Source organism: Pongo abelii, chromosome 10 (genome assembly GCF_028885655.2).
Source record: "Pongo abelii isolate AG06213 chromosome 10, NHGRI_mPonAbe1-v2.0_pri, whole genome shotgun sequence".
In the NCBI taxonomy this organism is placed as follows: Eukaryota; Metazoa; Chordata; class Mammalia; order Primates; family Hominidae; genus Pongo; species Pongo abelii.
The window spans coordinates 90,315,383-90,387,471 of NC_071995.2; positions in this window are offsets into that span (position 1 = coordinate 90,315,383).

The following is a 72,089-nucleotide window of genomic DNA, read 5'->3' on the forward strand; positions in this document are numbered from 1 at the left end:
AAGCTAAGAAGGCAAACCCCAACTTCATCTCGTAATGGCTGTTTTCCTTTAAGCAAATTTCCTGGGCTTTGGGTGAAAAATGAAAATAATAACAATGCTTCTCTCATAGCACTATTGTAACAATTAAACGAGATAATAAACACAAAGCACCTAACTCAGCCAATATAACTCCCACTGTTAATTTGTACTCAAAATCAGTAAAGAATCCAGGTTGCAAATATGTGTGTGTGCACTCATATATAATTGATTTATTTTAGACACATTATCCCTATGGCAGCATGACTGTTACTTTTCTGCTATGGTCCAAATAACTACTTCATAATTCATTTATTTTGTCAACTTTAATTTTTTTCAAAGTGGGCCACTTTTCTCTAAGCTTGTCATCTACAAATTATGGGTGCTTTTAAGACAGATTACACATTTTTTTTTTATTCTTAGCTCCTCTTGTCATCTGCACTCCAATGTGTAGTAGAATAGATTGTCTATTGTAGGCTTTCTGTAAAATATTTTCAAATGAATAAATAGCTACGAATTTAAATTTTGAAAAAAAGTAGTGAAAATTTTTTATCAGAAGATAAAATGTGTTCATTTGTCTCCAAATATTTTAAGTTGAGCATACCTTAACTGAAATATCTATGTCACATTTTCCTTCTTAGGGAGCAATTGATGAGAGAGTTTCTATTTCATAAAATTGTTTAACAGTCAGGAGGATGCTGAAGGACTGACAGCTCATTTATTATGATTTCTTATTTTGTAAAATAGGAAACTAAAATCCAAATTTACCTAGAGAGTTGGCTTACCAAAGACTCAAGTCATGGTCTTCAGGTTTCTGTACCAGGCTGCATTTAATCAAAATCTCTTGCTAGCTACAGCCAAGATCATGGTTAATCTAACAGCTTAATTGTGTTTATTGAGAAAGAAGTACATTAGCATTCACTCCATCATACCCTCTCAAAATCTCTTCCCCTCCTTTCAAAAGTACACACACACTTTTACACACTCAGCTAAGAGCCGCTTGTAAAATCCATCTGGCCACCAGGGGGCCACCAAGAGAATGAAAAACCAGAACAAACTCCTGCCTAAGAGATCCCCCTTATTTTGTCAAGAAAACAATTGTGTGGATTACTAGAATATAAAAAATATTGTCTTCCAGAAATGGAAAGATTTCCATTTAAATCTTTGTTTAAATGACAGTACTATAGCTGCTTAATGTCATTCTGCCGGTAAAATATAGTGTAGCCCACGAATATAGATTCAATACATTTTCATTCACTAACTGAATGCAAATTGTCATTTTCTTTCAACAGTAACTGGATATTCTACAATTTTAAGAAATTATTATTCATTTTTATTAGATGAATTGTATTGGGGATAGTTTTTTAAAGTCCTTAGCTTTTAGAAATATATTTTAACTATTTATTTATTCATAGGTTTGTGGCCTAGGAGCAATAAGCTATACCATATAGTCTAGGTGTGTAGTAGATAGACCATGTAGGTTTGTGTAAGTACAATCTGTGTTGTTCACCCAATGATGAAATCACCTAACAACACATTTCTCGGAACATATCCTTGTCATTAACATATCACCTTATGACTGCATTATAAGAATTTGGGGACATTAAAAATTATATAGAAATGAATGTATGTACACATAGCTACATTTATTTCCCCCAGTGTAAAATATTGTCATGTTGGACCACTGCTGAAATAAGTGCTTTACATGCAAACTACAGGCAGATTCCTTCTTTCCTCCAAGTGCATCTATGCCTTAAGGACTTCGAGTAGTGACTGTCAAGCAGCATCCTGCCTCAGGGAATATCTGGCAATGTTTGGCAACATATTTGGTTGCTACAACTTGGAAGGAGGGTGCTGTTGGCATCTAGTGGGTAGAGGCCAGGGGTACTGCTAAACAATGTACAGCACAACCTCCAAACACAGAATTATCCTGCTCAAATTATCAGTAGTACCAAGGTTGAGGAACCCTGTCTTAGAGTCACATGATTTTAGATCTGGAAGGAGCCTTAGTTCCATACAATATCTTCATACTTGAGATCAGAAGGCAAGAAAGGTTTCTTTTTTTTTTTTTCTCAATAAGTATAGAGTCAAACATTTCTGATACTGAATTAGGCCTGAGTCCCTGAAAATCCTGTTAAAAATAGCTCAAGGTAAATGTGTTTTTCTCAGATTTATATTTTGTGGTATATAGTGCTCTCAACTGAGAAGATTCCAAAATCAAAGATACCAGTGTGGTTAATTTTGGCCTCTCCCTTGTACAAAGTAAGTGCTCAGGAAAGTTGTTGAATCAAATCCAGGTAGTACTCACTACAGTAAGAAACTTGATTTTTTTCCTCCAACAATTTGGATCAAAATTCATTGTCCGAGTTTGATATGTTGAAAGAGATTGTCTTGGGGAGAAGATTTATGAATGTTCATGGTCATCTTTAAACATGGGAAATCAATTTAAAGACCAATTTTCAGCACTTTTAAATTGTCTTCTCCCAGTATCATTCAAATCACATGGACTCTCCATAGAGTTATAGAGTGGGATGGAGATAGCAAGGCTAACCTACATTAGGTAATGTTAAAGAAATAAACATATCTAAACATACCAACATGATATCATAATAAGGACATATAATTTCAATATATTAGTGATTTATATAGGCACCTCAAATGGTCTTGAAATAGAAAATCAAGCCCAAAACATCCCCAGTAGATGTATGGATCTAAGCATAGAAGTTCTAACAACTGTCCACATCACAAAAACAAAGGTGACTGGCCATTACATGCCCCTTGTTGGAGGAACACATCACTTCCTTTGTATTTCTCCCCATCTCCCCAAAAAGAACTGGAGCATTATCAAGCTATGTAACTACTAATTTACAAGAAACCCAGACTACAGGACGTTCTGTGGATCAAATGACCTATGTTCTACAACTAACAAATTGCAAAAAAGTTTGCAAAAGAAATGAAGATGAGGAAGGATGTTTAGATGAAAGAGACTTAAATGACACATTAATCAAAAGCAGAGCCAGGCGTGTAGCTCAAGCCTGTAATCCCAGTGACTCAGAAGGCTGAGGTGGGAGAATCACTTGAGGCCAGGAGTTGGAGACCAGCTTGGGCAACATAGGAAGAACCGCCCCCCACATACTCTAAAATAAATAAATGAAAGCAGGCAAAACTAATCTTTAATGTTTAAAGGTGCACATTTGGGTGATAAAACTGTAAAGAAATGAAAGAAAATGATTAAAGTACAAAATAATAATGTCTTTTATGAAGGAAAAAGAGTGACTTGGTTCACAATCAAAAGTCTCTCTATTCATCAGAGAGATATAGGCGTTTAATAATTCACTAAGCTCACACTTTTTTTTGCAGTTTCCTGTATATTTTATAATAAATGATACTCTAAATTTTACAATAAATATTTTATTAAAATTATATTTTATTATAAATAACTATTTTACAAAAGCAAATGACTTATGGTCTAACATTTACTCAAATATCCCAGGTGATCTCACAGACTTGAGGGAATCACATACAAAAGTTCTACACAGTGCCCACAGTGCCACAGAGTCGGCATTGCCCACCAAGATTGGCATGATACAAGCGGAGTTTGAGTTGAATGTTCTTAAACCATACTTTTAACACAAAGTTTTTGCTCATATTTGCAGTCTCTTAGTACTTTAACTGACACCAGCTGGGAAAAAAAAATGACTTCCTAATATAAAAGGTAGTAGGTGTTCTCATAATTGTAGTGCTTAATTACTATTTCTACGACAGTTTACTACTATTGAAAACTCGTATCTCTAATCCATCATGTATAATGATAAGTACTGCATGTTTAGCAAAATTACATTAGCATTTCATTAAATATACAGAGTAAAATGGGTGACATCTCAAAAGCCCTAATGACTTGTCATTTGCTGAAATTGTTTAAGCCAGCAACCCTGATCGCTTTGCTCATTTGTAGCCCAGTCTCGACTATCCATGGGTAGATTATCCACAGGAGACATTACATTAAAATTCACATTAACAGTCACCCTTTTTTGTCTACAGATGTGAGTCCAGAAGGACACTTTTAAAAACATTTGTTCCAGTGCCTAATTTCACAGATGAGGACAGCAAAACTTGGAGAGGTTAAATGACTCGCCCAACGTCAATCACCTGATAAATGGTAAAATGTGGAACTAGAACCCAGGTTTGTTTGATGCCAGGACAGCATTTTTTTCCATCAGCACCATTTGATCATTTGAATAATATATATACTTTATTATTTTTCAATTCTTATAGAATTTAACCTGTTTCTAGGAAGTTTACCACACACGTTACTTGTGATCCAGAAATAACTACCACCACCACTACTATGTAGAGAAACCTTGTGTTTGTGCTTCAGTGGAAAAATACACAGTCTCTAGCACAGCTCTCCCCCATTTTAAAGTTTTGATTCTATGGAATCTATTTTGCAGTTCTATAAGTTGTAGATAACTGATAGCAATGCAAAGATAAGTCTTGTCTCTAGACATTTAAGTTCTCTACAGTGGCCATTCAATTGTTTCCCCATCTCCACTATGGAAGAAATCAGTTTTGCCTCCATTTTTACATCCATGTTAATATTCCAAATCTATAAATGTGTCTATTCTTAGGATTCTCTTTTGAACAGGTTATAATATCTGTTTGGTTATTTTACTGATTAATACATTAAATAAAATTTTTAACATGTGTTCATTTTCAGCTGTATGAATGTCATGGTTTCCCTGTTTATTGAAATTATCTTTTAATGACAACTACTACTTCTTGAAACCACATTGTAAACTAAGAAAACAACCAACAACTACTACTCCTATTTACTTGTACTAGCTCATCTGACTTCCACAAAAATCCTATGAGGTAGGTAAATCCTATTATGATTTCGCTTTCACAAATAAGGTGCCTGAGGCCCAGGGAGGTTAACAAAATTGCACATGATAACACAACTGTTGTCAGACCTAGACCTTGATGCCCAGTTTCATCTGACTCCAGAACTCACGCTGTTACTCATAACACTGTATTGACTGTCAACACAACACCATTTTAAACCAAGTTATTCTGTCTGCTGGAGAATAGGAGCAGAAGTACTATTTAGAAAAAAGTTAGACCACTCAAGTAAAACTGATATTTGGAAGCACTTATTATATGACTGCATTCATACCTATTCTGAAATATGAATCTGAATCTGGACAGGGAGGAGGGATCATCACAAGGCCAAGAGAATGAAGTTGAATCTATTTAGCTCTCCCTGAGTTTATTATGTTTCAATTATTATATTCAAGATATTTTAAATTCTTATACTATTACAACCTAAATAATATGGTGCAATAATACAAGTAAAAAATATTATCTTAATGTCAATAGAAAAATGTGTTAAAATGTTTGCTATCAAGGGTTATTTCCTAATTTCCTTCATTATTCTTAAAAAACATAGTTGGACCATATCACCAAGTTCAATAAAATATAACCAAATTGTACACAGATCACATCTTTATTTACCTAACAGACACTTTCAAAACATTGTTTGTAAACATTTTCATACAAAAAAAGAGATGTAAATTTCTGACATTATTATTTATTTGTCCTTATTATTATTATTATTATTATTATTATTATTTTTTGATACAGAGTCTTGCTCTGTCGCCCAGGCTGGAGTGCAGTGGTGCGATCTCTGCTCACTGCAAGCTCCGCCTCCCGGGTTCATGCCATTCTCCTGCTTCAGCCTCCTGAGTAACTGGGATTACAGGTGCTCACCACCACACAAGGCTAATTTTTTGTATTTTTAGTAGAGACGGGGTTTCACCCTATTAGCCAGAATGGTCTTGATCTCCTGAGCTTGTGATCTGCCTGCCTCGGCCTCCCAAAGTGCTGGGATTACAGGTGTGAACCACCACACCAGGCCTGTCCTTATTAATTTTTATGGTTGCTTGTGAATGAAACCCTGTCTTTTGGCTTTCTATTTCTGCATTTCTGAATGTTACCAAATTTCTCCATCGTCTGGATTTTCATGGTATTCTTTTTCATTGTTCTCTTTTGGAACTAATTACATTCCATCTTTATTTATTATCAGGGTCATTTTACCCTAAATCTTTGCCTTTAGGGCCATTACATAGGACTGCAAAGTAATATGGTAGTAAGTCATAGCTCCAAGTTTATCAAAACTATGACTGTCCACTGATGAAAACATTCCCCAATTGAGAATTAAGACCTGTAATTTGGCAGAACCTAAGTTCGAGGTAATGGAAAATGTAAATCTGCAAGTGGGTTGGTCAGTAAGAATTATACTGAGAGGCTAATGATAATTTTCATTCATTGGTTCCTAAACTCATGTGTTCTAGCCCTTGAGTGAATACTTATTAGCCACAGGTTCAATGTGCACTTCGCATTCTGCAAGACGCCGTCCCTGAGCACGATTGGAGCATTTTCTAGGTCTGTCTCCTCAACCTCATATTCATTATTTATCAAGTGTGATGCATGCCATCTCCAAAACTTTTCTCACATTTGACTCCTAATACTGCTTTGTTTCAAGTCCTTTTCATCTCCTGCTTGACTTTTGCAATTGTTTTCTAACTGATCCTTTTGCGTCTTCTCTTTCATCCATTTTCAGTGGTGTCAGTAAGCATGATCCAAATGAAATGGACCTCCTGCCCTATTTCTAGACCTGCATTTGGAACTGCTTCCTATCCCTATTTACTTTTTACTGTATTACTCATTACTCCACCTACAGCTTCAGCTGACTCTTCAAACTTGACCACTGGCACCACCTTTTGCTTACTTTGGCTGCATTTTTCGAACTGTATTTTAAATCCTCCCTCTGGCTACACTGCCGTAAGCTATCTTGGTCCAGTCTACACCAGGACTAGGACAATGAGGTCTGGACTGGACTACTGTGGACAGTTCTCTTGCCAAATATGCCCTGGCCTGCCAAGAAAGACCTGGACTTTTCACCACTGAAATGGCTGTTTGTTATGCCATGGATGCTTTATATATGCAGTCTCTGTCTAAATGTCCTCCCTTGCTCCCTACCGGCAGGATTACCATTCAAGAATCTGCTCATGTATTGCCTTCTCTAATACATCTCCCCTAGGCACAATGAAAGTATTCAGGCATTCTTATAATGCTTGACACATAGCAGTCATAGTACCATTACTTTAAATGGCAAAACTGTAATTACTTTTGCACCACCTAATAAGATTTGTAAATGTTTATTACATGTTGGTCTGTGTTAATCACAGGTATTTCACTGGCATATGTGAATCAGTCAGCTCCCAAACTGTGGACTTCTTAAGGGGAGAAATCTATTCTGTTTTCCTTCAATGCCTTTCCTTCAATGTAGCCCAATTCAAGGCCATATAATTAGTGTTCATAAACACTGAACTAAATTAAATCAAATTGTTTGAGATATACTCAGTTTACCATCTTTTCTTAGACATAGTTAACACAACAGTAATTCTTTCATATTATGCCACTTAACACATTCAAATTTCAAACTTAATTCTTGCCTGAGTCATTCTTTCAGATGACTGGGTTCAGTCATGCATAACAATTCAATTTACCCTGATTTTAGTCTCTTGTTACAATAATGGCTTCCAGATCAACAGAAAGAACTTTAAAACGTATTCCAGTAAGGATTGGTGAAGGTGAGGGGAGAGGAGAACAGGCAATAGCCCGATCATGTTTGGTACATGGCATGTTTGCTGTACTTTCTGTCGTGTGTGCTAGGAGCTCTGTTTAACTGACTTGAGGACTGAAGTACTGAACAAGCAAAGAATTGCTCAACTCCCTAGGTAGGTGGTTCTCAGTCAGTATTGAACAGGCAACCCTGTCATTTGAGTGTGATCTGTACTTGTTGGGAAATCGCTGTATGGTATATGTACAATGTCTTTGCGGCTCACCAAGGTTGAAAACATTTAGTGGTCCACCCATGGGAAACTGAGAGTCTGTCTAGCCTCCAGCCATTGAAGCTTGAAACAAATTAAGTTCCCATCTCTCTCCTGGCTATTTGGGTTTGAACAATCTCTAAAGTGGTCTAGTAAACAGGCAGACAAGACTCCACTTGAGATGTTATCCTGTGTATAACCTAAAGCTAAGGAAAGTTTATGGAATCAACAGCCTGGGGCATGTTAGCTCTATAGTGAAAAAATCAAAGAATTGCAATTTAAAGGTAGGGATAGGGCAAGGCTGTGCTATTGAATAAAAATGAATGCAATGTGTTTTGTTTTTTCAACATGTCTCGATGTGAGAAGGAGGTCAGAAAAGCTATGGGAGTGTTCAGAAAGTGATCTGTGTCACTGAAGTGTGGCAATGGGCCTGTGTAAATTAAAGATCTAAGCCAATGTGGAAAACACATTTTCAGCAGTAAATAATGTCATTTAAGGGGACTGATTGCCAAAGCAGCCTCATTGCCTAATGGGGGCCTAGTCTTTCATTCAACAAATATTTACTGCCTGGCCCTGGAGCTGGCACTGCAATGCATTGGTAAGCAATAACCCCTGCCTTGTAGTTTTAATATTTTTTATATAAGAGACTAATGAAAAACAAATACAAAGACTTTTTTTAAACCCTGCAATTTGGAATAAGGGCCTGAAAGGGGCGAAGGGAGTGATGGCGTGCTGTTCTTTCAGTCACTTGGGCAGAATACGCAAGGATATTTCTATTCTGACCTATATTTATAGAATGTCTCTCCCCAAAACAATGATGCAGACACACACACACACACACACACACACACACACACACACACCCCCCAAACCCTAATCCTTGTGATGCCTCAATTCAGATCTGTTCCAGCCATGAGTTTTGATTGCTCTGCACTTTCCCATCAGTCAACATGAAAGACTAGAAGGCCTGAATTATATTAATAAAGGACACAATTGCTTATGGAAATATGACTCTAAGCTTAGAATTTAGAAGTTTAAATTGCCCAGATCAAGATCATATAAATTACATAAAATAAATGACAGACCCGTTTTTCCATTTCATTTAGTCTAGATACCTATGGATCCTGCTTGTTTAATATGTAGTAATTATAATGTCACCTTCACACAAAATGCAGTAACTCTGTTAACAGTCTAAAAGAAAAAAAAATCATATAGGGGAAGAATTGTAGAGCAGCTGCCAAGAAGCTAAAAACAACAAAATTATCATTAAAAGATAGACTTAACAGTACCACATGGCAGAATTAATCTCTCCTGACCTAATGATCCACGTATTATGTTACCGAAATGGCATTTTTCAGAGGAAACATTTCTGCCCGTCCTCTCACCCAGAACAAAATCCTATTAAAATTTGGATTTTGAAGAGTTGGGTGCCTAGCTCTGTGGTACACATTCTGTAATTGTTTATGAGTATTTGTCAATCATATTGTAAATATTTCAAACACAGACATCCCTTCAAAGTCTTATTTTTATGTATCACAAGTATATACAGCCAGGTTCATTGTGCCTTTAATTTCTTCAGCTCCTTTATTTAGTTATTCATTCATTTATTTCAACAAATAATAAACATCTGTGAACACCATACCCAGGCCAAGAGCTAGAATACTGGCAACTGGTTGCAGGTATCTGGGTTCCTTCCCATCCTGTCTTTGGGCGGAAGTTTCCAATACAAGCTATCCATCATTCTGCCTTTTGTATTTTTATTTTTTGTGTGTGTTATGGACTGAATGTTTGTGTCTCACCAAGGTTCATATGATGAAACCCTATCCCCTGATGTGACAATATGTAGTGGGAAGCCTTTGGAAGGTACTAATAATTAGGATTAAATGAGGTCACGAGGGTGGAGCCTCTTAGAAGGGATTAGTGCCCTTCTAAGAGTCACAAGAGAGCTTGCTTCCCCCCTCTGCTCTACACTGTGTAAGGATACAATTCAAAGTTGGCTGTCTGTGATCTGGAAGAGGGCCTTCACCAGATGGTGACCATACTGGTACTCTGATCTTGAACTTTCAGCCTCCACAGAACTGTAAGAAATAAATGTCTATTGTTTGTAAGCCACTCGGTCCATGGTATTTTTGTTACAATAGTACAAGCTGATGAGGACACCTTGATTTTTTTTTTTTTTTTTTTTTTTTGAGACAGAGTCTCTGGTCTGTCACCCAAGCTGGAGTGGAGTGGCATGATCTCAGCTCACTGCAACCTCCGTCTCCCAGGTTCAAGCAATTCTCCTGCCTCAGCCTCCCAAGTAGCTGGGACCACAGGTGCACACCACCACACCCAGCTAAATTTTGTATTTTTAATGGAGATGGGGTTTCACCATGTTTGCCAGACTGGTCTTGAACTCCTCACCTCAGATGATCCATCCACCTCAGCCTCCCAAAGTGCTGGGATTACAGGCGTGAGCCACCGCGCCAAGCGACACCTTGCTTTTTAATAATAGTTGTATTACACGTAGCGTGTATTTAGTCATATTTTTTATACTGAGCTTTTATTTTCATTTTTCTAAAAAAAGGCTATTATGTTATATACAGATTCTGGGATTTTTTTGTGTCACTCAGTAGTAGCTGTGATTCATCCATGTTATATATAGTTGTGGTTTATTCATTTTCACTACTGTGTAATGGCACATTTATGATTTTTTTTTAATCCACTTTATCCATTCTCCTCTTGTGTGTTTTGTTGTTGTTGTTTGTTTGTTTTGGTTTTTTCCAGACAGAGTCTCACTCTGGACAGGCTGGAGTGCAGTGGCAAGATCTCGGCTTATGGCAACCTCTGCCTCTCGGGTTCAAATGACTTTCATGTTTCAGCCTCCCAAGTAGCTGGGATTGCAGGTGTGTGCCACTACGCCTGGCTAATTTTTTTTATATTTTTAGGTAGAAAAATACAACAAATTTCATAGCATTGGGTTTAGTCATGTTGGCTAGACTGGTCTCAAACTCCTGGCCTCAAGTGATCTGCCCACCTCACCCTCTCAAAGGGGTGGGATTACAGGCATGAGCAACCATGTCTAGCCCTCTTTGTGGTTATTTGCATTTAATACAGATTTTTAAACTTTTATTTCTTTTTGCAATTATAAACAGTGCTGCTCTAAACATCCTTATACATGTCTCTCAGTGCACATAAACAAACATGCCACATGAATTTATATCTAGGAGAGGAACCAATAGGTCGCAGGACATATGAATATTCACTTTTACAAGATAATGCTAAATTGTTTTTCAAAGCAATTGTACCATTTTATCCTCACAACAGTGATGTAAAAGATTTATTGATTAGCATTGCTCCAGCAGTTGTTATTATCAAACTTTTAATTATTTTGATCGAATGGATGTAAAATGGCATTTTCTTCTTGTCATGATTTATAGTGACCTGATTACTAATTAAGTTAACTATCTTCATATACTTGTTGTCTAATGGCTTTCTGATAGGTTTGTTAGACAATTGTACTAAGCAGTCTAATGGTAATTGATTCTGGGTAGGAAAGTGTTTCTAGACAAACACTCTTTAAATTAATTTAGTTTCAGAATGCTAGCTTTTTCATAAACAATACATTTATAGATATTCTATTCATATTGTTTGACCTATATGGCTAATCTGTTTTTGCCTTAGCTGTGGACCTACAGTTTTACCACCTAATAACTCCAGAAATTTCAGAGCAAAAGTTGGTGAATCTCAAAGGCAAGGGATGTTTTCCGAATGTTGCAGATTCTTTAATTTATATACAGATATTAATTTCAACTTGTTGGAGGTTTAACCTCATGGGAAAATGAAACTCTTCATTTGGACTCGAATTATATTAGACCTAGGATCTGTTCTTTGGGTGGGTATAGATTATTTTATGCTTTAAAATGTCTCGATGTTTCTTTGGGGACTAAAATACACAGATCAAAGTAAAAAAGATAATTTTCTTTTTCTTTCCTGTTATATAGGGATTCATTTCATTTTATTTTTTAAAAAATGCAAGTTGAATAAAAACTCCTTGGGAAGCTATAAATCACTGTTCTACTGACATTGTCACATGTAGGGGTAGCAGGTACCATCTGCAATTCATCTCATGGACTCCATTTGAAAATACCAATTTTTCTTCACTCTGTCTGAAGGGATTGTGAGGGGTGGTCTGACAAGGAAGACAACCAGGTCTTCCTTTGGGTATCCAAATACTAACAAAAATATCCCATCTTTGCTAGGTATTAGAAAACGGAGAACAGAAAGTTATCCCAGAAAGCCAAAATCGTAAGAATGCAAATTTACAAGCCAGGATCACAGAATTATGACATACAAGGTGTCTCCAGTCTAAATTCTAGAGATGCAAATTTTCTAGAAAACCCATGGCACTTCTCCAGGTAAAATGATGATGATGCATTCATATCTTGCATGATGATATAGCCCCACTGGGAGAAAAGGTAGAAATTATGTAGTGAAAACTCAGTTACTAGCCTCTCAAAACAAAGAGACTTTCTTTTCATAATTAGAATTTGTTCTTATTTTTGGCAAAAATTAGAGATAGATTTGTTTTTGGAACTCAAATGTCATTCGCTATGTACTAATCAGCACCGAATTGTACGGTTGCTTTTCAGAAGAAAACATTGTTCATATTCCAGTTGCAAAGAATATCTCCTCACAGATTAACTTAAAGTCAGTTTGAACAATAAATAATCTTTTGATTTATTATACCTTTCATTTTATGATTTCTAATAGCTGCACAAAAATAAGCCAATCTGTATTATTTAGTTGAATATCTTGTTTCTTCATTTTCACCAGTGTAGACTTTTGTGATTATTCCTAGTGTAAGTACACATTGTCATTCATAGATAGAAATTAACTGTTTTGTAAATTAATTCTCACAAAATAGTTATAGTATACACTTTTATTTAAAGTGTCCACTATTAATGTGCAACCTGCTTTAAGTCATCTTTAATGTAAACTGTAAGCTTTCTTCAATAGATGCAAAAGATATCGACAATAGTGCCACAGTGGTAGATGATTTAAACAGGAATGAAGAGAAACAGAATGGAATGTAAGTTGTTAATCACAGTGACTAGTGGAGCTTCAGCAATGGGGTGGTGCCCAGTGATCACTATCCAAACCACTTTCAGTAAAATCATATCCAAAGAATCAAGCAACATGCCTGACAAATGGTCTGTGGGAAGGGATGTAGCAGGTACTCAGTGAATTCTGACTTTGAGTTAGATTATATATCCCTTAGCTTTCCACTTTCTAGGGTAAAATAGCATTCTGGCAGGTTTTAACCAATCAACCAACAAATATGTATTGAGTATCTACAATGTACCTGGTACTTTGAGGGAAACAGACAAACACACCTTATTCTCAAAGAACTCACAATTTACACGAAAAAGCATGATTATAAGTATATAGTTAATAGTTTCAACTTTTAAAACAATTTTGTGCATTCCTTTTCTTTTTTCTTATCTTGTCATTCAACAAACATGCTTTTTACATATTCAACAGAAAATACAAGAAGTCCCATAGGCGACAAAAATATAAGTGATATTTCTCTCTCCTTGAAAAAGTTTAATGTCTACTAGGGAAGGTAAATATAATCATACAGGTAACCACGATAATAGCACTGAATTTGGGGTTAGATAAAGTGTGTTGATACATTTAAAATGCTTAGTGTTTGACACATAGAAAAATTCATGAATTATTTATTATTATTATTTTGTTAGTATTATTATAGCTGAGTCTGTACAGATGTGTGGGGATTTGTCAAATGGAGAAGAGAAAGAAGGGTATGACTTCTTCTACATATACATTAACCTCCTTAACTCTGTGTGTTTACAGCCTCCTCCTCTCTCCTAAACTTCAGATCTGCATTCTCAGCTTTTTATGGCCTCTCTGCTTGGATGACAGCATGCAGGCTATAGTTTAAGGGAAGGCAAGAGAGGGATTAGGCAATTAACAGCATATACAAAGAGAAGACCCAGGATGCTTGAAAATTCCCTAAATGTCAAGGATAATAGAAGACAGAAAAATCAAAGAAGAAAACAGAGCAAAGGCATTCAGGGATGGTAAAATATCACAGATACCAAAGTGAAGGCAGAGGGTTAGGGCAGAATGGAGGCATTTATACAGTCAGATGGCTTCCTACATATAACAGGATGAGCTTTTTCCTCCCTACTTTGAAGTATATCCAAACATAAGTTTGATATTTTCTGAAAATCTCTGCAGCTCAAACATGTACAATAATAAAGTATCTTTTTACCCCAATCTCTTCTAAACCTAAGACATTTAATCACTTGTGGAACTTGTGGGATTCTTTTAGATACACTTCTCATCAGCACCAGCAGCCATTGTGCAGTGATTTAAATTTTGCAAAGAAAATCAACAGCTGGTGAGGGCATTGCTGCTTATATTGCAAAGCTGTGCCATCTGTTTACGCAGTGCAATTTGCAAGATTTCTTAGATGACATATTTCATGATCATTTCCTATGTGGAGCTCATGTTAAATCCTTCTAGTAGTGTCCTTGGAGGAATCAAAATTGGCATTTATTATGGCTTTAAAAAGGACCCCATCCAATAAGAGATATCGCTGTATATCACTGAAATTAAAAGAACAATGCTGCACATAAATATCCACAATATACAGGCAGAATTCTTGATGGTGAGAGCTGTTAGCATAAAATCACATAACCAGGGACATTTCAGATTCATGGTCTCCAATCTCAGTTGTTGCCAGGCTACAGTTCTCTCGACTCCTCCTCCCTCACCCTTAGTTATGGATGTTATATTCTATTTGATTAAAATGAGACCATAGAACAAAAGATCCTTCACCTTTATCTCCTAGTCTTTAGAGTACATTTTAATCACCAAATTCTCCCAGAATCTCCTCCTGTCTTTGTGAAAGGGGATTTTCTCTTTCTACTCCAAGTTCTTTCACCTGTGAATTCCAATTTCTCTTCTGAGACTTTGTTTCATCAGGTACTCTGTCTTTGCTCCCCCGGTCCTCTTCTTCTTTTTTCCTTTTGCTTCCTCTCTCTCTCCTCAGCATTCTCTCTTTCACACACACTCTTCTTTTCTTTTTTTCTCTCTTCTGGATCTTTTCTTAAAATTTATGTACATGTTTGAGTATATATGCATAGTTCAATAAAGAAATGCCTTTCAAGGACACCATGTTCCCCTCCACCTCTACTTTTTTACTGTCGGGCTTCTTAAAAAATTTCCTGCTACTTGCTATCTGTACTTCATAATAAGCAATTTACTCCTTACCGTGCTGTGATCTGCCTTTTGTTCTCTAGCTCCACTGCAACTGTTCTTGCAAAGGTCACTAAGAACTTTTGTATTTCCAAAGACAATGGATAAATCACAGTTCTTATCTGACGTGACTGCAGCAGTTGCCCATCTGATTATTCTCTCTCCATTCTGAAAACATTTGCCCTCTTTGTATCTGTGAAACATCACACCTCTTGATGCTGTGTAACTTCATAGAGGTCAGGCCCTCTTGGGTTGAATTTGGCTTGAATTTCTTCTCCCTACCTTATTTAGACTAGTACACTGACTCTAGACTGGATTCAACAACTCGTTAATTCTGTTTTGTGCTTCCACCCAGAGCTGTCAATCTATTCAGTGTTCTTCAACCCCAGTTATTATGATCTGAACTCCTTTTACCAAAGGCATATAAGCAATGCAGGCCAGACACTTTGCTAGGGAGAGATATAAAAAAGAACATAAGAATTTCTCTGTGTTCTGCAAATGGTGATGTGGAATTAAGTATTCTCTGTAAGTAATTTAGATGTGCTACTTGTTTGGTTCTCCATTCAAAGTCAGTAGTGGGAAAATGATGATTAATTTGGTGCATTGGGTGGGGTGGAGGGTGGCTGATAACATGTGGTTTGTTATTGTTGGTATACAGGGTTCAAAGCAAGGCATAGTGAGAGGTGAAGATGGACGAGTAGAAAGTCTAACCATGAACAGCCTTGTATGTTATGACAGTGTGTTCTATTCATTAAAGGCAAAGAAAAAATAAAGTTGTAAAAAGACATATGGTATATGTCATTCTCAGAGGTTTTAAGTCATTAGTGCTGAGATTCAGTTCAGAGAAAAGCTTTCCCATGCTTCTAAAGAAAATAAACATTTGAGAATCATTATGCTAAGAAGTTTGGATTTGAGGGGAAATTATATAACTAGATAACTGACATAATTAAAAACTCATGATGCAACGTGGCCACTTCTTTCCACATAGTTTCTATCTCCACTGTCTACAAGTTGCCACCATCAAATAGAGACTCTTTCATTTCCCCTCAACCGGATTCACAACCTATCTTACCTGGATCCATCCTTTTCTATTTCCCCTTATGTAGCTATAGAATCAGTGTCCCTTTCCTAAGACTCATCCCTCTGCCTGTGTGTGCATGCCATTCCTTTTCCCTCCTTCAGAGACCTCTTTTCTTTGGTAATAACTTCTTATGCATGGTTCTTCAAATTATCTCTCGTTTTTCTATTAGATCTTTCTTATCAGCATTCAAAGGCCTAGCAATCCTAGTAACCTTTAAAAACAAACTAAAGTTCCATGACCTGATAACTCTCTTCAGTTGCCATCCTTTCTCTTGCCTATCTTTCCCAGCCAAACGCCTGGAAAAGATGCCTGCTTCCTGTCTCCTATTAACTCTCTTACTACTTCCATTCTGACTTCTCTTATTTTGCTACTACAACTTCTCTTGCTAAGATCACAATGACCAATCTATGACTAAGCATAACAGATACTTCTTAGACAGTTTGGACATCTCAGAAGTATTCAATATAACTTACCATGATTCTCTCTTTGAAAGAAACTCTTTATTTTTGGCATATATGATTCCACCTTATGCTAGTTTTCCTCTTACTTCTTTAATCTCTACTTCTCAAGATGCTCTTTTGGTTCATCCTTCCCTACTTAACCTCTAATTGTTAGAATTCCCGATAGCTCCACCCTGGACACTCTTTATTCTCATTCTTTATTGTAAATTCAGACATATATATAACTGCAATCTCAAACCTAACTCTTCTTGCTCATCTTTTCAGCATGCTTCTTTACCCACTTTGCTTCATGATGCAAAAGCCAGGATATCTTAAAAGCCCTAACGCCACTTTATTTATCAGCTTATGTCTATTTTAATACCTAAATGTGTCTTAAATATATCCACTTCCCTGTGATACCACAGTCACCTTACAGTGTAAGCCACCATCTTGTCTTGGCTGGAATACTGAGCCATAAAATCCCCCCACTTCCTATCCAGATCTACTATTTTAAAATGCAGCCAGAATGATTCCCATAAGCTACAATTGGATTCTGTCACATTCCTACTTAAAATTCTATGACAGCTTCCCATAGCACTGGAGATGAAATCCAACATCTTTTATATGGCCTATTACCCTATATCATCTAGACTACATCTCCCTGTCTAGTCTCATTGCATTCCATTTTTTTCCCATCATTTGCTATACAACAGTTGCACAGGTTTTTTTCTCTGCTCCTTAAACACACCAAGTTCTTTACCACTTTTAGGATCTTCACATGGAGGCTACTCCTTCTGTCTGAAAAGCTCCGCCTGCCTCTCCTATCTTCATACTACCCCTCCAACCTTCTCCTCATGTTTTGCATTATTAACCTGTATTCCTGCTTCAGGACACAGTTTAAATGTTACCATGTCTGCAAGGTTTTTTGTCTTGACTCCCCTTGCTATGTAAGGGCCTACTTATAATCTCTCAGCACATTCATTGCTTTTTCTTTGTGCTCCTTATTGCAGCTTATTGCTAAAAATTAATTTCTGTGGTTGTTTAATAGGTCTTTCTCTCATCATACTATATGCCTCATGAGACCAGAGAACCAAATATCTCATTTGTTTATATCCTACCCTCAGCATAGCACAGGATTTAACATACAGTAATTACCAATACATATGAGACAGACATTTAGAGGTGTTAAGCTAACTTCCATGGTAAGACTTAAATTTCAAGGGATCCAGGTAGTGACATTGAGGAGAATCGAATAGAGAAGAGCAACCCTCCTAGTAAGGGGAGGATTTTAAGAAGCTATTGTAGCCATCTGAGCAAGATATAAAGAGAAATTGCACCAGAAAAATGCCCACAGAAATGGGAAAGAAATGACAGATTTTTAAAGATGGTTAGGAGATATTGTGAACAGGGCTTGATGAGCAACTTAATGTGGTTTTATAATGAGAGAAAGGAGCCAGAATGACTTCCGGGCTTATGGTGTGAACGACAGAGAACTGTGATGCTATTAATAAGGTCAATGGCATACAAAAAGAAGAGAATTTTGAGAGAAGTGGATGAGGATGGTTTCAGATGTGTTGAGTTGAAGTCCCTGTGATACATACAAGCAAAAATGTCTGGTTGGCATTTAGATACACATCAGGATGGATTGGAAGTTTTCTAAGTATGAGTGCCACTGGGAGCAATGAGAGAGAATGAAATATTTCTTAGGGAAAGAGAACACTGTTTAAGAACAGTAAAGAAAATTATAATATTATCTAGAAATACCTTCTAGAAACCTATGAAGATGTAAGCTTTTTAAAAAGTAAACATACTCAGACAAAAATAAGAGAAAGGAATACAACAGCGACAAAAGATGCCAACAAAATTTACAGATGTACTGAGGCATAATAAATAATTTTAAGTAGGAAAGTCAAATTTGCCAATGAGATACAAATCATTTGAACCTCCAAAAGTTTTAAAAAATGTATGCAGAAGTCAAAGATAAAGGGTAGGGCTGGAAACCAGATTGTTAGCTAAAATTTTAAGGTTCTCAGACTCGTAACCAGATAAATACTTCTCTTTGGCCTAGGTAAGAGAACAGTATTTATTTATTTATTTATTTATTTATTTTTGAGACAGTCTCACTCTGCTGCCCAGAATGGGATGCAGTGGTACAGTCTCAGCTCACTGCAACTTCCGCCTCTTGAGTTCAAGGAATTCTCCAGCCTCAGCCACCCAGGTAGCTGGGATTACAGGTGTGCACCACCATGTCTAGCTAATTTTTGTGGTTTTTAGTAGAGATGGGGTTTCACCATGTTGGCCAGGCTGGTCTTGAACTCCTGACCTCAAGTCAAGTGATTTGCCCGCTTTGGCCTCCCAAAGTTCTGGCATTACAGGTGTGAGCCACTGGACAAGAGCAGTTTTTAGTCTTTAAAACGACTGAGCCAGAGACATTATGGGTCATGGGACAAAAGATATGGGAGAAAGCAAGTGTAAGTATGCAACCTGAACCAAAGGGAAACTAATAAGTCTATAGGTTTAACTAGAGACCACCAGCTGCCTTTTTCGGTTCAATACAACCAGATTTACATATCTGAAAAGACTTGTAGGGACTGAGTTTTGAGGATTATATGATGAAATGGTATCATCCTCTATTGATCAACACGGAGTGAAGCCCAGTGTTCAACAAGCCATGCCCCAATGCTGAAAGTGTTCATTATTCCAATATTGTTAGATACCTAAGGAACAACAAACATAAGAGAGTATACAACATGAAAAAATCAATTATAAAAGGGGTAAAAAATATTGTTAAAAAACTATGACTGACATGCTCAAGGAGATAAAAGAAGATAACTGCATTCTTAAAACGCCACATTCTTAAAACATACCATTAAAAAAAATTATTGAACCATAAAAAGAAAAATTTGGAGCATAAAAAAAACTTTTTAGAAATTAAATTACGTAGATAAAATTAAAACTGTTATAAAATAATTGAAGATAAAGTCATGGAACAAATGAAAAGACAAAAATATAAAAATAGGAGAAAAATAATCAGGATTAATTCAGGAAGTCTAAAAATTGATTAATATAATTCTATAAGAAGACAATGGTGAAAAATGGAAGAAAAGAAGTTATGAAGAAATAACACCAGAAAACTTTCTGGATTAGATTTCCAGATTAGTATCAAGGCTAAAAGTACCCACCCATTAGAAGAAAAATCAAATTAAAAAGATCTCCACCAAGGCAGGTCATCATAAACATTTAGAATACCAAGGACAAAGATGAGATTATGAAGCATCCAGAAAGACAAAAACATGTTACAAACTAACATGTTTTTGTCATGGGCTTCTAAATAGCAACACTGAAATCTGAAATGACATTGGGCTTCTAAGTAGCAACACTGAAATGTGGAAAAGAGTGTATCTGGCTTCAGTGGCTCATGCTTGTAATCCCAATGCTTTGGGAGTCCAAGGTGGGAGGGTAGCTTGAGACTAGGAGTTCATGACCAACCTGAGCAATATAGCAAGACACCATCTCAAAAAAAAAAAAAAAAATTAGATCAGTGTGGTGGTATGCACATACAGTCCTAGCTACTGAGGAGACTGAGGCAGAGCCCAGGAATTCAAGGCTTCAGTGAACTGTAATTGTACCACTGTGCTCCAGCCTAGGCAACAGTGTGGGACCCTGTCTCTGAAAAAGAATAAAATAAAATAAAAATAAAGAAGAAAGGAAAAGGAACAATGTCTTCAAAATTCCAAGGAAAAGGTATTCTCAGCCTGGAATTTTAAATCCAGCCAAACTATGTGAAGTATAAATATAGGATAAAGATATTTTCAAATAAACATGAATTCAAAATGTTTATCTTCCTTGAACTTACTTTTAGGAGGCTATAGGAAGATATACAATGTCAAAATTAGGGAATTAAAAAATGAAGGGAGATATAGTGTAAGAAAAAAAAAAAATCCTACACAGGAGAGGCATGGGAATTTCCCAGAATGATAGATAAAAAGAAAACCAGATTTTTTAAATTTTAAAACTTTTTATTTTAAAAGTTTTAAAAAACTTTTAAATTTTAAAAGTTACAAAAAACTTTTAAATTTTAAAAGTTACAAATTATTAAGCACAAAAATAAAAACTTTAAAGCTTGTATTGATATTACCTCTAACACTCATTTGTACTCTCACCAGAATTAAAAATAAATGCCCACTAAGAAAACAATTATGTTATCCTTAAAAATTTTGGATTGCAGTTTCAAGGTACTTTTGGGAACAATTCTAAATTGGCCCCCAAGATCTCTTCATGGTGTACATACCTTCTATAATCCTTTCCCCATGAGTGTAGGAAAGACTTGTGAACAAAATGAGATTTCACTCTTGTGATTACATTATATAGCAAAGATGAAGGAATTTTACAAGTGTAAATAAGGAAACTAACTTGGAGTTAATCAATCAGAAAAGACATTTGCCTAGATGGCTCAAATCTAATCAGGTGGGCCATTTAAAATACAGTCCAGGCACTCCCTTAAGAAAGAGATTCAAAGAAACACAGATTCTCCTGAAGTCACTTGGACACAGGGTGGGGAACATCATACACCAGGGCCTGCTGGGGGATGTTGGGGCTGAGGGAGGGATAGCATTAGGAGATATACCTAATGTAAATGATGAGTTAATGGGTGCAGCACACCAACATGGCACATGTATACATATGTAACAAACCTGCACATTGTGCATATGTACCCTAGAACTTAAAGTATAATAATAATAATAATAATAATAAAGAAACAACCATATTGTGAACTACCTTTCACACGTAGCACGAAGCACGTAGCAAGGCTCTAAAGTCAGCCTCCAACATCTGAGGGCAGTCTCCAACCCACAGCCAGAAATAAAACAGGGACTTCAGGCCTACAACTACAAGGAATTGAACTCTGCCAACAACCAGTAAACTAAAAAGATGATCCCAAGCTTCAAATGAGATTGTAATTCCAACCCACAATTTGCTCAGACCCTGAGCAGACAACTCAGTAAAGCCATAAGTAGACTCCAGACTCACAGAAATGCTGAGGTAATAAATACACATCATTTTAAGCCCCTAAGTTTAGGAAGATCTGTTAATTGAGCCAGTAGAAAACTAATTCATCATCTCAGCTGATTGAGTTGGCTTAGCAACCAGAGATTTCACTTCCTTAAGATCTAGGAGTGGAGGTATTCAAGACAAATCCTCTTACTACTAGAACCACAATCTTGAGTCTCCTATAATTTCTATATTGCAGGAAATAAAATTTAAAGAATTCATGTCCTCTATCAGTTTGAGTCACTCCACATACATATCCACACCTCTCGTTTCATTCAATTCATCTACTGCTTCATTCCATCCTTCCTGAATTCCTTTTCTTTTTTTTTTTTCAAGACAGAGTCTTGCTCTGTTGCCCAGGCTGGAGTGCCGTGGTGTGATCGCAACTCACTTCAACCTCTGCCTCCTGGGCTCAAGCAATTCTCCTGCCTTAGCCTCCTGAGTAGCTGGGATTACAGGCATTTGCCACCACACTGGGCTAATTTTTGTATTTTTAGTAGAGACAGGGTTTCACCACGTTGGCCAGGCTGGTCTTGAACTCCTAGCCTCAAGTGATCCACTCTCCTCACCTCTCTAATTTTTTTCTTGTATTAAAGTAATATTGCCTAATTTTACATCATCATGTCTGGCTGAATATTGGATCGTGAATAGTTTTTATAGTTTATACTACTTTGGGTCATTCTGCTAAGAAGAGGGCTAATTTAAAGCTATAAAATAGGAAGAAATAATTAATGGCATCAAACTCAAAGAAGATCATAGTGGATAGGATCCAGAGAAGAGGTGAAAAAATTAGCATTAAATTAAATGTTGAATATGATTTCCACCAAAATGGTAGAGAAAAGAGCAGATAAATGAATTTTGTGAAGAACCCATAGCAAGGATAAGAGGATACTTGCTAAAAGATCTCTAATTTTTCTTTGAAGTTGGAGACTACTCTGTTTGGCCAATTTAAGGTGGGTTAATGAAAAGATTGGGATCTTGAAAAAAATTATAAATGGCTTTTTGGGAAAATTATAGAAAACATTAACTGGAGACATTGAATAAAAGACAGCTAAGAGAGTCTAGTAAAATATTGGAAAATATTATATATTACTGCTTAGCTTCTATGTGAGAAGTATTTGTCTTTGCTTTATAATGTTTGGCTTGGCCTGGTGACATGCTTTGGACAATGGAATATAGGCAGAAGGGACAGTGTGTCAGTTTTCTTTGTAGGTCTGAAAGTTATGATATATTTCTATTTCATGTCTCTGGGAGTTTCTGACCCCACCGGAAGAAGAACTTGCCTCAGGTATTTCCTCCTCCTTCAGCCTGGGCCTTAGAAGAAAAACTAGAAAATGATCCAAAGCCTAGAGCCAAGTCAGCCAACAACTCACAGACCTTTCCAAACTGACCAGTACAAGTATCAATTGTGAACTTGCAGTAACGGCCCAGAAGCCTGTGTGAATTTTGTCTGGCAGTGATTGGTAATTCAGTAGAGGACAAGCAGAGAGGCGAATAGTTAAGTTGATCCAGGGACAGAGTTTTTCCAGGGCAAAGCTGAAAGAAAAATGGAAATTGAGGGCCATGGCAAAGAGCCATTGATAATGATGAATGTTTCGGTCTTGGCTGAATAGAAAAGGAAGTGAATTAGAAGGGAATTGTAGGTTAACATGGAGCCTCACACCACACTGTTTTTACTGCAGAAGAAATCTTAACTCATTATAAAGCCAACACAATTAATTTCCAGTTCCTTTCTTCTCACATTCCTTATTTTCTTCTTTGCAACCTCTACTTTCTCAACTCAAGCATTTTTTGAGTGTTTGGCATTGGGGATATAAAGAAACCAAGTGGACTTCCTTGAGCTTGAGTTTTAGGTTAGGCCAAGTAACAGGTGAAAAAGCAACCATATTCGAATGTATGTGGACTCTTGTATTTTTCACTAGATTATTGCACAATATCTATGTCTTCAGAAGCCCTTCTGCAGTAAGACCCTGCTATATCCCATTAAGGAGTTGAGTCTATGGACCCTCTCCTAGAATCTGGGTGGACTTTAGATCACTTTGAGCAGTAGATTATGATGGAAATGTTTTTATGTGGCTTGGAATGCTCCCCCTCCTGACATTTTCCTTCAGAATGCTTTCTGTTGGAACCTGGCCAAGAGAAAGTTAAGAAATTACATGTAGAGGGGTTGTGGTCCACCATTGAAGGTAAGCTCAACTTCTTAGTCATTAGAGTCCGAATATCAGTTATGTAACTGAAGAAGTCTTCATATGATTCCAGTCCCTTAGACATTTTGGTCGTCTCAGGATGGCCCCAGGCACCGTGGAACAGACCAAGCCATCTGTCCATACCCTGACCAAATTTTTGTTCCACAGAATTCATGAGTATAATAAAATAGTGATTGCTTAGCTAGTAAGATTAGGGTGGTCTTTTGCAGGCTGGAATGATATGATATATGCTGGCGTAAAAGTTGGTGCAGAGTGCTCTGACAGAACTGAGAAGGCAGTGGATAGCTCTAAATGAAGAAATGGGTGTGATAATCCAAGGAGATTTAGAGGGTGAAAGAGAAAACTGGAGATCTCAGAAAACACTGAAACCACTTCAAGGATTTGGTAAGTATATTTTATCACCATTCTATTAGTTTCTTGGGGCTGCTATAATAAGTTACTACAAATGTGTTTGTTTAAAACAGCAGAAATGTATGCTGTCATGATTCTGAAGACCAGAAATCTGTTATCAGCATCACTGGACTAAAATCAAGGTGTTGTAGGTCTGCATTCCCTCTGGAGGCTCTAGGAGAGAATTCTTTCCTTGAATCTTTCATCTTCTGATGGCTGCTGGCAACCCTTGGTTTGTGGTTGTGTCACTTCAATCTTCAAGGCCAGCATATTGGAATCTCTCTTCACTTTGCCTTCTCCTCTGTTGTGTACTGTCAAATCTCCCTCTGCAGCCTCTTTTGCCATCTCATAAGGATTCATACATTTGCATTTAGAGCCCACCGTGATCTTCCAGGATAATCTCTTCATCTCAAGATCCTTAACTTAATCAAATCTACAAACACCCTGTTTCCATGTAAGGTAACATTTATAGGTTTTGAAAATTAGAATCTGATATATTCGAGGGACCATTATTTAATCTACCACAACCAATGAAGGGTGAAATTTCTTCATTTTGAGGACTTCTTCTTAAAGCATATTGATGTGATTCTATTTCAATCTCAGCTCTCTAATGTAAGAGTCAAAACTCTTTTCTAATTACCCCAAATTAAAATGCATTTCTGTTAGTGAATGTGTTTCCCTTAGCTAAAGTTGTGTGCACCAATAAGTCAAACCATTACCCAATATGCTCTTTAATCTCCAGAAAATAATGAGCCTATCAAGACAGTGCAGTCTATTAAGGTTACCCTGATTGCCATTATTGGAAGAAATACACCAAGATTTTTTTTAATTACTCGATATATCATTCTATGTTTGAAAATAGACATTAGGCTTTCTACATTTTCACAATGGAATAATGCTTCAAACAAAAAAACCTGTCTCAAATGTCTACAAACAGCCTGAACTAAAATCTAGCAAGACAATATTTTACTTGGATGGTTCTTATGCCCATATTTGTATTTGCATTATTACTATTATTACTGTTATTTTAAGTGACAAGAAAGTGCTACACTAGGATGTAGGACTGTTAGAAAGAAAAACCGTAGACAAATTACATTTAACAGAGTTCAACTGAGCAAATAACAATTTGTGAATTTGGCAGCCTCAAACTAGAATAGGTTCAGAGAGATTCCAGTGCTACCTCATGGTTGAAAAAGACTTATGGACAGAGAAAGAAAAGTGATGTACAGAAAATGAAAGTGAGGTACAGAAACAGCCAGACTGGTTACAGCTCTGTGTTTGCCTTATTTGAACATGGTTTGAAGGGCTGGCCACCTTTGATTGGCAGAAACGCCATGATTGGGACAAGAGTAGGTTACAGTCTATTAGCACATCCAGTTAGGTTACAGGTCACTATGTACAAAGAAAACTTTAGGCCTAACTTAAAATATATAAGAAGGCAGTTGTAGGCTAAACTTAATTTAACAATTCCCCCTTTTGGTCAACCTCTCAAAATTGGGAGGTTGACCAAAAGTTTAGGCATTGACATCACCCTGTCACTACAGTAAATGTACTTATTTAGTCTCAATAGTAGAACTGGGAAATAGTAGAACAGTAGATTTTTATAAGGTGGATAATGGTTAGAGTATATGGGGGACTTCCTTGTCCTGGAATCTCCTGTTTATAGAAGAACAACAAAACCTGGTCTGTTTTAAGACCTATCCACTTCCTTAAAGTTTCAGTTTGATTATGTTGCGTTTAGCATGAGTGACTCCATTTTGGTTTTGTTCGGTCTGTTGAGGACAGGCCAAAACAATGGCCTTTCATAAAACTTAGATGTTTAAAAATTTTCTCCTTTGGGTTAGGTTTCTCTTTTAAGTAAGATTGTGACAAAAACTTAGGGCTTTAGCACCACTCTCAGTTACCATCTTTTTGGGTTTCTGGTCTCATCACCTCATTTATAGGTTATGGTATTTTCATAATCACACATTTCTTTGACTATTTATTGTTTCAGTCAAAGAGAGACCATTTGACATTTTACAGATGGCTCCATACAAACATTTAAAATTTTTGAGGGAATGTGGTGTACCATGGAGACAACTATTATAACTATCAGGAGAATAATACCAAGAGTTTGGAGTATGCTCCTTAGCCATGGTCCCCATAAGCCAAACCAACTAAAATCAAATATATCAAATAATGAGCTAGATAAAGAGTCTACTAGTTTTAACCAAACAACCTGTTCATCAATCTCCTCAATGGATTCTCTATAATACACAATGTATTCCTCATGTGCAACTAGAAGCATCAGCAACTGCACAGATATTTCTCCATTTAACCAGTAAGTAATCTAGGGCAATTCTATTATATAGCACAACTTTAGTAAGAGAAATTAGAGTCTGTTGTGTAATCATAGCCTTTGCAGTAGAATCTGCTATAGAGCCTATTATAAGGGACACATTTCTAGTCATTGCTTCATTTACCCCAAACCATGGAAAAGAGGCCTAATAAATGATGCCCATCCAGAAGAGTGAAGGCCTCTTGGCAATGTTCTCTTTAACCTATGATATAGGTTAAGAGGAGTGGACCAACGTTCTGATGTTTCTCAGTGATTAAGAAGAAACAAACGTTTTACTAAAATTTCTCACCCACATTAGCCCTTTATCGTCCATCTGTCAATACATAAGGTTGTCCATGTATAAGGGGGATTGCAAAATCCTCCACAAATAAAAGTACACCCCATGAATACACGCAAAATATCCATTTTTGAGTTCTATTGTTTATACAGACATAAACAAGGAAAAATTGAGAGAGAAGAGTTTCATGATAGCAAGGAAGCCTTGACTTGTGATTGTGGGATAAAGCTATCCATGTCTAGGATATTGTCTACTTCTAGGGAGAAACTTCTCCAGTTAGCTTTACCTTAAGGTCTCCAGTGAAGGTTCAAATCCAAGAGTCTGGAGAAGTCCTTCTGAATTGCAAGATTATGAACTCAAGATCCAAGGTCCCAAAGTTTGGTTGCAGTGTGGGTGGCAAGGGCAGTCTTTCTCTGATGTCATTCTCAGGAGACTCAATCTCTGGGTGGGTTCTAGAATGTAAAGGATTTGGTTGTCTTCAGTCAGTGGACAATAAAATACTTTCTTTACCTGGTGAAAATACACTGTGGCATAATGCATTAAAGCCTTCCAGCATTTAGTCATATTAGAGTTTAGGAGCAGAAGACACATGAGATTTTATTTTTAGGAGCATAGGTTCTCCAAGTGACTATTTCATAAGCGGTTGGTCAGCTTATATTTTCCCCTGGAAGTAGATCTTATTGTCATTAATCTGTAATAACTTTGATCATGGCTATCCAATTAATTCAGTTGCCTTTGCCTAATGTTATTGTATCTGTAATACATTATTTAACAATTTTATACCTTGACTAGTGAAATAAAATGCCTCTATCACTGGAGATTTTATTACAAATTTCTCATGCTAAAAACACATCTTCCAATAACCTTTTAACTACTATTATAACATCTGCATTCTTACACCAGAAAGCTTCTATACAACCAGAAAACATACACTGAAAATTACAATTGAATGAAATCCCTCTATAAATGTTTGAATGGCCCATCAGATAGCAGAGATGTACCTGAAGTTTTGATTGTTTTCCCAGGATTATGGGTTTGACAAACCAAACATTCAATTTTGATTATTTTATCTCTTCCATGAAGGTTCATGGTATGTAAAGCTTTAAATAATGAAAGCTTTAAGAACTTTGAAAGCTTTAAGAACTCAGAAGAACCAAGCAGCAGACCAGACGCTCCATGAGTCCAGACTTAACACTGAGTTTATATCCTCCTAAATATCAATTTTGTTTCTCCAATTAAGGTGGATAACACTGTCTATTAGATGGGTTATCATAGGTAATTTCACTTGGACCATGGAGTTTATTCAAATTGCCTAGCTAAACAATTTCAGTACTGGCTGATTTAGCATGAAAATCTGGCAAAGTGTTTTCTTGATATGTAATTAATTTTTGCCCTGATTAGGTTAACATTTTAAAAACCAGTCAGTCTCTTTATTAAAGTTCTGGGAATTCTTTCCCAGACCAAATTATCCTAAAGTTATCAGAAACCTACATTTCAGATTGCATTCTTTTCATGAATCTTTTTGAAAACACAATATGCTAGAATTTTATATGCTTCTAAAGTTTTTGAAACTCCATTAGAATTAAGCAATGAACTGTGTAAATGACTTCAAATGATTATACTTAAAGACACAATCACAAATAAGTTTGATTATTTCTCTGGCCTATAATAATTAAACATAATAACCATAATTATAAGTGATAACATATACCCAGACATATCAGAATGTTAGGAGTCCCATACACTGTTGGAATATACATTAATAACATATTCATAAAAATATAACTTGAAGAAGGTTAAACATCATTTTTTATTTGACAATGCTTTCTGTGTAATTTAACACATCAATTAAGCCTGCTTATTATCTCTCTTTTGTATGCTACAAGAGCCCTCCATAGCATTCCAAAGCTAGAGGTCAATAAAAAGAATTTTGAATTTATAATTTGATTTTGGGGAGCCTCTCAAGCATATCAGAACGCTTGACCAAATATGTTCAAAACACTTGACCAAAACAAGATCACACACAGTGTAAAATAATAGTTATTCATTTAGCCAAAATGATAATTAAAAATTTTACCAGCTGCTTGGGAGGCTGAGGCAGGAGAATGGCATGAACCTGGGAGGTGGAGCTTGCAGTGAGGCGAGATCGCACCACTGCACTCCAGCTGGGGCAACACAGCGTGACTCCGTCTCAAAGAAAAAAATAAAAATTAAAAAGCAAAACCTTTATTCTTTATTCTTTATTCTTTGGAGAAGAAACTCGGTTTTCCAAACAATCAGCAGACCTGAGAAAGACGGCATGAGACATAATTTGTCTCTCCTTAATTCCTCTCTTTTTTGTTTTGTGTGGTTTACTCAAAAGGTAAACAAAAATATTTTACTGTGTCTTATTAATACTATAAAACATTTTGTTCAAAGATAAAACCAAGCATTCCTTTTTTGTGTGTATTATCAATAAATACTAAAGCTAATTTTAATAAAACTTTATAAACAAATCTATCCAATTTCAGTCAGCTTTTGATCATACTAGATTTCCATTAACTATTTATAATTTCTTATAAGTATTTTTATTATTTTTTTTAGAGATAGGGTCTTGCTCTGTCACCTAAGCTGGAATACACTGGCATGGTCATAGCTAACTGCAGCCTTGAACTCCTGAGCTGAAGTGATCCTCCTAATTCAGCCTCCCAGTTAGCTAGGACTACAGGCACATGCCACTATGCCTTGTTAATTTCTTTTTATTTTGTTTTATTTGTAGAGAAAGTGTCTCACTATGTTGCCCAGGCTGAACTCAAACTCCTGGCCTGTCAAACAGACACAGGCAGATCTGTTTATTAACAGATCTGAATATCTATAGATTTTCTATGTGTGCCATATAACAATAAGATGCCAAAGTATATAGACTTAAACTTATGTTTAATAATTAATATTCTAGTATTAGACATTTTATGATTATTACTTATTTAATTTAATATAACAAGACTTTAAGATTTTAAATTACTCAAAAGAATTTTGAAATAATTTCCCCAGTCATCCTGGATGTCAAGTAGCCACATGGCACTTAGGATGGCTATGAGAGGTAGGGCCTGAGTCCTGAATTTACATACCAGGTAAGGAGTTCAAGACAAAAGACAGATCTGTGAAGATGATGTATGGAGGATGGAACCCCTTGCAGAAGAGCCAAAACGCAAAGCTGAGCCAGGAAGAAGGGCCGTATTGGTCTTTATTCTGCCCTGTAGCTGCTGGTTCAGGCATGGAGAAAATGTCCTCAGGTCTCACCATGGTAACCTATCTAGACCCCAGAATCCAGAGGCTCCACACCAAAAGTATAAGCTCACAGTCAAATCAAGAAGTATCAAAAATACCCCAGAAACAGAAGTTTTGTGACCTTAAAACATGTAGCAGAGGCAGCATAAACCTGTCTCACCAGTAATTTCAGGCAAAATAGCCTGAATTATATTTAACTGACAATTTTAAAGCCATTCCTATTTTTCCAACAATTTAAAAACTAGCTTTATTTATCAAATATTATCACTTACACTTAACAACGAACACGTGGACATACTGACACAGAAGCAGATCTTATGGGTTCCATAAAAAATTTTTTATTTGCCAGCTTTTAAAGCATTTTTTAAGCAAAAATTGACAAATTGGATCTAATTAAAACTAAAGAGCTTCTGCATAGCAAAAGAAACTATCAACAGAGTAAACAGACAACCCAAAGAATGGGAGAAAATTTTTGCAAACTATGCATCTGACAAAGGTCTAATAGCTAACATCCATAGAAACTTAAACAAATTTACAGAGAAAAACAATCCCATTAAAGAGTGGGAAAAGGACATGAGCAGACACTTTTCAAAAGACATACATGTGGCCAACAATCATATGAAAAAAGCTCAATATTACTGATCATTAAAGAAATGAAAATCAAAACCACAATGAGATACCATACCAGTCAGAATGGCTATTATTAAAAAGTCAAAAAATAACCGATGCTAGAAAGGCTGTTGAGAAAAAGGAATGTTTATAAACTAGTGAGAGGGTAAATTAGTTCAACCATTGTGGAAGACAGTGTGGCAATTTCTCAAAGACCTGAACAGAGAAACCCCATTTGACTCAGCAATCCCATTACCGGGTATATACTCAAAGGGATATAAATCATTCTGTTATAGAGACATATGCACACATATGTTAATTACAGCACTATTCACAATAGTAAAGACAGGGAATCAACCTAAATGCCCATCAATGATAGACTGGGTTAAAAAAAATGTGGTACATATACACTGTGGAATACTATGAAGCCATAAAATCAATGAGATCATGTCCTTTGTAGGCACATGGATGGAGCTAGAGGCTATTTTTCTTAGCAGACTAATGCAGGAAAAGTAAATCAAATATGACATGTTCTCACTTACAAGCAGGAGCTAAATAATGAGAACAAATGGACACATAGAGGGGAACAACACACACTGGGGCCAATTGAAGGGAGGAGGGTGGGAGTAGGGAAAGGATCAGGAAAAATAACTAATGGGTACTTAGCTTAATACCTGGATGACAAAACAATCTGTACAACAAACCCCCATGACACAAGTTTACCTATGTAACAAACCTGCATATATACCCCTGAATTTAAAAGTTAGAAAAAATAAACTAATAATAGAAAAAATAGGAATGGCTTTAAAATTGTCAGTTAAATATAATTCAGGCTATTTTGCCTGAAATTACTGGTGAGACAGGTTTATGCTGCCTCTGCTACATGTTTTAAGGTCACAAAACTTCTGTTTCTGGGGTATTTTTGATACTTCTTGATTTGACTGTGAGCTTATACTTTTGGTGTGGAGCCTCTGGATTCTGGGGTCTAGATAGGTTACCATGGTGAGACCTGAGGACATTTTCTCCATGCCTGAACCAGCAGCTACAGGGCAGAATAAAGACCAATACGGCCCTTCTTCTTGGCTCAGCTTTGCATTTTGGCTCTTCTGCAAGGGGTTCCATCCTCCATACATCATCTTCACAGATCTGTCTTTTGTCTCAAATTCCTTACCTGGTATGTAAATTCAGGACTCAGGCCCTACCTCTCATAGCCATCCTAAGTGCCATGTGGCTACTTGACATCCAGGATGACTGGGGAAATTATTTCAAAATTCTTTTGAGTAATTTTCCATTTAGACTATCGATTTTCCAATTAGCTGTTTTATTGTCTCAGGCAATTGTTAGCAAGGTGATATGGTTTAGCTCTCTTTCCTCACCCAAATCTCATCTCACAATGAAATCCCCACGTGTCAAGGGAGGGACCTAGTTGGAGATGATTGGATCATAGGGGCTGTTTCCACTATGCTGTTCTCATGATAGTGAGGGAGTTCTCATGAGAGCTGATGGTTTTAAGTGTGGCACTTCCTCGCTCTTTCCCTCTCTCTCCTGCTGCCATGCAAGTCATGCCTTTCTTCCCCTTTACCTTCTGCCATGATTATACATTTAGCAGTGTGAAAATGGACTAATACAGGTAATTAGTACTGGGATAGTGGGGTACTGCTACAAAGATAACCTGAAAATGTGGAAGTGACTTTGGAACTAGGTGATAGGCAGAGTTTGCAACATTTGGGAGGGCTCAGAAGAAGACAGGAAGATCTGGGAAAGTTTGAAACTTCCTAGAAACTTTTTGAATGGTTTTGACCAAAATGTTGATAGTGATATGGAAAATGAAATCCAGGCTGATGTGGTCTCAGATGGAGATGAGGAACTTACTGAGAAATTAAGCAAAACTCACTCTGGTTATGCTTTAGCAAAGAGATTGGCAGCATTTTGTCCCTGCCCTAGAAATCTGTGGAGCTTTGAACTTGAGAGACATGATTTAGGGTATTTGCAGAAGAAATTTCTAAGCAGCAAAGCATTCAAGAGGTGACCTGGATTTTCCTGAAAGCATACAGTTATATGTGTTCACAAAGAGATTTGAACACACATGTGATTTGAAATTGGAACTTATGTTTAAAAGAGAAGCAGAAAATAAAGGTTTGGAAAATTTGCAGCCTGACCACGTGGTAGAAAAGAAAAACCCATTTTCTGGGGAGGAATTCAAGCCAGCTGCAGAAATTTGCACAAGTAACAAGGAGCTGAATGTTAATAGCCAAGACAATGGGGAAAATGTCTCCAGGGCATGTCAGAGACCTTCATGGCAGCCCCTCTCATAACTGGCCCAGAGGCCTAGGAGGAAATAATGGTTTTGTGGGCCAGGTCCAGGTCCCTGATGCTCTATGCAGCCTTGGAACTTGGTGCTCTGCATCCCAGCTACTCCAGCTCCAGTCATAGCTAAAAGGGGCCAAGTAACAGCTTGGGCCATTACTTCAGAGGATGCAAGCCTCAAGCTTTGGGGCTTCCACATGGTGTTGGGCCTGTGGGTACACAGAAGACAAGAGTTGAGCTTTGGTAACCTCTAACTAGATTTCAGAGGATGTATGGAAACACCTGAATATCTAGGCAGGAGTCTGCTGCAGGGCCAGTGCCCTCATGAAGAATCTCTGCTAGGGCAAAGAAGGAAAATGTGGGGTCAGAGCCCCCACACAGAGTCCCCACTGGGGCACTGCCTCGTGGAGCTGTGAGAATAGGGCCACCATCCTACTGACCCCAGAACGAAAGATCCATCAACAGTTTGTACATGTGACTGGAAAAGCCACAGGCACTCACCATTAGCACATGAAAGCAGCCATGGGGGCTGTACTCTGCAAAGCTACAGGGGCTGAGTTGCCCAAGGCTTTGGGAGCCCACCCCTTGCATCAGTATGTCCTGGATGTGAGACATGGAGTCAATGGAGGTCATTTTGGACTTTAAGAGTCAATGACTGCCCTGTTGTATTTCGGACTTGCCTAGAGCCTGGAGCCCCAATTTCTCCCATTTGGAATAGAAATATTTACCCAATACCTATATCCCCATTGTATCTTGGAATTAACTAACTTGTTTTTGATTTTTACAGGCTCATAGGCAGAAGGGACTTGCCTTGTCTCAGATGAGACTATGGACTTGCATTTTTGAGTTAATGCTGGAATGAGTTAAGACTTTGGGGGACTGTTGGGAAGGCATGATTGGTTTTGAATGTGAAAAGGGCATGAGATTTGGGAGGGGCCAGGGGTGGAATGATATGGTTTGGCTCTGTGTCTCCATCCAAATCTCATCTCGTGTAATCCCCACATGTTGAGGGAGGGCCCTGGTGGGAGGTGACTGAATCATGGAGGGAGTGTCCAGCATGCTGTTCCTGTGACGGGGAGTTCTCATGAGAGCTGGTGATTTTAAGTGAGGCACTTTCTTGCTCTTTCTCTCTCTCCTGTCATGTAAAACATGCCTTGCTTTCCCTTCACCATCCACCATGATAGTAAATTTTGTGAGGCTTCCCCAGCTATTCAGAACTCTGAGTCAATTAAACCTCTTTTGTTTATAAATTACCCAGTCTCAGGTAATATCTTCACAGCAGTGTGAAAACACTAATACACTCAGCATCAGTTTGACTTAAAAAAAAAAAAAAAAAAAAAGGCTATTAGGTAAAACCAAGCAGAAAATTTATATCTCAAAAGGATAGGAATAAGACTTGAGGCCTAATTATTGTACCATCGTTTGTTCAAACCAATAATAAAATGTATGTAAAGGCCCATTAAAGAAAATATGGCCAAAAACAGTACCTTAAACAAAGGTAAGAGTTGTTAATGACCTAGTCATCCCTCTCAGACACCCTTACAAGTGACAACAGCATGTCAAGATATAGCCAGATCAATGCCAGAAAGGTGTATTTTATTTCCATAGGTGATCTTTTTAACTTAGCTGTTTCTTAGCTAAAATTACTGAGTTCAGGATGAAACCCATTGTGGAATAGGGCAAAGAAAACATTCCCTGTGCATGGATTCAGCAAGGATAGATCAGAAAAGGAAGCAAGCCTTCTCTACCTGAGGGCCTACCTTTTATAAACACTTTATCCAGGATAGCTTTCTTTTTACACTTGAGGCAGGATAGTAACTAAGCTAAAAGCTTAGCAGATTCAAATTTTCTAAGCTTTTTATTTGCTTCTTGTAAAGAGACTTTTAAAAGAGGAAATAGGAAGTTGAAGTAAAAAGTGGATTCCTGCTTTATAATGAAAGTCATGATGTGTGTGTGTCAGACAAGACTCAGAATGCTAATCAATCACTCAGGAAGCCATTTTAGGTAATTTGGAAGCCATTTTAACATTAGTATTCTCTCCCTACTTGAAATTGCCTTAATAACTATATCCACTTCATAAAGAAAAAAGTAAGCAGTGGTTTTCTAGCCCCTAATGTGTGAAAAATCTCCCAATACTTTAACTTTGATGTGTATAAGGCAGACAGAATCTCCAAAATGGAACTCCCTTGGTGATTACAAGGTGGTGGTAGGGGAGGTATAAATAACAAATGCCTGTGAGTGCTATTATGTTTTTCATATTTTTGTTACTCTGATGGGGTTCAATTTTGGCCAAATAAAAATAAACTTTAAAGACCTACTTTTTTTAAACCATTTTCTATTTTCTAATAACATAAGATTTATTTATTCTGAAAGTCTTCTTAACTTAGTTTTGTATGAGGTAATTTGTGATTCAATGGAAGGCCATGCATTTCTAAAACTCACTCTTCTGCCTTATCAGATTCTGATTCAATAAAAGCTAATTTACAACTTTGTGAGTTGTAGATAACTTACAGCAATGCAAAAATAATTTTCATCTATATACATGCAAATGAATTATGTCCCAAGAGGAACAGCCATCCTCCTTCCTCAGAAAAAAAGTTTTGCCTCAATTTGCACATTTAATCCAATATCCCTGATCTACAAATTTATATTTTTATTGGATTCCCCTTTGAACCAGTATATAAAATATACTTGTTTCCTTCATTATGAGTGAAGAAAAATATTTATTTATTTTTACATATGCTCAGGGAATGGACTTTGCAATGGTGAAGACATCAGTCAACATGCTCTCTCTCCAAAACAATGAAAATACAGACAAAACAACTAAAACTCTTATATAATTGTCAGGACAATTAAACAAGGAGTTAGCTGAAAAGCACTAATTACTGAACCTAGTTGACAAAATGAACTATCTGGTATTTTAACTTCTTATTCCCACTCCTCTTTATTCCCTGCTCAGTAGTATGGCAAGCAAAAGTTAATTATGTTGTTGAAAATGGAGAAATTGAACCGCTTTTTCAAAGTTTTATTAAAACCTCCATCCCCAGAAAACAGTCAATATTCGTCTAAAATTGAAGCTCTCTGAAAAAGCTCTGTTCTCAGAATGTGTTGACTATTTGATTTGACTCAGAGCTTAATTTAGTGGGGGAAAAAAAATGGCCCATCCCTAGGGCATCACCAAAACAATAACAAACTTCTGGCAATAGCTGTTTAAGGCTGTAATTTTAATTATGAAAAACAACTGTATGGCCAGGAATTTGAAAGGAAATGCCAGAGAACTAGATGGCTGTAGGAGGAGTCTGAAAACCTATGACATATTCCTGAGCATTTAAAAAGCCATTTTCTGCACAAGTCTGTGTCCATGACCAAGAAACATGTGGGAAAGGATAAGCTGCCAGTCACCCACCTGCAGCTGTCCTTAAGGTCCTACACAAGCAGGAGTTGAAAGTGAAGTCTGTCTTGTAAATTGCATGAAGTATGAAAGGGCCCCTTCTCACACAGATCTCTGTGCAAAGGCAAAAGACATGCATGCAAAGTATTTAAGGAAAACTTTTGACCATTCAGAAAATTTACTAACCACTAAATTATCCTGATTCAGATGTGACCCCTAGGAAGCAAGACTTAAAAATAAAAACAATAACTTTAAAAATATATATTTTTTAGCTAGCAGAGAATTTAGTGGCCATTTACTAGAAGAAATACATAGCTATATAATTAGTCCAGAAAACTCGCTAAACAAATAGCAACAAAAAAATCTGGTACTAGATTTTATAAATTGTTGAGTTTTCAACAAACAAATTAGAAGACATTCCAAAGATAAAATAAAGTGAATAGGAAAGTATGTCACATTAAAGGGGGAAAAAGCAGTCAACATAAAATGTTCCTGATAGGATCCAGACTTTGGACAGAGACTTTTAATAAGGGATCACAAAATTTTTAAGAACTAGAGGAAAACATGCTCACTTTGGCAACACATATGCTAAAATTAGAACTAGAGGAAACTACGTCTAAAGAATTAAAGAAAAATATGACAACATTGTCTTCCCAAGTAGGTAGTATCAGCTATTCCCAAGTAGATAGTATCAGCTAGAATAGAGCTGAAAATTATAAAAGTAGCCAAATATGAATTCTAGATATGAAAAATCTAGAGTCAAAATATTATGGAGTTGAAAACTCTGGAGTTGAAATACAAATTCTAGAGTTAGAACTAAAATGACAAATCCTCTACAAAGGTTCAACAACAGATTTGCACTGGCAGAAAAAAAAATCAACACACTTTAAGATAGGCTAATACTGGATAATAGGATTATCCAGTGTAAGGAGAAGAAAAAGACTGATAAAAAATAAAACCTAAAAGACTTGTGGGACAAAATATTCCAATATATGTGTAATAAGAATCCCAGAAAAAGAAGAGACAGAAAAGGATAGAAATATATTTGAAAAAATAGTAGCCAAAAACTTCCAAAATTTGATGAAATATATGAATCTACCCATCCAAGAAGCTTAATGAACTGAAATACAATAAACTTAAGGAGATCTATACTGAGACAAAACTGACAAAAGTCAAAGGCAAAAAGAGAGCCTTGAAAGTAGCAAGAGAAAAATGAATAATTTCTCATCAGAAACCACGGATCCTAGAAGACAGTGAGCTAATATCTTCACAGTGTTGAAAGAAAAAGACTGTCAAGCCAACTTTTTTCATTCAGTTAAACTTTCAAAAATTAATAAATCCCTTTGAGATACAGAAAAAAATAGCAAAAGCACTGCTAGCATTTCTGCTCTGTAAGTAATACTATGTAAATCCTTAAATCTAAAGTAAAAGACACTACATGGTGAGTAAATCCACCTAAAGGAATAGAACACTAATAAAAGTAATTGTGTCAGTAGTATGAAAGACAATATAGCTTTTTATGGTTTGCCATTATTTTCTTCTCCTGTTTGAAAAGATAACTGCCTAAACAATATTATAAAACCATATTAATGGGCTTATAAACTTAAGAAATGCCATTGGTATGGCAAAAATACTACAAAGAAAACAAGGATAAATGGAAATAAAATGTTTATATTTTACTGAAATAAAATGAGTATTAGTCAAAACTAGGTTAAGTTCATATGCAACCACTAAAAAGATCATTTAAAACAAATATAATAAAAGAAATGACTAGGGAATTACAGAGGTTCACTGGGAAATATCTATTTGGCACACAAGAAGGCAGGAATTGAACAATTGTTGAACAGAAAAGTTGTAAGATATGTAGAAAACAAATAGTAAAATGGCAGACTTAAATACTGCCTTGTCAGAAATTATGTTAAATGTGAGTGGATTAAACTTCCCTCTCAAAAAGCAGAGAATGGAAGAAGGGATAAATATTTTTAAAAAACATAATATGGCTATATGACGTCTGAAAGAGATATACTTTAGATTAAAAGATACAAATAGATTGAAAATAAAGGATGTTAAAAGAAATACCATTTAGGGAATAACCTAATGACAGCTAGAGTGGCTATACTAATATAAAAAAAACAGACTTTAAAATAAAAGTATTTTATTAGAAATAATGAGGGCTATTTTATAATAAGTAAGGTAAATCATGAAGAATACAATTATGAACATTTATGTATATATCAACATTGCATCAAGATATATAAAGCAAAATTGACTAAATTAAAGGGAGAAACAGACAATTGAAAATAATTGAGAACTCAATACTTTACTTTCAAGAAACAATACATTTGATAGCCAGAATATCAGCAAAAATAAAAAACAAACAGAACAGAGTTGAACAGAGCTTAAGCCAACTGGATATAACAAAACCTATCAAGTCTCCAATCCAACAACTGTAGAATACACATTATTCTCCGGAGTATATGGAATATTCTCCAGGATGGACAATATGGTAGGTCATAAAACAAACCTCAACAATTTTTTTTAATTTAAATAATACAAAGTATGTTCTTTGATAAAATTTAGTTACAAAACATCCACAGAAGAAAATTTGGGAAATGTACAAATATTTAAATTTAAAATACACACCCTATATAACCAATAGGTCAAATATAATTAATAAGCAAAATTAGAAAAGACTTTGAGGTGAGTGAAAAGAAAATACAACATACCAAAATTTAGGAAATGCAGCTAAAGCATTGCTTTCAGGAAATTTATTGCTATAAATGTTTACATTAAAAAGAAGAGTGATCTCAAATAAATAACCTAATTTTCTTAAGAAACTAGGAAAAGCAGAAAAAAACTAAACTCAAACCAAGCAAAAGGAAGAAAATAATAAAATTTAGAGCAGAAGTAAATGAAATAGAGTATAGAAAATTAATAGGGAAAATTGGAAAAATGAAACGTTATTTCTTTGAAAAAATAAATGGGAAAATCTTCAGCTAGACTGATTAAGAAAATTTTTTTAAAAAATACTCAAATTACTAAACTACAAATAAAAGAAGGACATCCACTATCAACTTTAAATAAATGAATTATAAAGTTAGATTGTCTAGGTCAAATGAACAAATTCCTAAAAATACCCAAACTAATATTGACTTAAGAAGATAGAGAAATCTAACTAGACCTATAACAAATTAGGAGATTTAATTATTAATCAATAAATTTGGCCAGGCATGGTGGCTCATGCCTGTAATCTCAGCACTTTGGGAGGCCAAGGCAGGTAGATCACCTGAGGTCAAGAGTTCAAGACCAGCCTGACCAACATGGTGAAACCCCATCTCTACTAAAAATACAAAAACTTAGCCGGGAGTGGTGGCAGGCAACTGTAATCCCAGCTACTCTGGAGGCTGAGGCAGGAGAATCAGTTGAGCCCGGGAGGCGGAGGATGCAGTGAGCCAAGATCGCACCATTGCACTCCAGACTGGGCAAAACTCCATGTCAAAAATAAAATGAAATAAAATAAATAAATAAACTTTTTATAAATTAAAGTCCAGGACTAGATGTTTTCTCAGGTGAATTCAACTAAACATTTAAAGAACTGATACCAATTCTTCAAAAACTCTTTCAAAAAACAGAAGAGGAACAAAAGAATCCCAGTTATTTCTGTGATCCCAGTGTTACCCTGATACAAAAATCAGACAAAGATATATAAGAAAAGAAAAGTACAGACTAGTATTCTTTATTAATATGGATGCAAAAATCCTCAACAAAATATTAGCAAACCATATCCAAAAAAAAATTAAAAAATATTTTATTCCATGATCAAAAGGGATTTATCTCAGGAACACAAGCCTTGTTCAACATCTGAAAATCAATCCATGTAATATACCATGCTAATAAAGGACAAAACCCACATAAATCATCTCAATAGAGGCAGCAAAAGTGTCTGACAAAATCCAACACTCTTGTTTTGCTAAAAACATTTTGAAAACTACAAATACAGAGAACTTCCTCAAACTGATAAAAGATATTTAAAATCCCATAGCTAACATACTTAATGGAAAATCACCAAATCATTTCCCTCTAAGATCAACAATAAGACAAGCGCGTCCAAGCTGACTATTTCTGTTCAGCATTGTACTGAATTTCTGGGCGAGTAATAAGGTAAGAGAAAGAAATAAAGAGCATAAGATTGAAAATAAAGAAGTAAAACTATTTTCATTTGTAGATAATATGATCTTGTATATAGAAAATCCACTTTAAAAACTATTAGAACAAATAAGTTCAACATTGTTACTGAGTACAAGTTCAATATACAAAAATCAATCGTATTTGTATACACTAGCCATGAATATTTCAAAAATCAAATTAAGAACACAATCTGACTTATAGTAAGAACTAATAATTATATAGAATACCTAGGAATAAATGTTTAAATGCAACTTGCATGTTGAAAAATACAAAAATATTTTAAAATAAATTAAAGAAGATTTAAAAAAATGAAACAATATCCCACATTCATGAGTGAGAAAACTTAACATTGTTAAGATATATTACCCAAATTGATCTACAAATTCAATGCAATCATTATCAGAATTTCAGCTCATTTTCTTGCAGAAATTGATAAGATGATCCTAAAATTCATATATAAATTCAAGAAACTCAGAATAGTTAAACAATCTTGGGAAAAAAGGACAAAGTTGGTGGACTCACACTTCTCATTTTCAAAACTTACTATAAATCTGCAGTAATTAAGACAGCATGCTACTGATATAAGATTTTATGTGTATATGAATGAAAGGAATTGAGCTGATAGTTCCACAAGAAAGTTCTTACATTTGTGGCCTTTTGTTCTGCAACAAGGGTGCCAAGCAAAGGATAGTCTTTTTAACGAATGGTGTTGAGAAAACTGTATCTCTACATGCAAAACAATGAAGTTGGACCTTTATCTTATACCATATACAAAAATTAGCTCAAATACATCACAAACCTAAATAGAAGAGCTAATACTACCAAACTAAAAGAGAACTTAGGAGTAAATCTTTGTGACCTTAGGTTAAGCACTGGTTTCTTAGATACGATATAAAAGCACAAGCAACAATATAGATAGATAGGTAGATAGATAGATAGATATAGACAGATAGATAAATGAGCCTTCAACAAATTTAAAAAGAACACCATCTAGAACATGAAAAGACAACCACAGAATGAGATAAATTGTCTGTAAAGCATATATGACATAGGATTTGTATGCAGAATTTATAAATAACTCTAAACAACAATAAAATGATAAACAACCCGTTTTTTAAATGGGCAAAGGATGTGAATATACACTTCTTCAAATAAGATATATAAATGACCAACGATCACATGAAGAGATTCTCCACATCATTAGTTACTAGGAAAATGCAAGTCAAAACCACAATGAGATACAATTTCACACCAACTAACATGACTGAAAAGACAGGCAATAACAAAGGTCAAAGAGGATTAGGAGAAATTGAAACCCTCATAAATTGCTTGTGAAGTGTAAAATAGGGCAGACATTTTGGAAAACAGTTTGTCCATTCCTCAAAATGTTATGCATGAAGTTATCATAAGACATATCAATGCCAGTCCTAGATATACCCAAAAGAAGTGCAAATGTATCTCCACACAAAAATGTATATGTGAATGTTCATAGCAGCATTATTTATAACAGCCAAAAAGTGGAAACAAATGTCTAACAACTAGTAAATATCTATATCTGTACAATCTAACATCATTTAGCAATAAAAAATAATGAAATACTGATACATGCTACTACTTGAGAACCCTGAATGCATTATGTTAAGTGAAAGAAACCGGTCACAGGAGACCACATATTGTATAATTCCATTTATTTGAAGAGCCATGAACAGGCAAATCCATGGAAACAGAAAATAGAATACTGGTTGCCTGGGGCTGCAGTGGTGAGCTGGAGAACAGTAATAGGGAATAACTGCTAATGGATATGGGTTGGGGTTTCTTTTTATGAGTTTTGAATATGTTCTAAAATTAGATTGTGGTGATGGTTGCACAACTCTGAACATACTAGAATACTACTAAATGGTAAGACAAACAAGCCTTGTTTTAAGTAAATAATGACAGAAACAATAACAAAAGCTTGCAGAAAACTCGGCTCAATACCACAGCATTTTAAGCTTTTTGAAAAAAAAAAGAAACCGGATTTTAGGGCTTGAAGTCTGAATTAATGTAATACAACTCCAAACTCCACAAGGATGTCTAATAAATCTAAGTTGATGATTCCAAATTTCTTGATCTGGCAAGGTCCTCCTGAGATCCTATCATCCATCCCTCTGCTCAAGCTCAGATAAGTGGACTATTTTCAGCGCTGTATTTAAACCCATACAATAAATAGTTTAATAAACTCTTTCAGTTAAGGTTACTTGATCTGAATGGGATGCTGAGTGTCAGGGGCAAGAGTTTCTTCCCTGAACCTTTATAATCATAACATTGAATAAGCAGTTCTTGGTAAGAGATGGTGGTAGGGCAACAGGGGAGATAGTGCACTTAAATACCCAGAGGAGAACTGTCAGGGACAGTGCAGGGGTCCCAGACAGAGTGGGAGAGAGAGGGCAAGCGAACAGCAGGTAGAAAGAGGAGCGAGGCAAGAGACAAATAGGATAAAATAGTTAACAGAAGAATAAAAAGATGAGTCAGGGAAACTTTGATATGACTGAAGGTTTAGAGATGAGAGAGGAAAATATAGGAAAAAGAAATCAGAGGAAACAAAAAGAACAAAGAGTATTTTAGTTTTTTTATCATCTTTTTTTTTGTCTCCCAAATGTTAACAAATATAAAGCAAAGTAAATCATTTTGGAGCCACCATTTACCCTTGGTTCCACAAGCAGAAGGGGTGTACCATGGAATGAATGCTTGTGTTTCCTCCAAATTTATATGCTGAAGTTCTAATGTGATAGCACTGGGAAGTGGGACCTTTTAGAAGTAAATTGTTTGTGAGGGTGGAACCCCTTTGATGAGATTAGTGTCCACATAACAAGGGAAAGAGAGCCACTCCCTCTCTGCTCTCTGCCACGTGGTCATGGTCATCTACAAACCAGAAAGGGGACCCACACCAGATGCTGGATCTGCAGGCAGCTTCACCTCAGACTTCCCAGACTCCATAACTGTGAGAAATAAATAAATGTTGCTTAAGCCACTTATGGTGTATCTATAGGTGACATACCTATGTGTATGATAAAGGTTTTATAGCATCCCCAGACCAGACTAAGATGATGTACTTTAAAATGCAATATTCAAAGTGATAAAAATATACAGAAAAATTGGCTTAGTGATAAAGCTGTCTAGTCCTTTACATTGCAGCACTTCTGGAAGAGCAAAGGAAAATTGCTTGCTATTTTCTCATAAGTTAGCTAAGAAATAAATATAAACTATTTTTTATCCAATTTACAATTAATATTAACAGTAAAAATAATGACACAAAATAAAACAAAATTGCACATAGTAAACTTTGTTGTTGACTAAAAATGGAGAGAAGCAAAACTTTTTAATAAAATATCTATCTGCAACATTAGATTTAGAATAGATATAATGTCATACAACAAAATTTCCAATTACAGATGCTATAAATTTATTAATATAAATTTTAAAACTTGATTAGCAGTACGTCACTTTCACTGAAAATTTTACATGGAAAATGATTCTGATGAGAATAATTTCAGCAAAATAAAAATAAACATTTAAAAAATTGGGTATGATTTAAGTATGCTAGATAGAAAGTTGGTAAAGGAATTAAACTGGCTTAATAAGAAAAAAAACTTCCCAGAACAAATTTCTGTTTTCCACGTATATTTTTCTCCATGTGCTCTGGAGACATTTCTGAATTTGTGTATGCTGACACATAATGAGCCCCTTTGTGTCTATTTCTGAGTAAGCTTTATTTAGTTGCCCTTCTGATAAACAGTGTAAGTTCAAAAGAATAAGAAGTCCATATTCCCCAGGCTTGGCATGAGGAGGCAGCAGATGATCTAATAGATTTCATTGCTTCTAATTTTTGTGACTAATATAGAGGTTCTGTTTTGAAAGCACCCGGATCTGGCTTCATTCTGGTTTAGATATTTGGAACAAAATGTACTCTTTCCCAAGAGTCACTTTCTCAGAACTATCCTAAGCATAATTTTTAAAGACATAAGTACATCAGGAATAGTTCAGAATGACCATGAAGCTTGCCAAAGGCCTGAAGAAAATCGAAGTGGCTTAATTAAATTCAGACAGTGGGGCTAAGAGAAGTTCTTAAATAGTAAGATGAGGGATTCTTTCTATTCCCTGTCCTAAGATTTCCCTATGGAGGGATCACCTCTAGAGAAAGACTCAGGTGTCTTGCCCGTTCTTCTCCCTCAATCCTCTATAAAGGATTGGTAATTTGAAAGAAGGAACTGCTAATACTCTTAGTACTCTTCTCAGCCCCCTATAACTCTATTTGGGAGCCAGTCTGCCTTCAAGGAAGATGCTATTGCTGCTTCCTTTGCTATAAAATGGACAGGGGTACGCTCCCCTCCCCTGCCACTTTTTTCTATTTCAGAAGCTCTATGATTTTTTTCTGCCTCTGCCTGGTGAACAGATGGATAAATGTCTCATCTCAGGGGGTATAGAACCATTAAGCCCATTTTTCTACATGCACAAGTCATGTTCCCAAACAGACAAAGGTCATATTTTGATGGTCATCCCTACTCCTATTTCTCAACGGTTCCAAACTGAGGCAGGGAGAAGTGGGAGATCAATTATTTACTGCTTACGTTCCAATATAAACCCCAATTTCCCTTCTTCTCCCTTTTCAGCTATTTCCTGTCATGGAAAATGAAGCCTGTGTTGTTTTGTTTATAGTTAGTGTGTGTGTGTTTGTGTTGTATTTGTTTGTTTTTCTTCTTATTTTTAGGCAAAGGAAATAAAAGTAAGAATTTGGGATGCAGATAGCATTTTGGAGATCTTGTAGAATTTAAAAGCCATAAGGCTTATTTACATTGAGAAGACATACAATTCTAAGGAAAAAAAAAAAAAAGAGAGAGATCCAAACAATGAAAAGAAGCTGAGGGAGGTAGGGCAGAGAGAAATGTTTATCAGGAACAGGCTCATTTTGTGTAGAAAGGACATTTGAAACAAATATGACATGTTTTAACATGTAATCTGGGGGTGATGTAAAATATGCAACACTCTCTTGAATGAATTTCCTCTTAAAGTCTCAGAGTATACTCGTTTTTTATGAAATTGATCTTAGATTTGGAAAATTGGTTCTGAATCTCATGAAGCTCACCTTTTAAATAAAATTGGCAATGTCGGTAATATTATTACCTTGCAAACAGATTGGTAGTTTTTTTCTATATTCCCAAATCCTATTGTATTTATTCAATAATGCAATGGAAAATACTCTATAAGGAAAGTATATGTACCTTTCTATTTATGCTTGTATTTACCATTAACATCAATAAGCACCAAAAACTGTTACTGCAATTAAATGTAGAAAAGAATAAAAAAAACTGGACAAGCAAAAAACTGTCTGAAATATGAAAATGAAGAGTGCTTTTCTGGCTACACCAAATGGCCTCCAAGGAGATTATAATGTTGGCGAAGTTTGTCTTTCAGGGTTCTCTTTCTCTGAGTTCTCCTCCTTAGGCATTTTCTAATCTCCTGCTGCCCTTTTAGGCTTTGAACTTGACCTGTTTTGACTGAGGCAAGAGGAAGACAGCATCCCTACCTGTTATTTTTTTTTTTTCCCAAACACTCAAGTCTATTTGGCTTACTTTCACATATCTGTCAAGAATGAGCTGAAATGCTCACTTCTCTGAGTTAGAACATTTTCCTTCTCTGGAATGTCTTTCTTTCTGCTTTTACAATTGCCTGTGTATACACAAACAAGGAAGAAGAGAAGAGATATCTCAGCCCAAAAGATAAATCGCAGGTGTAGGAAAAGTCAGAGACAATAGGCTCTTGTCATAACCCCACAATCACTACAGACACATTGCGCGCTCTGCCTTCCCCTGGGTTTAGCCTTGCTCTATTACTCCATTTCATGCTGGTGAAAACTGTGAGATAGGAGCCCTCAACATGAGTATTCCTCCCCATAAGAGGAGCATGTCTTCACAGAAAATTCACCAATTGTTTTAACCTGTATCTGATGCAAAGTTTCACTGGCATTACTAACAGGTGCAGAACCAATTAACTGATTTGAATTTTATCATCATCATGGTCATTGTCAACAGACACTTAATGGGTATCCCAACAGTGCTGCACATTGCACTAGATACCAAGAGCTCATCTTCTTTCCCCTGGAGGATATTTTAATGAACAACGAAATAGCAAACATCTAGACATGAAAGTGGAAAGGCAAGAGAAATACAAGGAATTAATAATTTGTCTTTAAGTAAAATGTTGCCTGGACTTTTCCCATGCCTTCCTAATATCAATAATCACAAGTCATTTAAATATATTAAAAGATCTGTTTATACACACACACTGAAGAGACAGAGCAAGTTAGAGAATGATGATGATGGATGACAGACATTAACATCATGCAAATATACATAAAGATCTATAGATCTGTACAAATATATACATGGCACATCTATTCTTATAGATCTTTATTCAGACCTATATACAAAGACACAAATGTAAAACAAATTTTATTAGCAGCTTTGAATACATTTAAGATAAGTAAATAATAGCTTTTATTTCACTGATGGAAATCAATTGGGTGACATTAAAGTCTTTCCTAAAACGTCATTTGAAATTCCACATTCAAATGTGGGTTTTATGGTTATAGTTGTAGCAGTCCTCAGTAACATTCAGACAAGAGCAATCACCTTCACTCAGGAACTAAATGATGAAATTTCAAGGCTAAATACAAGTAACTAAGGAAACATGCCAGCCTAGGCCTAATTTAATTTATAGGCCCCAAAGAAGAATAGGATTAGTTAATCTAGTACAAATGAGTTCTCCAAAAAGTCTTTATCTTTAGCCCAGATAATGAGAAGTGAGTAAGCCCAGAACATGTAGAGATCTCAATCACTAGTCAGTAAAAGAGTTTTCTGAAGCAGTATGTTAACATAGAACACATTTTAAACAAAATTAAACACTGATGCAGACTGCATTCCTGAGATGCAACCCAGTGTTACCTGGGCAATGTACTGGATAACTAAAAGGAGTTTCATACCTAATGTGTGCAATATTTGTCTATCCATTTAAGTGACATACGGTTTTGTTTAAGGTGAGGTTGATTTAAGGACTCTTCAAAGTAAAAAAGGACATTTGTTGATAAAAGAGAATGACTGTCACACAACTTTGTGTAGACATTCTTGGGAGATCACATTTATCACACATGATGTTCAGATGTACTGGAAGGCTGAGCCTTTCACCTCTACTGAGCAATAGGCATTTGGGAATTTAGTCTCTCTGGCTGCCATCCATTGCCTGCTCATGCTAACAAAGGCAGAACCAATCACATGAAAATACAGCAGAGTGCACCTAGCTGCCAGCCTACTAACAGCAGGTGCCTCTCTTTGAGTCATTGCTTCCAGCCTACTTTCCTTTAAAGTCTGATTCAGATTTGAAGTCCTCTGGTAACCAGCCCCCTTTCTGGATCAAGGTCTTCCCAATCTTTTCTTTCTGGTTTTATGGCTTCATGTTTCCCAGCTTATAGCTAAGACTCCTGGTTCTTGCTGCCTACATTGTAATAAGGATTAAATGAGATTTTGAACATAGGAAGCCCTCAGCCAGTAATAGTTGATGCTGATTGTGTTGCCTCTCCTCCAAAACTTAAGCTAAGCCTACTTTTCAAAACAAGGTGGACTTAGGGAAAGACCAAGATAGGAGAGACTGAAAGAGCTAACTGGCCTGTGACATAAACCTTAAAGACTTAATCAGTGAAAAGAAAAGGCTTGATTTATAGGCGAGTGGAGGTAGAGTCACTGCCAGAAACATCACGCAGAAGTAACTTAAAAGTTTATGGAAGCCATCTTCAAGAAAGGCAAGCTCAGAGGTAGTAGGTACGGTCAGAACTGATGTAAGTTGTCTCACATTAATAATCTCTATCCCATATGTTCCTCTGTTATGTATTTATTAGACACTGATTCCTAGTACAGGATTTTTTTTTTTTTTTTTTGAGACAGTTTCACTCTTGTTACCCAGGCTGGAGAGCAATGGCACTATCTCGGCTCACTGCAACCTCCATCTCCCAGGTTCAAGCAATTCTCCTGCCTCAGCCTCCCGAGCAGCTGGGATTACAGATGCCCGCCACCATGCCTAGCTAATTTTTTGTATTTTTAGTAGAAACTGGGTTTCACCATGTTGGCCAGGCTGGTCTTGAACCCCTGACCTCAGGTGATCCAAGTGTCTCAGCCTCCCAATGTGCTGGGATTACAGGTGTGAGCCACTGCGCCCAGCCTAGTATAGGATTTTGCTTGAATTATCAGAACATCTTATGCCCTATCATTGTATTAGTCAGCTTTTCCTGTGTAACAAATTACCCCAAAATGTAGTGATTGCAACCATTTATTTAGCTCCTGAATCTACTGATTAACAATCTGGTCTAGTCAGATCTGGGCTTGGCTGATCATGCATGGATTTCCTCAGACATCTGTGATCACCTGGCTATTTTGCTGAGGCTGGCTGGTTTATGATGACCATTTCTGAGATACTCAGATGACTGGGGCTTCTCTTGACATTACTTTTCATTCTCCATCAGCCTACCTTCAGTTTTTATCACATGGTGATGGCAGAGTCCCAATGGCAGTAAGGGCAGATCAAGGCTCAGAACATCCACAGCACCTCTTCTAGCGTATTTTACTGGCCAGCTCAAATTCAAGGGGAAAAAAATAAATTTTGCTTCTTTGTTAGAGGAGCTGCCAGGTCACATTGCAAAGAGGCATGGAGTCAGAGAAGGGATGTATTTGGAGATATTTTTGCCATCTATTACAGCCAATAAGTGGATCCAAATTAAAAGAAGTCAAAGGCAAGTTTTCTATGCTAGAGAAAGCTATAGTGATGAGCACTAAAGAAAGGGAGCAACAAACACACATAGCATCTTCACGGATAGATATCAGACATCCCATAACTATGACTACATCCTCAAATTTCATTCTACTAAAATAACACAGCATGTATAAGAAAGTATTTATATCAACATACCTTAAAAACTCATTAGAGTCAAAAGTGCCTAAATACTTCACAGCAGTTCATCTTTTCTGTAACTTAGGGTAGGATTGGAAAGAGTAAAGAATGATGAATTTTCCTATTGTTTGCATCTTTTGGTGGAGGTATTTTAGGGGAGAAAAGGGATAGCACACAGGAAAGCCTAGGTATAAACCTGAGTGACAGTGTAAACCACAGTTGTCCTTTTCCAATGGAGAATTCAGAGTTGGCCAAGAAGAGCTAAGTAGAATGGTAAGAGAAGAAAAGAGAAAATCAGGAGAAGGGAGGGAATGAGTAGCTGTCATTTGGCTTTGCATATTGTCACAGAAATAGTAAAATATTTTTCATGGACATCTACCCTTAAATACCAATAATTTATTGTGTATTTCAAAATAACTAAAAAAGTATAATTGGAATGTTTGTAAAACAAAGAAATAGTAACTACTTGAGGTGAAAGATATTTCATTTACCCTCCTGTAATATTTATACGTTGTATGCCTGTATCAAAATATCTCAGGTACCCCATACATATATACACCTGTTATGTACCCATAAAGATTAAAAATAAAAATTAAATACCATTGCCCCCCTCAGTTTTACTCATTGCATAAACATATGTTAAACAAAGAATCAACGTCAAACATTGCATTCACTGTATGAAAGTCAAGAGGTGTGTTGGATCTTTTCTTATATTCAAGTAACTTTACTCTACTAAAAGAGACGCACCCCAAAACAAATAAATGTAAAACAATCAGTGCCCGTACTAGAGTTCAGGGAGGCACAGCAGAAGGATCCAGAAAAGGAATTTACCATGAGAAGGGACATGGGCAGGAGTGGTTTCTGGAGATGGATGGGGGATAGATAACAAAAAGCATAAAAAGATATCCCAAGACACAAATGTTTGAATCTGTCCTTGAAGAGAAGTGTATTAAGAGAAAAATCTGCAGAGATTCTCAGAATTGGAGAGAAAAATCTTTCAGACAATAGGAACAGAATTAACAAATGTCCTGAGGCATAAGAGAACATTGTTTGTTTGGGAAACAAGAATTAAGAGTGGCGATTATATAGAACATGAAGGAGTACAAGATTGACCTCTGAAAAACTATTCATTCTGTCCAAAAAAAATACCCAAGAATACCCATAGGTTTAGGTTTTCATCTTGGGTAAAAATAGAAATCATGTGACACTCTTCACCCTCACAAATACATAATATTGAATGACTAATATTTTCACCTCTGTTATCAATGGTTCATCAAAATCTGAAGTCCAGTTGGTAGATAAAACTCTGCCTTAGTCATATTACCTAAACAATTTAAGTTAGAAAACTTCGTGCGTGTGTGTGTGTGTGTGTGTGTGTGTCTCTCTGTGTGTGTAAATTCTCCCAAGAAAGCTGCCTTTCATTTTTACCAAATTCATTTCTCTGTCTTCTAAGGGACTAACCACATTATAAACCCCAGGAGTATGCTATCTTTCCCACAAAAGAGGAAGGGAGAAAAAGATAAATTTCCAGGGATGGTTTTGCACACCAATGACAGGCATAGGTTTCTAAAGGATGGTTTCCAACCTGTTAATAGTTTTCAATACACAACAGCTGCAATCCATGAAAGAGATAAATATTCATGGCACAAAGCATTTATATGTATCAAATGTATATTCATGAACAAATGGCTTCCCCTGCCTTTAATAGTGTTTGTTGTGCAGTCAGTAAAGAATGGACCAAGGTTTCCCTGGCTGCAACTGCTGGGTCTCTACTGCTGCATCTCCTGAATGTCAGTTTTGCAGTGATTATAGACAAGACAATAGCCATGGGAAAAAAACACACAAAATGTGCCCAGAATCACTCCCCACTTGTTCCAGATATTGGATAGCAGAACCAAATATTAATGGCAGATTTTATATGGCTGCCAACTTATTTTTCAGGAAAAGCATTTTACATTCAAGCCTTGTGTAGCCATATGTGCACTATAATATCCATGATTGACCTTCCTCTTTCAAATATGCTTTGTCACAGCACCAATGCCACCCCAAAGGGCTTTCCTAAGAATACTGGAACAGGAATTTGCATACATTGAATAGCACTTTCAGGTGATCATCAGCATCTGGTTGTCATGCCCTCAATCAGAGTGTTCTGTGCAGCCTGGAAGCAAAAGAATGATGGTGCAAACTATGCAAGCCTTTGTTTTTCAGTAAGGTTTGGAGGATGGTGTATGCTTCTGAAAATTGACGTATTGTTTAATAAAAGTGTTGTTTGCTCCATTAATTTCTCCAAGAGGGAAGCAAGAATATTATAGAAACAGTGAGGAAATGTGCCTTTTGTTGAACAAGAAAAGAGTCATTATAAGGTTTTAGGGTACTACACAAAGTCTGTTAAAAATAAAAACTTAATAATAAAAGAATTTAACATACAACTTGCATGCAAAGAAGCCCTTCGGTTTTGCAGACAGGATCTCTTACTCCTCTCTCTCAATTTTTTTTGGTCAGCTCCCAGCCTTCCTTTAGGTTCACAAAAAAATAATTCTGACTCTATCAGAAATGTCAAACTTAGGCCAGGTGTGGTGGCTCACAGCTATAATCCCAGCACTTTGGGAGGCCAAGGCAGGAGAATCCTTTGAGAACAGGAGGTCAAGAAATGTCAAACTTCCCCTTTGTTTTGTCATTTGCTGTTGTTCCACTATAAGAGATGTGATTTTAAGACCATTATGATAAACTGAAAATATAATTTGAGGTCATTCTCTCTACATGTTTTCATAAGAGTACCTAGTTGTGTCTGAATTTGAGTTTGCAAAGTTAAGTTGCACCTGATGCCTCTCAGTAGACTCTGCAATATACTGCCTCAAAATCTAAGTGTAAACTAGTATAAAATATGAAAAGATTTTAGCTCTTGGTGTTGTGAGACAGAGATTGCATCTGATAACTTGTTGAGGAGGAAGTATGTTGTTGGATATGTCAAGGTTCCAGAAATATGGATTGTAGCTGTAATTGGCAAGGATGAAGTGGTACCGCTCTCAAAATGAAATGATTTCAGTATCTAAACTATAGTTTCAGTATTTAAAACAACTACTAATTTTTCCTTGGGTAGTGTTTTGAAAATTAAACCTTTCATAAGAAAATGTTCCTTAAATTTCCATAAATAAATAGAAGAGGTGCTCTAGAGTGTGGTGTAGACCAACAATTAATTCCTGTACACCTACAATTAATTCCCTAGATCCTTTCCACTTCTGATTCTAGAATTGGGGGCATCTTACTATCATCTTTGTACCCTGTCTCAATGAAATGCTTAGTATATGCATCAGAATCCTTTGTGTCAACTTTTTTACACTCTCCTCACTAACAAAGAGCAGTTCATGTTGCAGCTCAATAGCGTATCTTCATTGCTGGTCACCTCATCAGAAGTAGAAATTAATTTCTCTATTTGAAATCTTTTTTCCATGCCTATCATGTTCTTGTACTGTGCTATTTACTATAAACACAGCCTCTTCTCGCAAGATGTTTTTAGTCTAACAAAGAAAATAAACGAAGTAACCACACAGTTAGAAAGCCATACGCATTCAGTAATGCTCCAGTACAGGAAGCAGAAGGCATTATGAGATTTAAAGAGTATCAGACACTTGCCCAAGTTCTGACAATAAGAAATCAATAAAGCCTGGTGTTGAACGCAGGTTTATCAAGCTCTTAATACTCTACATAAAATATCTTTGTAGCTGTACCCAAGCTCCTATATAGAGAAACAGCCTTTTGAGAACAGCCATAGGAGATTCTTCTCCTGCTCCTATGTAGGATTAGTTAGAAGTATGTCACATGTCTGATCTTCGCCACAAAGGAGGCTGAAGCTGGGAAGTAGAAAACAAGTTTCTCACAACTCACTTGAGTGAAAGTTACTTTAGCAAAGAACAGAGGCAGGAAGACTTGGGCTGCAAGTGGGGCTTCCTGCTCTCATTAGGCTCCTGGCTCTCGTTTGGTCCTGTAACCAGGCTCACAGCCCACTGCTTGAATTCAAGGGCTGGAATGAGGCTCATTCCATTTGGTTCACTGGCCTATGGGAAAACTGGTGCCCACTGGTTCTTGGGACTACACTTGATGGAAAGCTGTTATCTTGGACAGAGAACGGCGGTGCCACCATCCCAGCCTCACTCTGGCTTTATTGCTTTGGGTCTCCTACCCTAATATTTGCTGGAGTCTGCACTGGAGCCTTTGTCATTTCTTCTACCACCCTCCTCACCTCTCCTGGGCTGGTGGTTAGATTCTCAATCAAATTTTAGCTTATTACCAACCGTGATATCATAGGGAAAGTGATAAACAAATCATGATATAAAAACTAATCACAAAATACCACAACCAACGTATCACAATTGTGGCCAGCTTCAGAACCATCTCCCAAAAGTTTTGATGTGGAGAATGACTTCTTCCCATCACCCAACATTTCCAGATTAAGAGGAGCATCTGGAAAGAAACTAAAACCAGGATAGAAACTAGGGTAGGGAGAGAAATGGAACTAACTCTAAGCCAAATACTGTGCTGGGCACTTTCTAATACTTGACTTCATCAACATCTCAAAATAACCCTAGAAGAAAGGTATTATCAATTGAGCAAAAGAAGCAGCAAGGTTAAATATCATTCCTGAGATCTCATATCCAACAAGTGCCAATTCCAAGATTTAAGCTCAATTACATGCCCTTTCCACCACTGGAGCTTGCCCTGAAGACAGATGTGTCCGGGCACTCAAACTGAAAGAGGAGATAAATACTGAAAATCAGGATTTTTTTTGTTTGTTTTTGTTTTTGTTTTTGAGACAGGGTCTCACTCTGTCACCCAGGCTGGAGTGCAGTGGCACGATCTTGGCTCAGTGCAGCTTCGACCTCTCTGGCTCAGGTGACTCTTGCACCTTAGCCTTCCAAGTAATTGGGACTACAGTGCACACCACCATGTCTGGCTAATTTTTTTTTTTTCCAGTAGAGACGGAGTTTTACCACATTGCCCAGTCTGTTCTCGAACTCCTGGGCTCGAGTGATCCACTTTTGTTAGCCTCCCAAAGTGCTAGGATTACAGGCGTGAGCCACCATGCCCAGCCTGAAAAGCAATTTGGTGTAGCTTTCCTGCTCCAAGTACAGAACAATGATGACCAAATATTTAAAAAGAAAGGTAAAAAGGCATAAAATCACACTGAAAATTACTCACATAAAAGAAGGAGTTCAGTGCCTTCAAATTACCAGGCCTAAAAGTGTTCCAGGGGATCTGGAACCAAGCTCTCTCCAATCCCCTGAGAAAACTACTTCTCACTGCTCCTTGGGGCTACCACTTTAGGGGAAGCTGTTGTCTTGGTTGGGGAGGGGTGGTGGCCCAGACCCCAGCCTCCCACTGGCTCTGTAACTGGATTTGCAGCATCTTAAATATCACCCTAGTACAAGGTACCTTTGTAAGTGCTGGTTCTAGTCTAAAAGTCCAGAAGGCCAAGGGAAGGATCAGCTAAAGCCTAGATGGGGAGAAGTAAGCACAGGGAAAAGGGGGAAAAAAAAAACATCGTGAAATATGTGGTTAATTTCTGGGATCAGTTCACTACCTTGCTCTACGACATCATGGGTTGGTACTAAACGGAAAGCTGATGGAGAACCTACATGCTAACACATTCTGAGACCTAAAAATCTGCCTCTATAAGTAAGCAAACAAACCAATAAATAAATCTATTTTATCACACACACACACACAAACATGTGTGTGTATATATATGTGTGTATATATACATATATACACACACACATATATACATAGAAAGAGAGAGGGAGAGAGAGAGAGACAGAGACAGATAGAGAGAGAGGGAGAAAGAGCGTCAAAGAGCTTATCCTGAAGAAATTTGAGAAAGAACTTGCAATCGGGAAAGTGTGAAGCTTAAGATCATTCATATTAGGATATTTGCCAGTTGGAGTTCTCAGCAAACATCTACAAGTATAGATGAATATTATAGTTTTTTTATTGTTGGTCCAGGAAAAGGTGACTAATTTAGGGTAATTTCAAAACTGTTAGGAATATTGCAGCTTCTATATTGATATCCTGAGCCAACATTTATTGTTCACATTCTGCTGACCACCAGTCAAACATCAGGCATTCTGTGCAAGGGGGACCTTGGTGTTTTTGCGCAGAGGGAGAAAAACTTCAATTTTCAGGGAAATTCAAAAATTTGTAAGTGCAAATCACCACATGGGTAGAAGTTAGCTGATCATAGTATGTTTACACACCCATTTCAAATGAACAGTGGAATCACTCAGAGTTGCCATCTTGAGCTAAGAACTCCTTCCTGCTAAAAATTCTTCTCCACAGGAACTAGCCGTCTTAGGCAACCTAGATTCAAGCTTAGTCAAGTCCTCACCGAAACTCACCTGTTTTATAAAGACTTTGGAATTGCTGTGGACAGAAAAATTTGCAACATGACTTTTGCCTCAGTGAAGGAAGTGACTCAGGAGATATGCAAAAACTGCCTTGAGTGGATTCAAGCTGACATTTGTTGCTCCTATACCACAGAACCCCAAAGCAAAAATGTCTATATGTTTTCCCCATGACTTAGAACTCCACGAAGGTATACAAAAACAAGCAAACAAAGCCAAAAACCATGACAAAAATGTGTCTGATAGGTATTCATTAAGCACAAAGCTGCCACTGTTCCCGATGTTGAGCAGGAAGTCATTTCAAGGCAGGGATAGACATGTCCCTTTGGAACAAAAGCTTTCCCGACAAAGGCTGGCACAGGTGTTCACCCACAATGGATATGACCATGACCTTTTCAAAACAGTGGCCACAAAGGCCTGAGGAAGCTGATGTCACCCTCCATATCCGATCCTGCCACTCCCCATTTTGGAAAGGCCCATTTCTGGAAAGGTTCAGCAAGCAAGCAATTCTTCATGTAGATCCACGTTCTGGTTGGAAGTCCAACTGGGGCAAATGTAACAGGTAAATTCTGTCAGCTCTGTTGAGGAAGCTCATCTTCCTCCTGCCTGTTTTCCAAATGGGGGCCGTCTGCCCAGCCTCTGAGGCAGACAGGCAGGCAGCAGGTGGCAGAGAAGAAGAAGTGTTGATGCAAAATTAACGGTACATGAAAAACACTGTTTATTGTACACATGAAGGCTCTTGTATGCTCAAGGTGAAGCAAAAAATAAAATCAGTTAACTCTTCTGTGTTATGACCCTCTAAGAAATACAGAAAAATTCCCACTTCATTCATCCATTATTTAGAATTCATGAAATATACAAACACAAGGGGACTACTATCTAGGACTCAACACCCCTTCTCTGGCCAGGGTATGTGCTCCCTTTATGTCTCGTTTACGTTTCAGCATCAGCAAACTCTATTTTCATTTATATAAGTGTTTACTTTACAGTAGGATGCTATGGCAGTCTCAAAGTTTCCATTCGCCATTATTTTAAATAGGTTTATTCACCTTCAATAACTGCCATCAGGAAAGGAGCTACTTTTTTCCTTTGTAAAGCAGGAACCACTTTGAGGTAGATGTAGACAAGTTATGCTCCAACATGTAAATTACATGCATTTAATCCTTTATGAAAGCCCAGGAAAGAAAAGTAGCTGATGTATAAGCACCAGGTCTTGTACTACTAGGGGCTCTTTCACAATATTCCATTTATTCCTCCCTAAACTCTATGATATTGGTCACATTATTTGTCCCATTTCAACAATATTTAATAATCAAACCCAAAACAAAGTAATGTTATTATCTAGTAAGTCTCGGATTTGAGGTTTTAACCCCCTTCTTAATTCTAGAACCACTGTTCCCTTCATGTTACCAAATTGGATTTTTTTTTTTTGCATTGTAACACCTATTTGTGGCTGGATATGGTGGCTCATGCTTGTAATCCCAGCACTTTGTGAGGCCAAGGCAGGAGGATCACTTGAGGCCAGATATTTGGGACCAGCTTGGGCAACATAATGAAACCCTATCTCTACTAAAAACAAAAAACAAATTAGTCAGGCAAGGTGGTTCACGCCAGGAGGCTAATGCTGGAGGATCCCGAGAGTTCAGGAGTTAAAGGCTGTAGTGAGCTATAATCACACCACTGCACTCCAGCCTGGATGACAGAGTGAGACCCTGTCTCAAAAAAATAAATAAATAAACAAAAACACTCTCCCCCCAAAAAACACCTGTTTGCATTTATTTTTCTCTTACCCTCTCAGTATCTTACATGAAACATGCGGTTACCTAGGCAGCAGAGGCAGTATTTCAAAAAGGCATGGAGAGAAAGGGGAGTTGAATAAGAAGCAAGGCTCTGAAATTAAACAACAACAATATATACTGAGCCAGGAAGCCTTGTAAACAGAAGAAGAAAGATAGCTGGGGAGAGGAGGAATGAAGAGGAAGGAAAATGGTTATGTTACGAACGCTGAGGGCTGGTTTCAATTTACTTTGGAATGAAGGTCAATGAGAACAAATATCATTCCTTTTCAGATTTCATGTAACTTCCCCACTAGCTGTGTTTTTTGTTATCCTCATCTTGTATTTTCTATAAGGGGGAAAAAACATCTTTTCGAAGATTAAAGAATTTTTCTGCGGCACTGCAGAGCGGAGGAGCAATTGAAAACTGAATGAGAGGTATAGTGAATCTGGCTCCTAGAGAAGGCCTCTAAACGGAATAGCAGGTAGTAGCAATGGAAAAGGCCAAACTAATGATCCCTGAGACTTTCAATAAAAAGAGAATTGCTCAATTTCTCCTTCACTAATATAATAATACTTGACGTTTGTGGGTATTTTCCATGTTTGCAAAACTGTTTTAAGCATATCATATCTGCTAATAAAATCCCCACAAAATCCTACAGGATATGTACTATGACTATCCCATTTTACAGAGAGAGAAATTGAGGCCCAGAGAAGTAACTTGCCTATGGTTATATGAGCCATCTTTTTCCCATTTTTTCCCTGTCTTGTTTGCTTTGCTTCTTAAACCATTTCTTAAGGCAGAGATCTGAGTTTACTTAACTTCCACTTAACTCTTTAATCCAGTAAAATTTAACATACACGAATGAAGAAAAGTTAGTTAATGGGTAAAAAAAAATACAGTTTGATAGAAAGAATAAGTTCTAGTATTTAATAGTACAGCTATTATAGTTAACAATAATTTATTGTAGATTTCAAAATAGCAGAGAAGAAGAGTTGCAATGTTCCCAACACACACACAAAAAAAGATAATAAATGTTTGAGGTGGTGGATATCCCAATTACTCTACTTTGATCATTACACATTGTACACAGGTATCAAAACAGCACATGTATCCCCAAACATGCACAACTATCATATTTATGTAATAACTAATACATGATAGTGATACATATTTTGGGGTAGATGAGAAATTGACTTTTTGACTTTTTAAATGTAATCCTATAGGATAAAATATGGGGAAGGAAGTAAAATTAAAAAATATATATCTAGCAGGGTACCTCACACACACACACACACACACACACGTGTATATATACACACACATATATATGTATATATAGATATCCCGTGTGTGTGTGTATATATATACACATATGGGGTATATATATATACACATACACATACACACACACACACACATATATATACACACCCCATACATATACACATGTATGAGGTATCCTGCTAGATGTATATATATTTTTTTAAATATCTGAAACACATTTACATTGTTTTATTTTGGAATAGCACAATTGAGACATAATTCACATACAATAGAGTTCACACATTTAAAGTATTCAATTCAATGGTTTTTAGTATATTTACAGAGTTGTATAAACATCACAATACTCAATTTAGAATATTTGGGGTGACTGTCATCACCCCAAAAAGAAATTTCATATCCTTTAACATTACTCTCCTTTTCTCCCCAGTATCAGGCAAACACTAATCTACTTTCTGTTTCTATAGATTTGGCTCTTCTGGACATTTCTTAAAAATGCAAGAATATATGGTCTTTTGTGATAGCTTCTTTCACTTAGTAAAAAGTTTTGAGATTCATCCATGTTGTAGCAAGTGTCAATACTTCCTTTTTATTGCCAGATACTATTCCATTGTGTGGATACATGACATTGTATTTATTCATTCATAAATTGATGGATAGCTGGGAATTTACCCCTTTTTTGCTATTATGAATAATGGCACCATACGCATTTATGTCCAAGTTTTCATGTGGACATATATTTTCATTCCTCTTAGGTATATACCTAGGGGTAGAATTGCTGGGTCAAATGTTAACTCTATGTTAACTCAAATGTAAACCTTAGGAAGAATTTGTAGATAGTTTTGCAAAGTGGTTGCACCATTTTACATTCCCACCAGCAATATAAGGAATAGACTTTCTCCACATCTTAACCAACACTTGTTATTATCTGTCTTTTTAATTTTAGTCAATCTAATAAATGTGAAATAGTATCTCATTGCGGTTTTGATTTACATTTCCCTAATGGCTAATGACATTGCACACATTTTTTTATTGTATTTATTTATTTATTTGAGACAGAGTTTCACTCTTGTTGCCCAGGCTGGAGTGCAATGGCACAATCTCACCTCACTGCAATCTCTGCCTCTCAGGTTCAAGCAATTCTCCTGCCTCAGCCTCCCAGGTATCTGGGATTACAGGCATGCGCCACTATGCCTGGCTAATTTTGTATTTTCAGTAGAGATGGGGTCACTCCATGTTGGTCAGGCTGGTGTCGAACTCCCAACCTCAGGTGATCTTCCCCCCTAGGTCTCCCAAAGTGCTGGGAGTACAGGCATGAGCCACTGTGCCCAGCCTGGACACATTTTTATGTGCTTATTGGCCATTTGTATATCTTTTTTGAGGGGTGGAAATTACTTTTATTATGTTAAAATATTCCTTAATGAGCTAGCAATTATTTATGTGGAGGATGATCCAGAAAACAGGTTCATGACTAAATTATCCTTGTCCTTGATTACAGAAATTCATGAATTACACACATCACACTATTCTCTGGAGTAGCTGCTGAAGGTCTGCGAGGCTGTGAGCTTGGAGGCGCTTCTCCCTGCCTGTTAGGCTGTTCCCATCAGATCACGACAAGATGGGTATTATTTTTCTCTTTGGAATTAAATCTTGACAACAGTTCGAATACTCTTTCCGGAATGCATGAGTTCAAAGGCTTTGTTAATTTCATCAAAAGACAGATTGTGAGTCATAAATTCATCAGCTTTTATCTGACTTCCTTCCCTCTACCTCTCCAAACATATATGCGAACACACCTTTCAGAAACACCAACACTTAACTTCCAGCGACCTACTTTTATTCCTCATTCTACTTCACTTCTCTGAAGTGTTTCATTATGTTGACAATCCCCTTCTCTTTGAATACACAGACATTACCTACTTCTAACTTTGCATCTATTTTGCTAGCCACTTGCCTTCAATCTCTTTATTTCAGCCACTTGTTACATTTCTGGACAGCTCAAGGCTCTGTCCTTCATTTTCTTCTCTTCTGGTTCTGGCTCTAAAAAGTGAGACTCAGTGCAATATAGGAGGCATAGGCAGGAGGAGATCAATAACCAGGGAGATTTTTAAAACTATTGGATGGCCCCTTTCCGAGACCCTGGCTTGTTCTGCTATAACCCCACACTTTATTGGGGATAGAGGCAGGGAGAAGCACATTACCCTCGCCCCTTCTTAATGCCTAGTGAATTTAGCCAAAACTATTTGAGGAAGAAAGACTCGTTCTCCCATTCACACACCCCCCACCCACCCCAACAAAGGCTTCTGCCTCCCTCACTCCCACTTGCAAAATGGACACTACTTCTAAGAATCACATTTGCCTGCCTTTGCCTGACATTTTAAAAACTCTTTTAAAGGGCATGTATTACAAATCATGAAAAGAGGGAACTGGAGGATGGGGAAGAGAAAAAACAGAAGCGGATGGCATAGGCAGTGTGTGTTTCTGTGAAGCAACATTGGGGAAAAGATACAAAGGAAGCTGTAGCCTTGTAATCTATGTCAGTTCATTGTAGGGGAAACAGGCTGAACTGAGTAGCCAAGTCCAAGCAGTCAAGGGCATTCAGATTGCTGTGGTAAGAAGTCATCAAGGGTAGAGACAGGCTTGGTTATGCTATATCTTGAGGTGAGTAAGGAGTGCTTAGGATTGTGACCTCTCTGAGTACAAGAGGCTCTCCCCTTTAATTCCCTCCATCTGAAAATAACAATAAGTAATCTACTCACCTATTTGTGTGTCAATAAGTATAATTCATGAAAGTCTTCGATGAGTAGTAAAACTACTATTTGTTGGGCCACGTACTAAGAACTTCATGTGTATTTTCTTGCTTAACCTTTACCACAATCCATGTAGCAGATACTAGAATTATATGAAAGCCAGGCACAATGGCTCATGCCTGTAATCCCAGCACTTTGGGAGGCCAAGGTGGGCGGATCACTTGAGGTCAAGAGTTCGAGACCAGCCTGGCAGAGAGAGGCTGAGGCAGGAGAATAACTTGAACCTGGGGGGCAGAGGTTGCAGTGAGCCGAGATCACACCACTGCACTCCAGCCTGGGCAGCAAGAGCAAGACTCTGTCTCAAAAAAAAAAAAATTATAAAGAATTATATATACTTATAAATATATATTCTATTTATATATGCACTAAAATATATATATTATTTATATATTCTAGTACAATGGACTTGTACCGGTCTATGGCCTGTTAGGAACCTGGCCACACAGCAGGAGGTGAGCGACTGGCAAGTGAACATTACCACATGAGCTTGGCCTCCTGTCAGATCAGCAGGGGCATTAGACTCTCATAGGAGCATGAACCCTATTGTGAATTGCACATGCAAGGGATCTATATTGCACTCATTATGAGAATCTAATGCCTGATGATCGGAGGTGGAACAGTTTCATTCCAAAACCATGCTTCCCTCTGCCCCATCCATGGAAAAATTGTCTTCCAGGTAAATCAATCCCTGGTGCCAGAAAGGTTGGGGATTGCTGTTCATGTGTGTGTGTGTGTGTGTGTGTGTGTGTGTGTGTAAAATTCGGGTAGCTGGGTAGCTGCTATATGGATATATATTTTAGAAAGAAGTCAAGAATCTTGATGGGTAAGAAGCAAAGCAGGGATTTGAACTAGTGTTGGTCTAATATGAAAACTGAGGCTCTTCAGCAGTATTATTCCACACCTAAATGTAATTATTCAATGTCATCAGTCATAATGGAAATATAAATTAAAACCACAATGTGACACTAATATACACCCATCAGAATGGCTGCAATTAAAACTAGCAACAACAAGTGTTGGTGAGGATGCAGAGCAACTGTAACTCTCATACATTGCTGATGGGAGTGTAAAATGTTACAAACACTTTGAAAGAAATTTTGACAGTTCCTAATAAATTTAAATATAATATGTATTCCCTTTAATTCAGCAAACTCCTATATATTTACTTAAGGAAAATAAAAATAGATGTCCACAGAAAGACATCTATAAGAATGGAAATAGTAGCTTTGTTTGTAATAGCCCAAAACTGGAAACAGCCCAGGTATGAAAATAATGGAAAAACAGTGACATATTCTTTTAATGGACTACTACCTGACAATACAAAGGAATAAACTGTGAATACACTCAATGGCATAAATGCTTCTCCCAGACGTTATGCTGTGAAAAAAAGCCAGACACAAAAGAATGCATGCTGTATGACTCCATTTATATAAAGTTCTAAGAATGGCAAAAACAAAACAAACAAAAAACAACAACAACAAAAACAGTGGCTGCCTCTTAGCAGAGTGGGAGGGATTGACTTGGAAGAGATATGGGAAAACTTTCTGAGTAATAAAAGTAATAAAAAATACTTTTTATCTTGATAGGTGTGGGAGTTACATGAGTGTGTGCATTGGTCAAAATTGTACAGTAATTGAATATATATAAATCTTGCCTCAAAAACAACTAAAGAAAGAAATATTAATAAAATAGGAGAAGATGGGAAAAGAGGAAAGGTGAAACAAACATGACATTGATAGTTGATAACTACCAAAACCAAGGGATAAGGACATGGGGAAATATATCATTCTGTTTATTTTGATATGTTCAAAATTTTCCATCATGAAAACTAAGTATTATCAAATTCTTAGTCATGTGTTGTATTAGGGTAATTAAAATACAAATTAGTAGTGAGTTTGAGGCCAGATTGCTCATCATCCTGGCCCAGTGCAAAAAGCAAATCTGATCATGTTCCCTCCCTTCTTAACAATGTTAACAAACTTTCCATTCTTCACCCTAAAGAATAGCGTGAGTTCCTCAGAGTGGCTTTGGTATGAAGAAACTTCATACCATAGATATATGTGCAAAGCAATGTGCAGAATTCTGTTAGTTATATTATTTATTTAGACTGAGACCATCTCTATGAAGGTTGCTATCCCATTTTATAGATAAAAGTGTATATCAATGAAGGAACTCAAAACTAGATGGATAGTGACAGGGCCTACAGAAAGTTCAAATTTTGGATTCCTTCAGCTTTTTCCTGCTTTGATTGTGATAGAAAGAGCTCTAAGATTCTGACTCCTGGAGTCCCCAACCTATTATAATGTTCTCCCCTTGAATGTGGGCAGAGTAAGTGAATATGGTGGGATATCACTGACTACTAATCATGTGCCTTTGAGTTCATCAAAAGGGGGGATGATCCTGGGTGGGCATGACCTAATCAGATGAGTGCTTTAAGGGAAGGGGAAATGTCATAGGGAAGCTCTTCTGTTGGCCTCAGAATGAAGCAAACTGGCATGTTCTGACAGGGCCTATGGAGGGGCCATGTGGGTGACTTCTAGGACTTAGAGGGGTCTCCAGTTAACAGCTAGTTAGAAATAATTTTCCCAATTGCACAGCTTCAAATAACTGAATTCTGCCAATCACCATGTGAGCTTGAAAGCAGTCCCTGAGCCTCAAACGAGATTATAACCCCAGTCAACTCCATGATTTCAGCCCAGTGAGACCATGAACAGAGGACCCAGTTAACCCATACCCAGACCCATAAAAGTCTTGAGATAATACCTACGTGTTTGTGATGATTAATACTGAGTGTCAACTAGATTGGATTGAAGGATGCAAAGTATTGATCCCGGGTGTGTCTATCAGGGTGTTGCCAAAGGAGATTAACATTTGAGTCAGTGGGCTGAGAAAGGCAGACCCGCCCTTAATCTGAGTGGGCACCATCTAATCAGCCACCAGCCCAGCTAGAATATAAAGCAGGCAGAAAAACGTGAAAAGACTAGACTGCCCTAGCCTCCCAGCCTACATCTTTCTCCAATGCTGGATGCTTCCTGCCCTCAAACACTGGACTCCAGGTTCTTCAGTTTTGGGACTTGGACTGGCTCTCCTTGCTCCTCAGCTTACAGATAACCTATTGTAGGACCTTGTGATAGTATGAGTTAATACTTAATAAACTCCCCTTTATCTCTCTCTCTCTCTCTCTCTCTCTCTCTCTCATTAGTTCTGTCCCTCTAGAAAACCCTAACTACAGTGTTGTTTTAAGCTACTAAGTTTGTGGTCACTTATTATGCAGCAGTCAAAAATGAATATGCCCCTTCTCTCCCTATTTCTCTCAATGTTCCAGTCACTCTGAACTTTTCTTAGTTTCCTAATTAAAACATTACTTCCATAGATTTTGTTCTGCAAGAACTATTCACTTTGCCTGTAATGTCCTTATTATCTTTTCTGCCACTTGATTATTTTTTAACTTTTATTTTAGGTTCAGGAGTACATGTGCAGGTTTGTTATATAGGTAAACTTGTGTCACAGGAGTTTGTTTTGCAGATTATTTTCTCACCCGGATACTAAGCCTAGTATGCAATAGTTATTTTCTCTGCTCTTCTCCCACCTCTCACCCTCAACCCTCAAGTAGGCCTCAGTGTCTGTTGTTTCCTTCTTTGTACGTCCATGAGTTCTCATCATTTAGCTCCTACTTATAAGTGAAACATATGGTATTTGATTTTCTGTTCCTGCATAGTTTGCTAAGGATAATGGCCTCCAGCTCCATTCATGTTCCTGCAAAAGACATGATCTCATTCGTTTTTATGGCTGCATAGTATTCAATGGTGTCTATGTATCACATTTTCTTTATCCAATCTGTCACTGATGGGCATTTAGGCTGATCCCATGCCTTTGCTATTGTCAATAGTGCTGCAGTCAACATTCACATGCATGGGTCTTCAAGGCAGAATGATTTATATTCCTCTGGATATATAGCCAGTAATGGGATTACTGGGTCAAATAGTAGTTCTGTTTTTAGCTCTTTGAGAAATCACCATGCTAATTTTTTCAATGGTTGAACTAATTTACACTCCCATTAACTGCCTTTTGAGTATTACCCATCCTTCAGAACCCAGATCAACTCTTCCTCTCCTGGAAGCCTTGACCGATTGCCCCAGGCAAAGTTTATTCCTCCCTGCTCTAGATTTCCACCATACCCTGCTCTTTCTCTCCCTTCCTTCCTCTCTCTTTTTCTCTTAATAGCATATAAATGAGTTGAAAGCAGAAACTCATAATATTCATGCTCATGTCACTTTGAACTAGGATATAATTATGCTTACAACATAGTAGCCACTCAGTAAACAGCTATTGGGTTAATACACATACTGTTTTTCATTAGAATGCTTCTGGAATTTATTGAAGTTAACAAATATTTATTTTTGAGGGCCTCTGAAAACTGTAATGGACAATAAGAAGATTAGTAGGGCATGTTTCCTATCTCAAATAGGTGGAATAGGATTTGCACAGAAAAAATAACTACAAGGCAAAATACGACCTGTGTCACTTAAGAAACAGAATCTGGTCTGTTGGGGGCTTCTCAGAGACAAAGAGATGATGGTCCACAGGATGGAGCATCTGTCTGACACTTCCAGTGTGTATTTTAGGGAGGAACACCTTTCCATCATTATTGGGGAGGTTGGAACAAAGAAGGGGAAAAACAGTGGCAGTTCTTATCTTTCAGGTAGCTGTATGGTGAGCATTCCTCTCCCAGCAATCTGTTGTTCTTTGTGAGCAGACTGGAGTGTGACAGCTGTGAAAACGATCAAAGGCAGGTCCCAGAGAGGAAAGGGCTGATGACAATGCCAGTTTCCCTCTAAGACCCTGTGGACAGCAGGGCCATGAGGATGCTGTGACACAGAGTCTTGCTTGATGAAATGTGTGGTGCTACTCACAGGAGTGGGTTCAGACACTCTTGGTGTGAAACCCAAGGAAAATGTCTCTGCCGCAGCTGATGTCAACATGTACATCATGTGACCAGCTTGCATTGTGAGTCAGACACCCACATCCTGTTGCTTTACCCTCTCACCAGTTCTCCCTTTAAGTGATTTATCAAAGAGGATATGTCTTATTTTTTTCACACAGACGTCTGTTATTTTTCAGCAGAAAGGAGATGTGTATATGAGTTCTGCAGAAGTCCACCAAATGTGGGCCAGGGTTATTTCCCTGGTGGTGCTCTGAAGTTTTTGCCAAAGGGCAAATGGTAATTCGACACATTTAATCATTTGTGTGTTAATTCAACATTACTTAAACACTTCCTTCTTTAAAGAAATCTCATCCATTTAGTTTGCACCATTCAAATAAACTTGCATAAAATTACGAAGAGTGTTTGTAGTATTAAAGTCCACTTACACTTTAAACCAATTAGACATTTCGATCTGGCTGTTTCTCTGAGCTTACAAAATGCTGTGGATATAAAGGTGTGGTTATGTTTGATTTGGTTTTATGTTTTTGAACTTTGCCCATTTAATTAACCAGGCTAAAATAATAATCAGATTATTAGATCAATGTAAATGCTTATAGGAGTTCTTTATTTTGCATTGAATATTTTTGGCTCTGCATGGGAGGAGAGGAAAGAAAAAGAGATCAAGATTTATTGAAAATATACTAAGATGTTGGAGAAACTTACTCTACATTTTTCTAGTTTGGAATATCCCTTCAATTCACATAGCTCTGAATCGTTTATGGAATAAATTTGATAGCACCCTAGTTACCTCAGGTAAGAATCACAGAGAAACCCCTCCCTTAGCAGCCACCTCACTGTGGGACTTTCCAACACTTTGCCCAGTCCCTAATGTACTCATTGTAATGATGATGACACATGTCTTGGCAATATGTCTCCATGCTCAGAAGTAGAACATCTCCAATGTTTCTGATTCTATTTCAAGCTTTACTAGAGCTGTCTGCCCACCACAGTCTGATGTCTTTAAACTTGGCCTAATTTTTTTTCAAACTTTAGTTTGGCCGGTCATACCAATTTTCCAGGATAAAGAGATAATATTGCCTTCTAGAGTTAGAGGTAGATATTAGAGACCATGTTATCTTCCACTATCAATTTCCAACATGATGGTCTCCATTAAAGTTAGTAGATGCTAACAAGGCTACCACTGGTTTTTGCATTAAATGTGATGTCAAACATAGTTTGTAAAAATACGCTCATGACTTCTAAGTTATCAAGGAGCTCTTACAAAGGGTTACACTTTTCACCTCTTTACATTAACTGGTTTTATTTTTTCTTAATTGGCTTCTGCAATGAACCATGGGTTGGCCAAACTGAATTCCAAAAGTCTGAAAGGTCATTTATGATGGAAAACAGGATAAATAAAAGAGATATTATAAAAAACAGATAATCCTTAACTTTTGCAAGTTAATCTCTAAAAAAAATGCTGACACATTCTCATCCAATACATATTAAAATTTCTTTTGGAAGTAAGTATATAAACTGATGAATGAAGAGACATTTTTTTTTTCTCCAATGGGAGTACTTGTTTGTTTGCCAAGAGTTCGGGTTTAGAAACATTCTTATTTTTGCTTGTAAAGCTGAGTTTGTTTTATTGCATTCTGTCCCTATTAATTTGTTAAATTAATGAAAATGAACAAATAAAAGTAATAATATGAGTTGTAAACCTTGTAAGTTTAATATGACTGAAATAAATAAAATCATTATAATAAAATGTTATAGGATAGTTATTGTACTAGGTCAGGTCAACCATTCAACTATTAAAGAAAATTAAAGAAAATTAAAGAAAAGCATAAAATCATAGAGGTAGATCACCAAAGATTATTCTAATAGGAGAGAATTAATTAGGAATATTATACATTTATTTTAGTCTCTGAAAATGGAATGTCCTTTATATGATTTTTATACTTTTGATTGTTGTGCATATTTTCAGGTGCATATAATGTAAACAGAGGGTATTAACTGTAGGCATTTAGAAGATGAACTTTGAAATCAGATGGAACTGGGTTGAAATCCCAGCTCCTCTATTACCTAATGCAAGTTACTAATTATTTTGGGGTGTCAGTTTTTCCATTTTAAAACTTAAGATCATCAAATTTGTTTTCTTAGAGTTGCTTATGAGGGCAAAATATAACATATTTTCTGGATATGGAAAAGACTTATCATGGTGTCCAGCAGGTAATAGGCTTTCATGAAATGCTAATTTTATATAAGAAGCTATATGTCATTTATTTACTAACTGTGGGCTGATTTCTAAATATATTCTTAAGATAAACTGAAATGTATTTACTAAATACTAAATAATGTGTTTCATCTTATGCTGGTAAACCAGGAAACAGGAAGTACAATCATGCACTGGAGTAAAGAAGATTCATCTGCTCTTAGCTACCTACCATGCCAACACTCCTGAGAAAGCTCACAGAGGCCTATGATGCCCACCTGGATCTGAGGACCTAGAAAGCCACAACAGGCAACCATAATCTGGGTCTTCCCTCAGCCAACTCCCCTGCATAAAGTGAATGAATGAAAACCCACCTTATATTAATCAGGGTTCTCTAGAGAAAAATAATCAATCAGATGTGTATATATAGAAAGAGAGAATTATTTTAGGGAATTAGCTCACATGATTATGGAGGCTGGTAAATCTAAAATCTGTGGAGTGGGCTAGCAGGCTGGAGACCCAGGGAAAGGCTAAATTGCAGTTTAGATCAGAAGGTCATCTACTGGCAGAATTCCCTCATCTTCCAGGAAGGTGGATCTTTTTCTACCAAGGCCTTCAGTTTATTAGATTAGGCCCATGAACATGCGGGAGGGTAATCTGCTTTATTCAATATATACTGATTTGAATGTTAGTCTCATCAAAAAGACCTTCACAGAAACATCTAAAATAATGTTTGACCAAATGTCTGCATACCATGGCCAAGCCAAGTTGACACATAAAATTAATTATCACACATCCCATGAACACCATCCCCAACAGATGCTCATGAGCATTGTGGTTAAGATTTCAACTTCAGAATAAGGCAGAAATGTGTTCAAATCCTGACCCTTTGACTTATCAGCTCTCTAAAAACCATTATATGTCAACTTTCTAGACTTTACCGGAAAAACAGAAACCAAGATACCCACAGCATAAGATTGTTAGGATTGAAGAAATTGTTAGGATTGTTAGGTATGAAGAAATTTAAACAATGATGCAGCTGAGATATTTAGAATTGTACCTGGCATGTACTTTGTATTAAATAACTAATAACGCCTTTTTCTGGTGAAAACAAAATAAGCCTGGCTAAAAGAAGATGAGAACAGATTGGTTGATGGCTCGGCCTGAGTGGGCTCCTAGCCCATCTGAAATTACATTACTCTTATGTAGTGCCTTTTTTGTTATTGCTAAAATAAAATAAATAAAACACTCTATTTTCATACTTTGTAAAATGCACTTCTCATTCAGTTCCTCTTCCTGTGCCTTTTCCCTATTGTCTATCTGCACACAGCTGTTTTCTTCTGCACATTTTCATCACAGAGAATTACCAGGTGTAGGTCAAAAGATGCCACAGAGATAACAAAGGAAAGGAAAAGCTTTTCTGCACTTCTATCCTTGTACGCACAAAAATTAATCACACTTTCAGTAAACAGGTCAGGTAAGTCAGTCCTGCACTTGAACCTTTTCTCCCCAAATAAATAGTTGAAATGGGAATGTCGATTTCTGTATTTGAACAGAAATGTATTAGTGTAGCTTTCAAAAGAAGACTACTCTCTCCATATGCATATCATCAGACCCACAAATACACACACGCATACATTCACAGTTCATCCTAACGTTGCAGAATATTCTAAGAGTAACACGTTTCTGTACAAATCAAGCAGCAGCTTTCACTTGCATGCTAATCTTCAAATTAATTCTGCAATGATCCATTCATTCCTCATCCCAACCTACATCCTCAGAAAAACAAAGATGTAAGTAAGAAACTCAGTATAACATGTTTGACTTTAGACGCTACTCAAATATACTCAGACTTTATATGAATATGGATATTGCTCCTAGATTAGGCAGTTAAGAAAACAAATCTTGAGTATTCTTAGTTACAATGTAGTATAAAATAACAACAATTTCATGTCAACAACAGAGTCTCCTAAAAGATCTTATAAAGATAAAAAATCTTAGGTGTTAGTCATCAAAGACTAAGTTGTAAATTTATCATTGTATTTGTGTAGTTAATAAAACTCTAGACAAGATATGGGTTCCAGTTCTTGATCCACCACCACCTGTTCACCTTAAATAAGTCAACTAACCTTTCAGGGCTTCATTATTTATCCTAATATCAGGATCCTTGCTATGGTTAATTGAAATATTGTAAATGAAAGTACTTTATAAACCTAACTTATTAATTAGTAGAAATGGCTAGGATTAGTACAATCGGTTCCCCTTGGCCACAGTTTCATGTTTCTAGGTTTCTGTTACCTGTAGTCAACCATGGTCCAAAAATATTACAATATTTTGAGAGAGAAAGAGAATACATTTACATAACTTTTATTACAGAATATTGAAATAATTGTTCTATTATACTATTATTGTTGTTAATCTCTTAATGTGCCTAATTTATAAATAACTTTATCACAGGCATGTTTGTATAGAAGAAAACGTAGAATATATGGGGTTCAGTACTATTCATGGTTTTAGGCATCCACTGGGGGTCTTGAAAGGTAATGCCCCCAAGGATAAGGGAGGACTACCATAGCTCATGTCTATTGAGTAATATATGTATTACTAAAAGAGTATCAGATGTATACTCTTTTACTAATACATATGTGTGTTTCTAACTTAATTTTCATAACAACACTCTGAAAGAAAAATTATTATGCCCATACCACAGGTGAGGAAATTGAGGCTATTAGAAACAAGTAACTGAATGGAATCACAGTGACAGGTGCTAGAAACAGGCTTCAAATCCAGGCATTCTGGCTGCAAGAGTCCGTGAACACTGATTTCTACCACATTCAAGGTTAGAACTTTAAAAGCGTCTAACATTGGATAGCCCAAGCCCACCCTCATTCCATTTTTGCAAATGGCAATGCAGCCAAGTGAATGTAAAGTTCACACTGCAGACCTTGTGCAGGGGCTCACGCCTGTAATCCCAGCACTCTGGGAGGCA